Genomic DNA, 69,935 nt, shown 5'->3' on the forward strand with positions numbered 1-69,935 from the left:
CTTATCTGCATAGTAGTGTGCAGGAAGTGGATCTCTTGTGTGAACTGGTCCAGACTAAGGCTGATGGTGGGGTGGAAACTGTTGAAATCCTGGAGGAACTCTTCAAGAGCCTCCTTCCCAACCAATGAAGCAGTTGTAGATGTCCTTGTGCTTTCAGCGAGTGTTCTCTGCTATTAATCTTAGTGTCTGTATATGCTGTATGGTACTTTTATCTTTCCCAAATCCCACTTACTTGTCTGTTAGATGTTCCTTTATCTTTGATCTCAATCTGTCCATCAGTACCAGCAGCAGCAGCTTGCGTCGATGACTTGTGAGGGCAATCCTTCTGTGCACTTCCCTTCTTGTGTATTGTCACCAGCATGGATGTTGCCCATTCCTTACTGGACTTTCCTTCCTTCCATGCGATCTTACATAGTCGGCCTGTTTAACTGTTGATGAACAGAGCAGCGAGGGAGGTCTAGGTTGGACATTCGGAAAAAGTTCCTAACTGTCAGGGTGGTCAGACACTGGAATAAATTGCCAAGGGAGGCTCTGTAATCCCCATCTCTGGAGATATTTAAGAACAGGTTAGGTCGATGTGTATCAGGGATGGTCTAGACAGTACTTGGTCCTGCCATGAGGGTAGGGGGCTCGACTCAATGACCTCTCAAGGTCCCTTCCTGTCCTAGCACTCTATGATTCTGTGATCAGTAGATGCCAGTAAATATCCATTTCACTCCAGAAACTGAAATTCCGGTTTGGAATTACTGGAGGGCACAGACAGGGCCCAGAGGGATGAGGCGACGGGAGCCCTTGGCAGAGTTGGATTTCAGGCTGTGGAGTTCTGAGGGTTCCAGATGTGCTCTTGACAGTTTTGGTTTTAACGGTTACAAGGTTTGGAGTTTGGAATGGGTGTCTGCTGCCGTTCAGTAAATACTGTCTGAGCACCGTATTGTCTCACCTCCTACCATGCAGAGCTTCCCACGGCTCTGCCCATTGAAATGGATAAAACCTTTGCAGCTGGGAGCGTGTCAGGAGATAAATGTAAAATATTATAAATATTAATTCTGTCAGAACTATATATTAAATTCACTGAATTCTGCCTAGGGCTAAATATCACCCCTTAGACACACCCAGGTATGGCAGCTTATCAAGAGTGGTGGATTCTGGTTTCCACGTGCAGCCCCAGTGACCTGCCACAGCAGCACAAGTGGCAGATTGCAGGCTGGGCGCCCAAGTGTGGTCGGCTTTTCCCCAAAGCCCCTAGGGCTGCAATGACACCAGCTGGCTCTGCCCACTCCAGCCAAGAGCCAAGTCAGTTCCGGGAAGGGGAATGCCCAGTATTTGCTGCAGGCCGGGCCTAGTCTGAACTGAGGAAGCTGAAACTAGCCCTGTTCCCCAGCCCAGAGGGAGCCAGGGCTGCAGTGAGCCCTGCGAAAAGTCTCCAGGAGGAAGCGACGTGTCCCGTCTGTCTGGAGCATTTCAAGGACCCCGTGATTACAGAGTGTGGGTACAACTTCTGCCCAGCCTGCCTCAGCCAGTGCTGGGGGGTCCCGCTCCAGCCCCCTCCTGCCCTCAGTGCAGAGAGACTGTGTGGCAGAGACACCTCCGGCCCAACAGGCAGCTGCAAACGTAGTGGAACTGCTCAGAGGGCTGAGTTTGCTGGCAGTGAAGGGAGCCGGAGAGGACGGGGTGTGTGGGGAGCACCAGGAGGCTCTGAAACTGTTCTGTGAAGAGGATCAAAGCCCCATCTGTGTGGTCTGTGACGGACCCTGGGCTCACCGCGCTCACACGGTGCTGCCCACAGAGGAGGCTGCCCAGGAGCACAAGGGCGGGAAATTCAGTCTTACATTTAAATCGAATCACTGGCTGGTTTGATTGGCACTTTCCTGACACACTCGTCATTCAGCTCGTGAAGCCTTCCTGGCGCAGGAGAGGCTGTAAGGAAATAACGGATCTCTCAGTGTGGCAACAGAGGCAAATTCTCCAGTGTCAAAGGAGAGCTGGTGTGGGGCACTTCCTGTGAGGTACTAAACCCTTCTGCAGGGCAGCCCCCGCTGGGGAACTGGGGCCGCTTGGGACCGAGGGGAAGGGGTTAAGGGACAGTGAGGCTAAATCCTAAGGGCTGTGGGGGTGGTTTACGCCAGAGTGCTGCCTTTGGGCTGGAGGAGAGGAAATTGGGAACTGGAGTTGCTATCAGTGATTTATATCATAGAATTTCCTGATATTACCTGTGTTTCCATCTCAGTAGTTGTGAGAGACCCTGAGGAGACCTGGACTTTCTGCAACGCACTTATACACACCTACATTTATACACCCTTGACTCCATCTGCTGGGTAGCAGACTGTGAGGTGAATTGGTGAAGTGATTGTGACCTGTGGTAGATGGTGGAAAGGCTTCTACCCCCCCAGTGTCAGGGGTTCCCATCACATCCCATCCTAGGCAGTTTCTTTCTTGCCTTGATATTGATTTTCTCAGCCAATACAGCAGGTCTCTCCCAGCTTGCACTGATGTCTTGGCCTTTGGTAGCACACGGCTGTTCTTGTTCTCCGATTTGGTCAAAGCAAAGACAGTGCAAATTGATATTTTCATCCTCTTTGGAGTGTGGCAGAGGATTTTCTTCTCTTCATTTCTATCCTCACCTGCCCAAGGAGGAGAGAAGAAAACTTTTCCCCAGCTGACTGTCCCCCTTCAGTGCTCTGCAGCTTCAGGGCTTTCTGCATTCGCTCCAGCTGTGCACTGGGCATGTACATGAGCTATGATTATCCAGGGGACGGTGAGAAATGTGGAGCTCGGTGCTCATCCGACTCACTTACACAAGGACAAGAGATGGAGAGTTCAAAAGTGTGATGGGAAAAGTGTCATTGAGAAGGGGAAGGTGATGGTTTGTGTTAAATAAACCTGGGGCTGCCGGAGGGGAGGTGGCAGCCTGGCTGGGGTGTCTGTGGCTGTCTGCAGGGCAGGCATGACGGTGACCCCCTGAACAGTATGGAACATACGTGCTATTGGGAGAAAGCTTTTGCACATGCTGGGGACAGGAGCGGAGCAGTCACTGAAGCAGGCAGCTTGTGCGCCATTACCTGTGCAGGGGCTCAGAGCTGGGTAGAGCAGTAAAGGTGGAACAAGCCTGCACTGCTGTGAGGAAGGGACACTGAGGCAGTCCTACTGAGGAGTTTAACTCAGATTGCAAGAGGCAGAGTCCTGAGCTCTGTGCTTTACACCAGAGGACCGGCTGCTTGTGTATCACTGACTCTTCTCTCCCCCAGCTTACACGCTGCACTCTGCCTTTAGGGCTTGTTTGCATCTGCTCCCTCTCCTGGGCCTGGCAGGGCTGTGACTGTGCTGCTGGACCTCCTGTGCACTGGGGCTGGAGCCTGGGAACACCACGTCTGCCTCTCCTAAGTGCTGTGGGTGCAACCAATGGCAAGAAGAGAATCCATTGAGGGTCTTGCATTTTGCTTTCCTGGTTTGTTGAAGGGGTCCCTGGGCGGTGGCAGGAAATATTGAGCAGATATGAACACTGTTGGTTGGAGGGTTTGTCTCTGTTTCTCCTCCTTGTGAGAAAGGCGAATTGGAGAAGCTGTTGCACCACTGCTAGTGATGAAGTTTTTAGAAGTTCTTCGTGCCCTTTGCTTGCCCGTTCTTCGAAGGGAAACTTGCTGATGCACTGGCTCCCGAGAACACTTCAGAAAAGCACCAAAATGTCAGTGTGTATTTTCTGCAGTGTCGTGGTTAGCACATGGGTCAAACTTGTAACTAGTCGCTTGTTCTTAGCCAGGTAGAAACAGTCCTGCTTCCTCTTCTGTGGGGCCAACTGATTTCTGGAAGAATCCTTAAGAGCTCTGCCTTCTTCCTCATTGTTTTTTTTTTTCCTTTCATGAAACTTTCATATCTAAGGATGGGGGAGAATAGGAGCCAAAAAGAGCTCCCATCACTTGGGTGCTTGGTTGCCACCTATTTTGCAGAGATGATGATAGAAGAATTCCAGGCCTCAGGGTGGGAAACTGGCAGTTTCTCCTTCATCCATTTGTTTTCAGCTAATGTCAAAGCACGTCCCAGCATTAGGTCAGGGTGACTATGTATAGAAACCTGCTGTGCTGGAGAACGGCTGTTTGGTGTTGAAAGAGTTGTGCTACAGTTGGGTACGGAAACTGTCTGCCTTACTCAGAAAATGTAAAAGAAAATTAGTGGCTCAAGAGCATTCTTTCCAGCAGTGTCGAGATGGCTGCGTGGTCTAAGGTGCCTGCTGTAAGATACTGTCTTTCCTTTCCCTGGATGTTCTGGCCTCCAGAAGGAAAGGTGGGCTCAAATCCCCTTCCTGAGTCGAGTGGCTTTCTCCACATGCTGAACTGGCCTTGATTCAATGCCTCCCCAAACAACTCACCAGCAGTTGCTTTGGACTTCTGTTAGAGCAGGGGCAAGACTGAGACAGAATTCAGATATGAACCTCTCAGGAGAGTGAAGGTGAACCTCCCACTCTGGCAGTGTGACTACACAGTCAAGGGGCCAACACCCACCATCTGCACCAGGCTTCTCTTCTCTGCTCTGAGAACTGCATGAATGCCAGCTCTGTAATGCAGCACAGGAGCTGTGTCACCAGCTCCACTGGTAGCTGAGCCTTGGGTTAGTTGGCTGGTCTCAGCCTGTGGCCAGAATGATGCCACGGGAAGGGGAGGGAGACACACACCTGTCTGTGGTGCCTGCAACGCCCTGGGGGTGTGGAAGGGAAGGGAGAAAAGAAAACAGGCTGAGTCCCTCTCTGCTCACACAGGGGATGGGAACTGCTGTGGAGATTTCAATAGCATCAAGGGGCTCAGAAAGAGCCAAAGGCATTAACTTGATCCCATCAAACTCCCTTTTACACTTTCCTGTTTCCTTCCCTCCCCTATTGCTCTGCCTCTGGCTTTTAAAGCTACTCACCCAGCTCAGGCCTTCCCCCTCCTTAGCCACACAGGGGCAGGCTGAGCCTCAGGCTGATCAAAGGCAACCAAGGGAACAAGGGATCAAACCCTCCCAGACACACAATCCCACCTGACACCATCACAGAAATCAGCTACAATCAGCATCAAACAGCAAACACCCAGCAAACTCACTTTACTCCCACCAAACCACAGTGCACTCACTGGCACCTCTCCAGCAGTGCCTTCTGCTGCTCCCCCTCTTACGCTCCCCTGTCTCAGGCCCCTGGCCAAGACTTCATGTTAAGTCACCTAAATTGTTCTGTCCCAAATCAGACCTAGTTGGCAGACAAACGACTGGGGGGTCCCAGCCACCGTTCCCTTTTTGCTGCCTTACAAAAAGAGACTTGGGGAGAAAAATCACCCACTTGAGCAAGTTCCATCTTTGTGCTGCAGCTGCCGTCGGTGTTCCCTGTAAGCTGTGGGCTCGTGCGAGTGCTCAGCATTGTTTCCAATGCTCCCCAGCCCATTAGCAGAGCATCCCCAGCTCGGTTTCTTGTTTCTACTGATGGTGCACTTTTACTCACACCCGAGTGTGCATAAAATGCATTCCACACCTGGATAGAAAAGGTCAGAGGGAACATTGACCCCCCAAATCCTGGGACCCGACACCATTTTCATCCCAACCTTGAAAAATGGCCTCATCAGATTGGGTTGGGCCAGAAAGAGCCGGATCATCGCTTAGTAAATAATATTTGCAGCCCAAGGCAAAGGGCACAGACCAGGCTTTCACCATGTGGGGCCGGAAGACCATGAGCATCAGGATGCCTGAGCTGGGTCCACAAGAGCCTAAAAGATGAGGTGCCTTGATTTTAGCCAAATACGACCACCACCACCAGCTTCGGCTGAATTGAAAACACCACCTGGGAAGTGAGACTAAGACCTTGTCTATATTACACCATTACGTTAACGTCAGCTGCCCTGCACTGACCTAGCTGTGGAAGTGACAACGATTCCTCAGCTCTCATCCCCTATTAGCCCTCCTCTATTTGTGATACCTTGATGACATCTTTATGATTTGGACTCATGGTATAGAGACTCTAGAAGAATTCCACAGAGACTTTGACAATCTGCACCCCACCTTCAACTTATGCCTTGATTACGCCACGCAAGAGATACATTTCCTGGACACTACAGTACTAATCAAGGCTGGTCTGATCAGTACCTCACTGTACCGGAAACCCACTGATCGCTATACTTACCTACACGCTTCTAGCTTCCATCCTGCACACATAACGAGATCCATTGTTTACAGTCAAGTCCTCAGATACAATCGCATTTGCTCTGATGCAACTGACAGAAACCAAAAACTACAAGATCTCTACAAAATATTCATAAACTTAAATTACCCACCAGGAGAAATAAAAAAAACAAATTGACAGGACCAGACGAATACCCAGAGACCAGCAACTCCAAGACAGGACCAAAAAAGCCAAGAACAGAACACCACTGGTCATCACCTACAGCCCCCAACTCAAACGACTGCAATGCATTATCAAAGACTTACAACCTCTCCTTAATCGGGATGCCACACTCCAGAAGGCCCTTGGTGACAGGCCTGTTCTCTTCTCCAGACAACTTCCCAACCTTACGAGGATTCTGACCAATATCTACAGTCTATCCCGCAGGAACACCAGTTCTGGGACTTTTCCTTGCAACAAAGCCCACTGCCAGCTTTATCCACATATCTATTCTGGAGATACCATCACTGGACCTAACCAGATTATTCACAGAATCACAGGCACATTCTCATGTTCCTCTGCTAACATCATTTATGCCATCATGTACCAACAATGCCCGGGTGCTTTGTATATTGGACAGACTTCAAACTCTCTGCGACAAAGAGTTAATGGGCACAAAACAGACATCAAAACACTCCTGATCCACAAAACAGTTAGTCTACATTTTAATGGAGTGGGCCATTCTGTTAATGAGTGAAGAGTTTGCGTCTTATTGAAGAAGAATTTTCAGTCTGCTTTGGAAAGAGAAACTGCTGAACTCTCTTTCATATTCTAATTCCACACAGTAACACTTTGTTTCCACCAGGATGCGAATTTTCTGGGACATTATAGGGGCTTTTTTGCATACTTGGTTTAATCTAATTCTTGACCCTCACCCCGCCCTGCCACTCTGCTCTCTTATTTGCTCACATTGATAGTTTTTTTCTGATTTGTCAACCTTGATTACTGTTTTTGGTTCTCTGTGTCTAAAATATTGAGTCTGTTCTGGGCTGGCTCTGGTCTGAAGAAGTGGGTCTGTCCCACCAAAGCTCACCTCATAAATTCTTTTGTTAGTCTTTAAAGTGCTACTTGACTGCTTTTTTGTTTTCATTTCAATAGGTGCCTGTTGATTTCAGTGCCTCTCTACTTTCCTTTTACATCACCTGCACAGCTGGCAGAAGGAACTAACCTGTCAGAGTCCTCTGTGCCTGATACCTGTCACATGAGAGCCTGTAAGAAAAGTGGCAGATTGGGGAAGGAAAAGGGAGAGGGTTTGATTGACTCCAAAGGGCGCTGTATGCTAATCAGGAGAGGTGTGTCTGCAAACAGCCACATGCGACCACCTCTGATACACTGCGTCCCAAAGCAGGTGAATTGGGCTTCAGAGAAAGGGTGGTTGGTTTTAGACTTTTGTCCCTTAGTTGGAGCAGGGTGGAAGCAGCTGTTTGAAAACGTTCCCCATGGGCAGGAAGCTTGTGCCTGTTCTGCTGGGTGTGCAGCTGAGAAGCATGTGGTTCAGACTGTACTTTTAGGGATCATTTCTGTGGTGTGTAGCTAGAGAAGTGCATGTTGGTGTTCTTGGTTTTGCCATCCATGATGATGAATTGAAGTGTTCTCTTTTGAGCATAAGATAAGCAGGCACTGCTGCTGTTTGCTCTTGATGGCTGTTCTTGTTTTTTTTTGGAAACAAGAACAAGAGAACCTCGTCTGAGTGGTTGGTTCTTATTGTTAAGTTTAAAAGAAGTTTTGAGAGTGGGGAGAATTGCGTTAGCTGCTTTTACATAAAATGTTCAGGAGCAGACAGAGTGAAAATGGTGTTTAAAAGTTTCTGTTTCTTAATTGTTAAAATAATTTTATCCTTTTTTAAAATACACACACATTTCCTTTGTTACACTATGCTGCACTTTTCACGTGGGGACCTGGTTCTGCTTTTCTCCGTGGTTGGCTGAGCCTACACCACAGTGTGATGTCAAAAGGCAAACTTTCCAAAGCCCTCTTCTGACAGATCAGCGTTCGAAAGCGAGCGTCCACACGCCCCAAGCGAAAGGAGATTGTGAGCTGCTCTTTGAAAAGACCAGGCCCTTGGTTTGCAAGGAAGCAGCCACATGTCACAGGGTGCTCTTTTGTGAGAAAAGGGCCAGAAAATGCCGTGGCTGCGCTAGCAAGGCAGATAAGCCCTTCTGGGGGCTGCAGCCTGGTGCTCCTTTAAAGGGCTCCTCCAAAACACACTCATTCTGCACATGCCAAGGGCTGGCTTGTACCCAGAGCACCGAGAACTCAACCACATGGAGAAGCCACTTGGTGGCACACAATGGCCCCCAGAGACTCCCTGATGCCCGACCCATCCAGGCCATGGTCAGCCTGAAGGCACTGCTCCGAGCTGCCACCCTCCAGCAGCTCCAGGGCTCTAGCCTAATGGCTACCCTGGCACAGGCCACTGCCCTGGGGCGACGCTTGTTCTGCCTCCCCTGGGTTGTCCGGCTCTGTGGGACGAGCCCTCCAGCAGCGAGTGATGGGACAGGCTGGTTCTGGGGGACTGGAACGACACCCGCTGGCCCCACAACTTCAGAACGAGAAAGTGGCTATTTCTGGAGCTCAGTCATTGGCCCTCCCCGGCCCCCCAGCACCATGATACACAGGTGCCGCCCACACTCCCCTTGCACAAGGGGGTAGCCATTGCTGTGTGGAGGCTCACTACCCTGGACAGCCACCAGTCATTTGGCCACCAATTGGGGGTGGGCAGGGCCACCATTGCGGCTGTTCTGCTGGAGGTAGGGCATGCTTGGGGCACCTCCCCACCATGGGGAGGAGGGCTACCAGGCAAGCGGGACCCTCGGAGACAGGGGAGAGGGACAGGGTGGGGTGGCTGGGACCCGGTGGCAGGAGGGGAAGGGGATGCATGGAGCACCCCATCACGCACACATGGACCCGTTCTCCCCACACACCATTCAGGTCTTCTGGGCAATCAAAAACAACCTACTTTACTGGGTTGTCCATGTCTGGGATCTGCAAGTCACCCTAATGGGGCTGAGAAGCTGGACTTCCCCAAGTGCTTCAGGGCTCTGGATGGGACCCACATTGCTATCCAGGCCCCAGAATGCAGCACAGGCGTCTTCATCAATTGCAAGGGGTACCATTTTGTGGGTGCTCCAGACCCGCATGGACACCAAGGGACGATTTATGGCATTCTGGGTGGGTTTGTCTGGGTGAGCCCACAATGCCCGTATCTTTTGCAACTCATGGCTCTGCTGCAGCATGCAGGAGAAGACATCCATCCCAACCTGGGAACTACCAAATGGGGACACCACCAGCCCCCCGATATAATGCCCAATGCCATTTACCCCTTGCATGAGTGGCTGATGCGTCCCTACATGGGACACACTGAGCCCAGCCAGGATGTTTTTATTTAGTTCCTAAACTGGGCTTGCAATATTAGGTGGCTGAAGGGCACTTTCAGGGCCCCCTCAGGATACTGGAGGTCATCCCGCGCAATGTACCAGATGTGGTGGGTACATGCTGCTCCCTCCACAACACTGTGGAGGTAAAGCAAGAGCCGTTCATGCAGGGGTGGGTTTTGGGTCTGGCCATGGCTCCAAGCAGCTGGCTGCTTTCCCGTGCTGTCAGGAACAGAGGGTCAGGGTGCAGGTCAGTAAGTTCCTCTGGGAGGCCTTTGTGCGGGGGCCCATGTGACACCCCCAACATACAGCCACCACCACAACTCCCTTCCCATGCACCCACCTCTCAATATCAACCCGCCCCCCGACACTCCCATACCCTCCCGGCCTCCGAATAGACACCAGGGACAGGGAGTGTTGATAAAGGAAAGTATTTCATGAAACTCTGGCAATGGATTCCAAACTGCATAAACAGAACAGTAAACGATTGACAAGAGGGATGGGGGACTATAGACAATTAGGGTCCTGGGGTGGGCAGTGGGGGCAATGGAGCTTAGAGGAGGTCTTGGAGAGGGGGTGGGGTAACAGAACTCAGAAAGGGCTCTGGGGAGCGGGTGGGAGGCCACAGTCCATATTCTCACACGGGCTGGGATGGGTCTGGGACCATCAGGAGGTAGGGACAAGGAAGGGGTCCAGTGGGCTCAGGCTTGGGCTCACTGGGGGCTACAGGAAGGGAGGGAGGGGATGGGGAAAGGCTGGGTGGGAGCAGGGCAGCAATGTCAGGGACTGTGGGTGGAGGGGTGGGGGGAACTGTGGGACACTGTGAGGGACATGTGGAGGGAGGAGCTGCAGGGGCTGTGGGAGGGACTGGTGATGGGGTGGGAGGCTGAGCCAGACACGTGGTCACAGCCTGTGTGAGGGTGTCCAGGCTGCCTGCCACCCAATCCCAGGCCTCCTGCTCCATCACCAGCCTCTCCTGCGTGACAGCAGTCACGTCCTGCAGGGTGGTGTGAGCAGTGACAGCAGCAGCTTCCTCCTCCCCACAGTGGCACCAGCACATGCCCCAGCACTGGCCCCAAGTGGGCGCTCTTAGGGGTGCAGTTCCAGCCCCCTCGCCCTCTGGTGTGGGCCTTTCTGGCTTGTGTACAGGCCTTGTCTGGCCCCTGGGTGGTGGAGCTCTGGAGACAGAAGGGGACCCAGGGAAAGGCCATCAGTACCATGACCTGGCCCTGGGGGCTGTGTGCCCCCCTCCACCTTGTCCCCCCATCTGGCCCGGGGTCCCTGAGGGATCTGTGTGGCTGGGGGGTCCCTGCGAGGGTGGGACATATGCAGTGTAGCTCAGCCTCCCTCCCTGGGCATGCAGCCTGTGGTGCTGTCCTCAGGGGCAGGTGCTGAGTGTTGCATGAGGCCCCCATTGAGGCTCAGGGAGCACAGCCATGTGGGGTGCATCCAGACTGGAGCTGGTGGCTGTGTGAGTGGGCCACTGCTGGCCTCCGTCCCCTTGTGCCAGGCGTCCAACATGCACGAAACCTACTTTGGTGTCCCTAGAGGAACTGAAGAGAGGCCCAGCTGGAGGGGGGCCAGATGGAGACCTCTCAGGACACAGAGATGATGAGGACCCCATTGCTGGAACCCCTGTCTTGGCTCTGGGCTTCTGTTCCTGTGCCTGTTGGGTGGGAGCTGCTGCCTGATACTGGTCCTGATACCTCCTGCAGCCCTCTGCAAAGCGCCATCTGACCTGGTCGTGTGTACGACGTATGTGGTCAGTGCTGCCTCCTTGGGTCCCAGGCGGCCGTTGAGCTCCTGGAAGTGGGGCAGGTAGCGGCCACTGCCCCTCGAGTGGCTGGCCTCATCCTGGGCCTGGCAGTTGGCCTGCCACAGTTCCTTCACTTTTCTCCCCAGTAGTTCAGCTGTTCAGGTGGGGTGACCCTCAGAGCTCAGGCCAGAGAACAGGTGGCTGAAGGCTGCAGCATCCTGGCACCAGCCAGTCATGTGGAGCAGCAGCTCCTCATTCCCCAGAGTGTCAGAAGTCCTTAAAGTCCGTCTCACTCCAGGAGGGGCCCTCGTCTGCGTCCCCTGGCTGGGCTCCTGACACACCTCAGATGGGTTGAAGGGGGGTCTGGGGGATACAGGGCTGTGGTCAATGGCCATGGATTGCCCCATGGAACTTTCACTGGGGCAGAATGATCCCCCTCCCCCACCATCTTCTGCCCCAGGGCCACAGTTCCCTCTAATGTTCCCTGGGGATGTAGAATACAGTTTTCTCTGTACACCAAGGCCTGGGCAGATGTGCACCTCCAAGAGAAACACCGGCTGCTGCCTGTGGGGCTCTGCTAATTAGCCAGGCAGCACCTGCATCTCTCCCAAGCAGCTGCTCAAGCACACAGCTTCCAGGGACACTGCCGGGGCCGGGGCTGAAGAAATCCAATCTGACCAGCCTCACCCAACTGAGTATTCACCAGTGTGTGTGGCCTAGGAGGAGAGATGCTCTTGCAGCTGTGATGGCTGAGTGTTTAAGGTGTTGCACTAGAAATCCAGTAGGGTTTCCCTGCGCAGGTTCAAATCCTGCTCACAGCGAGGGCTGTGTTTTAGCCACATCCTGTAACGAGGACACTACAGCAGCACACACTCTGAGACACTGCCCAGGGGCTGTCTGTGACCAGTGTGTCTAAGAGGTCAGGGGAGTCTGTGCCTGGGGGAAATGCTGACCCTGGGGTGTGGTCACTGCTCTGGCTGCTGCTGGGCCCAGCCTGTCTCCTATGTCAGCCCAACAGTGCTACACTCACCTGTGTAATGCCCTGGGAAGGAGTGGGCAGCCCTGGTTCAGCTGCAGCCAGTGAGAGGGCAGCTACCTTGAAGGGAAGGGCCTGTTTTCAAGGATGGCTCAGGGGCTCTGGTCTCTCCCAGCTCCTGAGCTGTGCAGTACACAGCTGGGAAAGGGGCAGACACTTGCCCAAGGGGGAATGAAAGTCACAATCTCCTGTCTGCCCCAACAGCAATAGACTGATCTGCAGAACCAGACACAGGCCAGCATCCCTTCCTATGGTTCTCCCACAGGTTGTGGGGACCAGCTCAGTGCAGGGCCAAAAAGGGGGCACAGCATAAAAACTGTCATCACCCCTGTTCTGGGGCAGCTGCCACAGCTGGGAGCCCCCAGCTCCTCTGCTCTGTGGGGCAGTCAGTGATGCTCCTGTGCATACCCACAATGCATTGCGTGGTGCATCCAGAGTCCCTCATCCACGAGCTGCTTTTGCTCCTGGAGCCTCTGGTTCTGGGGCTGAAATTCGGCTGGAAGCACCTCTGGGCAATGGGCTGCACAAAGGGGAGGCTTTGTGGGTTGTCTGTGTCATCACTGTGATGTGAGAAGAACTTGCTTTCCCCCCACTCCAGCTCCTTCAGAGGGTTTGGTGTATAATTTCTTCCTTACTTATATAATTTCTTTTTGTGTTTTTGTAAAGCTGTTTGTGCAGAAAGATATGTGAGAGTTTTTATCCATTTTGTGGTTGATGTGTATTAACAGCTTGAATTTTATGTATATATTCTTGAATGTTTCTTGCTGTTTAATACTTTTTTTTCCAAATGTACTTGCTGTGCTGTGTGGATGATTCTGTGATTTTATTAAACTTTTTGTGTGTTGTATAATTTTTGCCCTTTTAAGCTGAGGGTCACTGTGTTCTGCAGGAGCAGGGTGGATAGGTAATAGGCTGAGGGCTCTATCCGTGTGAAAGGAGACACATTGTAAAAGAAGCCAGAGGGTTCAGTTTTCCTAGGAGAATGAGGCATTTTCAATCACAGAGAACGTGTCTTATGTAGAAGTGCAGCAAAACACAGAACCATCTGCTTTCTACCTGAGGCAACTCCCCCAGCCTTTTCCAATGTGGGCTTCTTTAACATTGTACATTCCTCTAATGCTGCCCTGACTGCACTTGTGTCAAGGGCCAAAAGGAAAAGCCCCTTTTACCAGCACAAGTTGGATGGGCAGCAAGCTCTTTATCTGGCAGTGCCGGGCTCAAGCCCTTCTCTGGGCAGCTGGTTGTTAATTTGCCTTGTGCCCCTGGAGCTCAAAGGCCGTGTCTACACGTGCCACGAGAAACTTGTTCAACATAATTTTGTCATACAGACATAGCCAGCAGCATTTGAACCAGACTGAATGGGATTTCTCGGATGCCACGCAAGTCTCTGCTAAAGTGTGGCTGTGTTTGTTTGGCTTTGGTAGTGGATTCCTGTTTCTATAACTTTCTTGCTTCCTAGAGAGGGAGTTCTTGAGGCCAGAAGAGGTGGCAAGGAAATGAGAAGCAGAGAAAGCCAATGGAGCTGCTGTGGAGTGCTGGTGGCCTTGGGAGAGTGATCCTGCTGCTCCTACCTGAGTAAGGAGCGCTGTGCAGTGAGGGCTGGTAGCTCTGGGAGGCTGGGTCCAGGGATGTCCAACCCTCACCTGCTCTGCTTTCTTCCTCATTGGTTTTTTTTCCCTTTCATGAAAGTTTAACACTTGAGGGACAGTGGGGAATAACAGCCGAAAAGGATCTGGGAGTTGAAGTGGACGAGATGCTGGACAAGAGTCAACAGGGTGCCCTTGTAGCCAAGAAAGCTAATGGCATATTAGGTTGCATCAAGAGGAGCGTTGCCAGTAGATCCAGAGACGTGATTATTCCTCTTTATTCGGCTTTGGTGAGGCTGCATCTGGAGGACTGTGTCCAGTTCTGGGCCCCCTTTTACAGGAAGGATGTGGATACACTGGAGAGGGTCCAGTGGAGGGTGACCAAAATAATTAGGGGGTGGAGCAAATGACTTTTGAAGAAAGGTTGAGGGAATTGGGACTGTTTAGTCTGCAGAAGAGAAGACTGAGGGGGGACTTGATAAGAGCCTTCAGCTTACTGAAGGGAGGCTGCAAAGAGGCTGGAGAGAGGCCGTTCACAGTGGTCACGGATGGCAGAACACAGAACAATGGACTGAAGTTGCAGTTGGAAAGGTCCAGGTGGGACATTAGGAAAAACTTTTCCACTCGGAGGGTGGTGAAGCATTGGAATGGTCTCACCAGGGAAGTCGTGGAGTCTCCATCCCTGCAGGTGTTTAAATCTCGCCTTGACAAAGCCCTGGCAGGGCTGATCTGATGGGTTTGGTCCTGCCTCGGGCAGGGGGCTGGACTCGATGATTTTTTTAGGTCTCTTCCAGCTCTTTTGTTCTCCGATTCTGTGATTCTACGACCACACACACTCAGAGCCTCCTACACTCACACGTTTACCCAGATGAACCCCCACTGCTTTTAGTGACAGCTCTGTGGGAAGCTTTACGATATATTTCAACAGCAGAGAACAATTTTTCTCTTCTGAGCTGTGAAAACTTCGTCTTTCTAAGGCTACGTCTGCACAAGCCAAACACTTCGAAATGGCCATGCAAATGGTCATTAACAAAATGGCCCACTCCATTAAAGTGCCGGCTGACAGCTCAGCAGCTCCAGCTCGAGCAAGAGTTTATCAGATTCACACTGGTATGCCAGTTCGAGGGGACTGTAACTACTACCTGCTGAGTCGCATGGGAGGGAAACAGGCATCCATTGCGTCTGTGAGCTCCAGCTCAGACAGAGAACTTCTGCCTGGTTCTTCTTTCTCCTGCAAGTTGTTCAGGGACAGAGCTCATCAGCGCCCTTGGTAAGAAGCTGTAACATTTGCAAGTTCACCCTGGTTGTTGACACAACTTTTTCTTTGTGCCGCTGCCTAAAGCAGGGTCAGCCAGTCAATCAACTGCTCTGGGATGCTGCCAATAGGGCTGCAGAAAGGAGTCTCAGCTCGGGGCTGGACTTCATGGCGAAGCGGACAGGGAGCTGCAGACGGGGACTTGAAGAGGGAGTGTGACAGAGGGAGGCCAATGGTGGTTAGGAAGACCCCCAACACCTGTGTCTGCACAACTCCTGTCTCCTCCACCTGTGCCTGTAGCCAGACAGACGGCCTGGCCGTGGATGCCTCTGCCCAGATGCTGGTGCGGCTTTGCAGGGACTGTGGCTTGCAATTCCCACTCACTGATATCCAGGCTGGGGGCACCATCCAGTGTGAAAGGTGCCTGCTGGTGGAATCTCTCAGGCGGCAGGTGGGAGAGCTACAGGAGGAGGTAGCCAGGTTGAGGAGTACCCGACTCCACGAGCAGGTCCTGGACAGTATTCATGTGGAGACAGCTGAGGTCACTGTCCCAGGACACAGGACGGCTGATAAACCACTGGTGGCGGAGGAGACAGATCGGGGGGACACTGGCAGCTGGTTACTGCTGGCAGCAGGCAGTGTTCCACCCCTGCTCCGAACCCTCCCGCCGTGGTACTAGGAAACCGTTACGCTGTACTTGATACAGGAGACAAAGAATCGCCCCACACAGCAGACGAGAAACCTCGTGCCCCCACGGCTGGGAAGTCTGCTGCCACCACTGCGAGGAGGAAGTGCAGATTAGTGGTGCTCAGGACTCTCTTCTAAGGGGGATGGAGATGCCCATCTATCGCCCTGACATTTCATCTCGGGAGGTGTGCTGCCTGCCGGGGGCCCGTATCCAAGACATTACAGAGGTGTTGTCAAGGATTACCCGTCCCTCTGACTACTATCCTGTGCTTCTTCTCCATGTGGGCCCTAATGAAACGGCAAGGTGTGATGCCGAGCAGGTCAAGAGTGACTTCAGGGCTCTGGGGGCACGGGTGAGCGAGTTTGGGGCACAGGTGGGTTTCCTTCAGAAGATCCCCGCAGGCCACACGTCTGCACGTGTACTTCGGAGTCAGGAAGAGCTTCTTCTGGACTCCGAACCATGCGCTGATATGCTAATGAGGTGTGGAAATTTGCATCCATGCCTCATTAGCATTTTCCAGATAACTCATGAGCCTGGGGCTTCCAGAAGATGCGGCACGTGTCGACACAGCCAAAGGCTATGTCTGCACAGCAGCATTATTCCTGAGAGAGGTATTCCAGAAGAGGTATTCCAGAATAGCCGATTCCAACATAGCACAGCTGCACATAATATGGATTTCAAAATATGGCTCAGCTATTTGGACATACAGCAGCTGCAGACACTGAAGCCTATTCTGAATACAGACATTGGAAGGACTATGGCTTATTTTGAGCCAGGCACTATTCCCTCTCTACACAGTCCCTATGTCAAAAGAGCTTTTTGAAATATTCAAAATAGCTGTAGTCATGACCCCAAGACACACTCAGCCAGGGCTCTGCTCTCAGTCTCTGGTTCTGTTTCCTTTGACATCCTGGCCTTAGGCAGGAAAAGTCTCTTCTTGTCCTCAGCTCTAGTGGAAGTGAAGAGAGGAGAAATTGGTATTTCCATCATCCTCAGAGAGTGGAAGTGGATTTTCTTCTCTTCAGTTCTATCCCCACCTGCCCAGAGAGGAGAGAAAATAACCCTTCCCCAGCTGACTGTCCCCCTCAGCACCTCTGGGGCACCTGGCATTGGCTACTGTCAGCAGACAGGATACTGGGTTAGATGGCCATTTGGTCTGACCCAGTATGGCCGTTCTTATGTCTTATGTCTTTCCACATCATCTCCATCTGTGCACTGGGCCTAGACATGAATTACGTATATCCAGGGGACGGTAAGGAAATGGGGAGCTCAGCGTTCGTGTTCCTCACTTACACAAGGACAATAGATGGAGGGTCAAAAATGTGATGGGAAAAGTGTTACTGAGAAGGGGGAGGGGATGGTGCGTGTTGAAGGGCTGGATGGAGATTTCTGCTTGGAGAGTTCTGATTCTTCACACCTGACACTTGTCTAGCCAGGGCAGTCGGGGCAGGTGAGCATCAGTCACGAGATTGTTCTCACATGAAAGGGCACCAGAGGCTTTCTGTAGGTATTTGGAAAGAACAAAAAGAGGGGAACTCCTGGCTGGGTATTAAATATTCAGGAGTTTTCTGCTGCCAGTTTTCTTGAGAAGCCGGCAAACTCCCACAGCCTGGTGGTGACGGCATTTCTACCACTACTCCACTGGAGCAGAGCAGCCCCAGGAGGCCTTGAGTTGCCTCAGCCCCCAGGAGGCAGCTTGACTTCACTCTTCTCCTCCCACTTCTCATTTCTGTGTGGGTAGGTCTGTTTGGAGACGCCTGAAGCTCCTGGTGACCAGCTGCTTTGCTCTCCCCTTGTTCTGGGCCCCTTTGACCACAGTAAAGGGGTTGCACGTAAGCTGCCTGAAAGCTTTGACCAACAGATCTTAGCTCACACCAAGCACCACAGGTTAAAACTCCAACACCCCCCATCTCACCAAGGAGCAAATCATCCCTGCTCTCCAATTCCAACAGAGCACTTGCTGGGGGAAGAGGAAGTAAGAAGCAAAGCTGGGAATTGAACCTAGGCCAACTGCACAGGAAGCAGCCATGCTAACCACTACACCACCAGCACCTCTTTGTGGGGTGGGAGTGGTTGGGGGGGGGGGGGGCGGGGGGCTAAAAGGGCAACATGCAGAAATATGAATTACTGAGCATGTGGTTTCCACCCCACCCCGGTTCTTTTTTCATTAGTTGTAGGCATCCTTCGATCCCAAGGGATCCTGGGTTTGCGCCCCAGCTGGACTGATCCGCGCAGTGTCTCCTGTGGCTGTGCAATCCAAGGCGGGAGTGGCAGTCCTTTCCGCACAGTGAGCAGCAGGAGGCGGACGTCGCTCTGGGGTCACGGGCACGGACCTCTGTGAGGGCTCTCCTGCCTTCCGCTTCCTTCACCAACGTAGTTTCATACATAACAAGAGCTTCCTTCACTCCCTGTTTCCAGACATGCATGTCTGAGGCGAGCGAATGCCAGGTGTTCACACTGATAGAGAGAGCACTGAGGTCACACTTGCACGTGTCCTTGTAGCGCAATTTAGGTCGCTCTTTCGGCCTCTTTCCAGACGCCAGTTGGCCGAAGAGGAGGTGCTTCGGTATTCGGCCATCCGTCATGCGTGAGACGTGGCCCAGCCAGCGCATACGCCTCTGTTTGAGAAGGGTGAGCATGGAGGCGGTGCCCTCTCAAGCACTGCGCTACTGGGGACCTTGTCCTGCCATGAGATACCGAGTATGCGCCTAAGGCAGCGCATGTGGAACGTGTTGAGCCGCTGCTCTTGTTTTGAGTGCAAAGTCCATGTTTCACCGGCGTACAGCAGTGTGCTCAAAACACAGGCTGCGTAGACCTGCACCTTGGTGTGTACAGTGAGCTTATTGTTAGCCCATACTCTCTTCGTCAGCCTGGAGAACGTTGTGGCGGCTTTTCCAATGCGCTTGTTGATCTCGCTGTCAAGTGACAAGTTGCCCGAGACCGTCGAGCCGAGGTACACGAACTCATGGACGACTTCCAGTTCGTAGTCTAGCACGTTGATAGATGGCTCATTACCCATGTTCTGGCCCATCACCTGGGTCTTCTTTAAGCTGATTGTGAGGCCAAATTCCACACATGCATCCGCAAAGCGAGTTATGAGTGACTGCAGTTCCTGCTGAGCGTGAGCAGCAATAGCTGCATCGTCAGCAAAAAGGAACTCACTTAGACGCTTCGTAAGCACCCTGGTCTTCTCTCTAAGCCTCGACAGTTTCAAGAGTTTGCCGTCCGTTCTCGTGTAGAGAGAGATGCCCTCTGTAGCAGTTCCGAAGGCATATTTGAGCAAAACTGCAAAGAAGATGCCGAACAGTGTTGGAGCCAGCACACACCCCTGCTTCACTCCGCTGAGAATCTCAAAGGGTTCGGATGTGGATCCGTCGTATACGATGGTCCCCTTCATGCCTTCATGAAAGGCCCTAATAATGCTGAGCAGAGCTGGGGCACAGCCAATCTTAGCCAGAATCGCGAACAGACCTTTTCTGCTGATGAGGTCAAATGCCTTGGTCAAGTCGATGAAGGCAACATACAGAGGTTTGTTCTGCTCCTTGCACTTTTCTTGTAGTTGCCTATCCGAGAAAACCATGTCTATGGTGGACCGTTCAGCTCTGAACCCACACTGAGACTCAGGGAAGACTCTCTCCGCAAGAACATTGAGTCTCTTCAGAACACCACGTGCAAATAGCTTCCCCATGGTACTGAGAACGGAGATGCCACAGTAGTTGTTACAATCGCTTTTGTCACCCTTGTTCTTGTAGACAGTCACGATGTTAGCATCCCTCATATCTTGCGGTGCGCTGCCTTCTCTCCAGCATTGGCAGAGTATTCTGTGCAGCTCTGAAACTAGAGTACCGTTGGCGCATTTGAGGATTTCTGAGGGAATACCATCCTTCCCTGGGGCTTTTCCAGAAGACAGTGCTTTTAGTGCGTCACTGAGTTCCTCCAAGGTGGGCTCAGCGTCGAGTTCAGTCATGGTGGGCAGAGGCTTGATGGCATTCAGGGCTCTCTCTGTAACTACGGTCTCTCTGGCGTACAACTGTGAGTTGTGTTCCACCCAGCGTTCCATCTGCTTGGTTCTGTCAAGAGGGACACTAAATTCCTACCAACATAGTTGTAAAAGTCTCTGATTGGTTCTGAGTGCTCAGAGTGGCAGCAGATGACACTGATTTTGAAAGGTAAGTGAGCCTGGGGTTGTGGGGAATTGAAGGCTAGCAGCAGTTTGGGGACATGAGTGGGAGGGAGGGTTCAAACCTGATGGCGGAAAGGGCCCATGGGGGCAGGGGGGTCAGGCTGCTGCAGGTTCAGTCTGTGGGGGGTTAAGGCTGCAGCAGTTCGGTTGCACTGGGCCGGGGTGGGGAGTTTAAGTTTCAGCGGTTTGTATGGGGGGGATTTAGGTGCAGGGCTGGTGGGGGGTTGAGTTTTGGCAGTTCAGGGTGCAGGGGGCAGAGTGGGGGTTGTGTTTCAGTGGTTCAGGTGTGTGGGAGGTTTAGGTTTCACTGGTTAATGCACCTCAAGCACAACTCAAAATCCCGCCCCCTTGGCCCTGGCTCACCACACCCGGCCTTGTGCAGTCCCACTTGAGGCCCTTGCATGGCTCTGGATCACCACCCACCGTGCAGCTCTGACTCACCCCCACCATGTTCAGCTCCAGCTCAATCCCCTGCATGGTCCTGGCTCAATTTCACCATTTGATGCTTTAACGCCCCCCAGGCTTCATCCTGCTACTCCCCTGCCACGGCCCCAACCAGCAGCCAGGCTTAATCCACCTCAGCTGCCCCCCAACCCCAGGACTTACCTTTCAAAAGGAGATCCAGGAGCTCAGATGCTCCTGCTGCTTCCCAGGCTGCAGAAGGGGCCTTCTGCCAGGAAAAAAGCTGGTTCCCAACTGACGTAAACTTCACGTCATGTGGGGGTGCTGGGAACACAATCCTGCCACAGCTGCAGAGACTGCTGGACTTGCTTAGCCGTGTGATTAAGCCACAAACCAGCTCCCTGCTGTGGGGTCTGTGGTTGTGACCCCCGCCCCCTTCCAAAGCGCCCATCCATTAAGGACCTTGTTGTCTTGATTCTGTCCGTAAGGCCAGGCTGCCCTGCAGACAGCACTTGGACTATGGACTGTGGCCGCAAGTTTACGCTGCCCTGTGAAACATAAAGGGGGTTCTGAATACACCACCCCTGACAAGACCATAAATATGAAAATACCATTTACTCCTTATAACACGAGAACTGGTGTCACTGAATGAAATTAATGGGCACCAGATCTACCAGAACCAAAGAGGAAGCATTTTTCACACAGCTCACAGCCAGCCAATGGAACCCCTCACCAGAGGAGGCTGTGAAGGTCGAGATTAGTCCAGAATTCAGAAGTCAGAGGAAAGCAGAAGGGAGGAGTCATCCCAGGCTGCAGCCCACCACAACTCCCCTCCTCTGGGAAACTGCAGCAGGGGGTTGCTAATGCTGACAGCTCCATGGGGGGGCTTGAAAAACACAGTATCAAAGGCAGGGAGAGCCCTGGCCTGCAGACCCCCAGAAAGAGCCTCCCACCCACCAGGACCCTCCCACCACTAGTTGAGGAGCCAGGAGCACTGAGCTGTCAGCAGCTCTGCTATGAGTCCCTGTCAGCATCATGGAAATGCTAAAAAGGTACATTGTGGGTCACTTCTAACACACATGTGGACCAGTCCTGTCTGCTAACAGTAGCCAACCCCGAATATGGATGATAACAAGGCACCACTGGGAGTTGAACGCAGGATCCCCTGCTAAAAGGGCAGGTGCTTTGGCCAGCTAAGCCACAGTGCCCGTCTCCAATCAAGCTCTCCTGTCGGCCCCAACTCACTCCTTGCTGCCCCATCTGGGCCTGCTCAGCTCTGCTTGAGTGCAGATCCTGTCAGGCAGAGGAGCCTGTGGAGTTTAACTCCCAAGGGGGGTGACTCTTTGGACAGATCTGGGCTAGAAAATTCGGTTGTGTCACTCCATGACTCAGGGGTGTAAAAACTGTCCCCCCCCCAGTACAATGTAGACCTCTCCCAGTGCACATATCATCCTGGCAATCAGAGAGCTTTTGTGGTCCACGTTGCTTGGGGAAGGGCAGATTTAGAACTCCTAAGGACGAGGTGATTTCCAGCACAGAAACAAGAGCAGCTTCTGTGACAAATGATATGTTTTTCACAGGTCCCTCCCATGGCATCCCTGGTCAGAGTCCTGCCAGCTGGTAGTATTGGGGTTAACAATAAGATAATGTCTTCCCATTTTTTCACACACTCTCAGGCATTGCTTTTCTCACAGCTTCACCTCACGCCCGCAAGTTTGGCCCTTGCACTTCAACTCAGCTTTGTCCCTCGTCCCTCTGATGCTAAAGGCAAGAGGCCCAGGGCCAGGCTGACAAGTCAGGAGGGAGCAGGAGTTGTAGGCTGCAGCCCACCACAACTCCCCTCCTCTGGGAAGCTGGAGCAGGAGGCAACTAATGCTCACAACTCCATGGGGAGGCTTAAAAACACAGAGAACCAAAGGTGGGGAGAGCCCTGGCCAGGACACAGCCACAAAGAGCCTCCCCGCCCCCCAGGCGCCAGTAGCATGTGGGGTGGCTGCTGACACGCAGGGACCAGCATGAAGGAACACAAACAATAATTACTGACCAATAGACTTGAATCTATGATCCCTGGACCTCAGCAGAGGAGCACTGAAGTGTCAGCAGCTCTCTTACGAGTCCCTGTCAGCATCTTGGAAACCAGCAGAATGGGCATTGGGGGTTATATCTCACATCCGTGTGGTGCAATGTCCTGGCAGGTTTCCTGAAAGGGCAGTAGTTGGGCACCCCTGGGACAGGAAACCAGGGGTTCCTGTTTAGAAGGGAGGTGTTTTAGCCAGCTAAGCCATGAGGCCTGCCTCAGCCTGAGCTCTGCTGTCTGCCCACACCTGACTCCTGCCAGCCACACCTGGGCCTGCTTCGCTCTGCTGGAGTTTAGATCCTGTCCGGCAGAGGAGCTGGGGAGGTTTAGCTCCCAAGGGGGGTGACTCTTTGCACAGATCCGCGCTAGACAAGTGGGTGGTGTCTCTCAAGGGTGTAAAAAACTGTCCCCCACCTCCGGAAGACCTACTCCAGTGCCCAGATTGTCATGGCAACCACAGGGCTTTCATGGTCCACATTGCTTGGGGAAGGCTCTTGGCCAGTGAAGACCCAGAGGACAGGTGTCCTGGGACTGATGTACTGGGGAAACTGTGGTCAGCGCTGGAAGCTCCCTAGAAATGGGGAACTGGCGACATCTGAAAGATTTGGTAATCATAGCACATGACTCAGGTTAACCTTTGTTTTAAAGAGAAATCGTTAAGGCCAAGGAGGCCGGGGTCCAGCAGCTCTCGAACCCAAATGGGCTGTTTCTTTGCAGGGAGCAAAATGGAGGGAAATGGAAGAGGGCACTGGAGAAGCTTCGCTCCCGGCCTGACGCTGCCTTGGAAAAGAAGGAAAAAAGACACCACTTCTGTTGGAGAACGTGGGCATTTATCCCAAAGCCTCTCGCACGCTAAATGAGCCCTCTACCAACTGAGCTAATTCCCGTGTCTGAACATAATTTCTGACTCACCGATCTTATTCCAGAGGCCACAGCACCCCTGTGGCTGCCCATGGCTACGGCTGAGGGACACAAAGGCTGTGTGTGCACAGCAGTGTTCTGCCTCAATAAGCGATTCCAGAAGAGGGATTCCAGAGCTGTTGATTCTGATATCGCAGAGCTACACTCAACATGGGTTTGAAAATACTGCTCTGCTATTTGGACATTCAGCATCTACAAACAATGGAACCTGTTTTGAAGCCCCTTTTTCAAAAGAACTATTTGAACTAGCTGGAATCATGATCCCAGGAGATGCACAGCCAGGGCTCTGCTCTCTCTCTCTCCCTCTCTGTCTCCTTTGAGCTCCTGGCCTTAGGCAGGAAAAGTCTCTTCTTGTCCTCAGGTCTGGAGAGGAGCAATCGATGTTTCTGTCACCCTCAGAGAGCAAAAGAGGATTTTCTTCTCTTCAGTTCCATCCCCATATGCCCCAAGAGGGCAGGAAAAAACCCTTTGCCAGCTCACTGTCCTCCTCAGCACTCTGTCGTGTCATGTCTTTCCACATCAGCTCCGTTTGTGCCCTGCACCTATAAATGATCTACACAGAGCCAGGCAAGGAGGAGCTCTGAATTCGTGTTATTCACTTATACCAGGACAAGTGTTTGAGCGCTCGACCACTTGAGCTAACTCCTCTGCCTGGGAACAACTCTCTTAACCCACTCACCTTGTTCCTGAGCCCATAATGGGACTCTCTCTGCCCCTGAATCTTCTCTTTGTTAAGTCATCCCATCTCCTCCTTGCAACGTGTATGCCCAGAAGAGAATCCCATGGTTGAAGAAACCATAGCTCTCTCTCCAACATGATCTGCACAACCACACATTTATCTCCATGTTTCAATGATCCTGGATCTTTTCCTTCAACAGGGAGAATGGCCAAGAGCACTTGAGGACCCCTGGATGCTTCATCCCGATGGGTCACTTCTTGAAAGACTCTTCCTTGGGTTGCTTTGCTTTGTAACTCTTGGGCTTTACACACGAGTGGCCCTGTTTACTTCTTGTCCCTCTTCAAAAGCTTGGGCACCATCCGGTCACACAATGATCCTGAGGCTAAGTGGCCAGGATGTGGTAAGATACTCTTGTGGTGAAAGGGTCAGATCCCATCTTCTTCCTTGCCATCAGTATCCTGCAGTCCCCTGCGGCCACTGGGTGAACCAGGAAGTAAGGCAGAAATGGGGCAAAAGAGGAACTCAAGCTGAAGGAAGCTGCCAATATTCCTCCTGCCTCTCAAGGACACTCGCAAAGGCAACAATAGCTGAGAAAAACATTTCCAATAGTGAGGTGGTAGCTTTCAAGCAGCTGCTGAAGTAGCTCAGTTGGGAGAGCATTAGACTGAAGATCTAAAGGTCCTTGGTTCAACCCCAGACTTCAGCAGAGGTTTTCCTACCATAGGCCCCAGAGCAATTAGTGACTACTTCGGTCCTTGCTGCTGGCAAATGCTCCTGAAAAGGACATTGTCAGACCTTTCCAGACACCTTGGTGCTTGAAGGCTTTTCATTTCTTCTCTTGCTCTTCCTCAGCAAGGGGAGGGTAAAAAGACCCCATTGTGCCCACTCTCATCCAGTCAACTACACAGAACTTGCTGAGAGTTCCCGAAAGTCCACTGCTCCACCCGCTGAGCTAGTGAAAGGCAGCTCTTAGGGCCTCTCACCACCACTTTCTCCAGGTTGGCCTATCCATGTGTCTCGGCACATGCCGCACAGGTGGATGGCATTGCAGGGGAGGCTCAGAGGAAGCGAGCCGAGATTCTGTGGAGCACTGGTTATCCCAAAAGTTTCCAAGCTGAAATCAGCAACAAACACAGGATGTCATTTGTGTCCTGGCATGTGTTCCTGCTTGTATGGCTGGCCTGGAGCCTGGCATTCCCTGCCCCTATGAGTGCCAGCAATCAGACAGCCTGCGGTACCTTTCAATGAGCCAAGGGAACACTTTTGTTCTAAGTGAAACAAAAACCATCCACCAACAGCCTTGGCCAGGGAGCCTGTCCTTCCTCTCTGGCTGCTATGAGCAGAGGCCCAAAAAAAAGGACACAGGCTGAGTGGCTGGCAGGGAGCAATCAAGAGACCTGATGGGAGGCGACTTCAGCATTCACAGGTGGTGTGGATGGCAAGTTAAAGGAATGTGGATTGGATAAACGGACGGTAAGATGGATAGAAAGCTGGCTAGAAGGTTGGGCCCAGTGGGAAGTGATCAATGGCTCAATGTCGGGATGGCGGTCGGTTTCTAGTGGAGTTCCACTTCGGTTCAGTTTTGGAGCCTGGTCTGTTCAACATATTTATCAATGACCTGAATGAGGGGTTGGATTCCACCCTCAGCAAGTTTGTGGATGACAATGAGCTAGGGGCAGAGGTAGATATGCTGGAGGGTCGGGCTACGGTCCAGAGTGACTTCAACAAATTGGAAGACTGGGCTGCAAAAAATCTGATGAGGTTCAATAAGGACAAGTGCAGAGTCCTGCACCTGGGCCGGAAGAATCCCAAGCGTTTTTAAAGGCTGGGGTCTGACTGGTTCAGTAGTAGTTCTGCAGGAAAAGACCTGGGAGCTGAAGTGGATGAGAAACTGGACATGAGTTAACAGTGTGCCACTGTAGCCAAGAAAGCTAACGGAATATTAGGTCGCATCAAGAGGAGGGTTGCCAGTAGATGCAGAGAAGTGATTATTCCTTTTTATTCAGGTTTGGTGAGGCCGCATCTGGAGTACTGTCTCCAGTTCTGGGCCCCCAGTTATAGGAAGGATGTGGATACACTGGAGAGGGTCCAGAGGCGGGCGACCAAAATAATTAGGGGGCTGGAGCATGTGACCTATGAAGAAAGGTTGAGGGAACTGGGACGGTTTAGTCTGCAGAAGAGAAGACTGAAGCAGGACTTGATAACAGCCTTCAACTTACTGAAGGGAGGCTGCAAAGAGGCTGGAGAGAGGCTGTTCACAGTGGTCACGGATGGCAGAACACGGAACAATGGACTCAAGTTGCATTTGGGAAGGTGCAGGTTAAACATGAGGAAAAACTTTTTCACTCGGAGGGTGGTGAAGCATTGGAATGGTCTCCCCAGGGAAGTAGTGGAGTCTCCACCTCTGGAGGTGTTTAAGTCTCGTTTTGACAAAACCTGGCGGGGCTGATCTGATGGGTCTGGTCCTGCCTTGGGCAGGGGGCTGGGCTTAATGGCTTTTTTAGGTCTCTTCCATCCCTGTTCTATGGTTCTAGTGCAGCCACCCCCCTTTGTCCTATGGATTGAACAGCTCTGATAATAGACAAACCCCCCAAAGGACCATCACTCCGATGCTTTCACTTAACCCAGCTCTGCCCTCTCCACCTCAGCTGCTGCTCTTCGCATGGAGTCTTTTCCAGGAGCACACACCCAGCTGGCTGCAGTTCTCTCCCAGAGGCCAAGGGAGGAGGGTTGATCTCACATCACAGGAGCTGAAGAGGGAGAGGGCGGGAAAGGGCCTCTGAGAGAAATCCTGAGCACGGACTTTTCTCATGTGACTGGAGAGGTTGAACTGAGGCTGTTTCTTGTGGCCAAAAAGTGCGTGTGTCAGGAGAGGAGTTTGTCGCTGTGTCTCCCGACAGACACCTAAGCACCCAATTGAGGGCAGGGGAGACACTTTGGTCAGGCACTTGTGAACACTTTGCCACATGCATTTGACTTTTACAAACTTAACTCCTTCAACTGTGTGACAGAAGGTTGGAAAGGTTTTTCTTGGGGCCTGGCTAGCTCTATTGGTTGAGAATGAGCTGTTTCCATGCAGTGTCATGGATTCAAAGCCCATAGTGGGCAGTTTTCTTCTTGCATTGATTGTCTCATCCCACACAGCAATCTGCTCACACCTTTCACTGACATGTTGGCCTTTGGTAGCAAATGACTGTTCTTGTCCTCAGCTCTAGCAGAAGCGAGTACATTACCAATTGCTATTGCCATCATCTTTGGAAAGTAGAAGAGGATTTTCTTCTCTTCACTTCTGTTTCCACCTGCCCGAGGAGAGAAGAAAACCTCTCACCAGCTGACTCTCCCCCTTGGGTGCTCTGTAGCTTCATGCCCTTGTGCATTCGCTCCAGCTGTGCACAGAGGGTATAAATAAGACACACCTATCCAGGTGAGGGTAAGGAAATGTGGAGCTCATAGCTCATGTTACTCACTTCCAGAAGGGCAAGAGAGTCAGGGTTCAAACGTGTTCTGGGAAAAGCCTTATTGAGAAGGGGAAGATGATAGTTGTGTTAAATAAACATTGGTCCTGCTTGAGGGCCTGTGGCTGTCTGTGGGGCAGGCATGATGGGAAACCTCTTCACAGTGTGTACCATGGATGATTTTGGGAGGAACTTTTGCACATTCTGGGAACAGGAGCAGAGAAGTCACAGGACCTGCAGCTCATAAGCCATTACCTGTGCACAGGCGTAGAGCTGGGTAGAGCAGTAAAGGCGTAACAAGCCTGCACTGCTGTGTGGAAGGGGAAACTGAGGCAGTCCTACTGAGGAGTTTACCTCAGACTGCAAGAGTCAGAGTCCTGAGTGCTGTCCATTACACAAGAGGAGCAGCTGCTTGTGCTTAATTGACACTTTTCTCCCCCAGCTTAATGTGCTCTGCATTTATGCCTTGTTTCCATCTGCTCCCTCTCCTGAGCCTGGCAGGGCTGTGACTGTGCTGCTGGGCCTCCTGTGCACTGGGGATGGAGCCTGGGAACACCGTGTCTGCCTCTCCGAAGTGCTGTGGATGCAAGCAGTGGCTAGAAGAGAATCCATTGATGGTCTTGCATTTTGGTTTCCTGTTTTGTTGAAGGAGTCCCTGGGCAGTGGCAGGAAACAATGAGTGGATATGAAAATTGATGGTTGGAAGGTCTGGCTGTGTTTCGTCTCCTTGTGAAAAAGGAAATTGGAGATGCGATTGCACCATTGTTATTGGCAAAGTTTTGAAAAGTTCTTGGTGCCCTTTGCTTGCCCATTCTTCAAAGAGAATCTGGCTGATGCACTGGCTCCTGAGAACACTTCAGAAAAGCACCAAACTCTCAGTGTGCGCTGCAGTGTTGTGGTTACCACTATGGGCTAACCTGTAAGTAGTCACTAGTTGAGGAACAGTGCTCTTTTCTCTTGTTTTTTCTTCTCTGGGGCCAACTCATTTCTGGAAGAATCCTTAAGAGCGCTGCCTTCCTCCTCAATGTGGTTTCTTTCCTTTCATGAAACTTTCTTTGGTGGCATTCTCTGAAATGCTTCCAGTTCCACGTGCAGGGCCAGATAGACAGGCAGAACTTCAGAGTCTCAATGCGTGGATGAGACGATGGTGTAGGGAAGAGGGGTTTAGATTTATTAGGAACTGGGGACACTTTTGGGGTAGGGGGAGCCTATACAGGAAGGATGGGCTCCACCTAAATCAAGGTGGATCCAGACTGCAGGCATTAAACATTAAAAAGGTCATAGAGCAGTTTTTAAACTAAGAGGTGGGGGAAAGCCGATTGGTGCGGGGGAGCACCTGGATCGGACGGAGACTTCTCTTACACGAGGCTCCATAGACAGGGATTCCCTAGAAGTTAGTCAGATAGGGAACGTGGGAAATAATATATGGGCAAGATCAGATGTGAAACAATCGTGCATAAAAAAATCCACCACGTCTGTGAAAGGCGGACATATAAATAGTGGTAGTTTTCTAACATGCTTTTACACTAATGCTAGGAGTCTGTCTAATAAGATGGGTGAACTGGAGTACCTCATATCAAAGGAGGAAGTTGACATAATAGGCATCTCAGAAACATGGTGGAATGAGGACAATCAGTGGGACACTATCATACCGGGATATAAATTATATCGGAAAGACAGAACAGGTCGTGCGGGTGGCGGAGTGGTACTATATGTGAAGGATAATATAGAATCAAATGAAGTAAAAATCCTAAAGGAATCAAAATGTTCCATAGAATCATTATGGATAACAATTCATTCCTCTAATATGAATATGGCATTAGGAATATATTACCGACCACCTAACCAGGACAGTGATAGTGATGCTGAAATGTTAAGGGAGATTAGAGAGGCTATCAAAATAAAAAACACAGTAATAATAGGAGATTTCAATTATCCCCATATTGATTGGGTGCATGTCACCTCAGGACGGGATTCAGAGATTAAATTTCTTGATGCCTTAAATGACTGCTTCTTGGAGCAGCTAGTACAGGAACCCACAAGGGGAGAGTCGATTCTCGATCTAGTCTTGACTGGAACGCAGGATCTGGTCCAAGAGGTAACTGTTACTGGACCGCTTGGAAATAGTGACCACAATATAATAACTTTTAATATTCCTGTGTTGGGAAGAACACCGCAGCGGTCAAACACTCTGGCATTTAATTTCAAAAAGGGGAATTACACTAAAATGAGGAAGCTAGTTAAACAGAAACTAAAAGGTAGAGTAATTAAACTAAAATCCCTGGAAGCTGCATGGAAACTGTTTAAAGACACCATACTAGAGGCCCAACTTAAATGTATACCCCAAATAAAAAAACACAGTACGAGACCTAACAAAGAACCACCATGGCTAAACAGCCATGTTAAAAAGGCAGTGAGAGAGAAAAGGGCAGCTTTTAAAAAGTGGAAGTCAAATCCTAGTGAGGAAAATAGAAAGGAACATAAACACTCCCAAATTAACTGTCATAATGTAGTAAGAAAAGCCAAAAAAGAGTTTGAGGAACAGCTAGCCAAAAATTCAAAAAACAATAGTAAAATGTTTTTTAAATACATTAGAAGCAGGAAGCCTGCTAAAAAAGCAGTGGGGCCCTTGGATGATAAAGATATAAAAGGAGCGATCAAGGAAGACAGTGCCATTGCGGAGCGATTAAATGATTTCTTTGCTTCAGTCTTCACGGCTGAAGATGTTACAGAGGTTCCTAAATCTGAGCCAGCCTTTTTAGGCGACAAATCTGAGGAACTCACTCAGATTGAAGTGACATTAGAGGAGGTTTTGGAATTAATTGATAAGCTGAATAGTAACAAGTCTCCAGGACCAGATGGCATTCACCCAAGGGTTCTGAAAGAACTCAAATGTGAAATTGCGGAGTTATTAACAGTGGTTTGTAACCTATCCTTTAAATCCACTTTGGTACCAAATGACTGGAAGACGGCCAATATAACACCAATATTTAAAAAAGGCTCTAGAGGAGATCCTGGCAATTATAGACCGATAAGTTTAACATCAGTACCAGGTAAATTAGTAGAAACACTAGTAAAGAGTAAAATTGCAAGGCACATAGAAGAGCACGAATTGTTGGGCAAAAGTCAGCATGGTTTCTGCAGAGGGAAGTCGTGTCTGTCTAATCTATTAGAATTCTTTGAAGGGGTTAATAAACATGCGGACAAGGGGCACCCAGTGGACATAATATACCTAGATTTCCAGAAAGCCTTTGACACGGTTCCACACCAAAGGCTTTTATGTAAATTAGGTGGTCATGGGATAGGAGGAAAGGTCCTTTCATGGATCGGGAATTGGTTAAAAGACAGAAAACAAAGGGTTGGAATAAATGGTAAATTTTCACAATGGAGGGGGGTAACTAGTGGTGTTCCCCAGGGCTCAGTCCTGGGACCGATCCTGTTCAACTTGTTCATCAATGATCTAGAAAATGAGGTAAGCAGTGAGGTGGCAAAGTTTGCAGATGACACCAAGTTGTTCAGGACAGTCAAAAGCAAAAGGGATTGTGAAGAACTACAAAAAGATCTCAGCAAACTGAGTGATTGGGCAGCAAAATGGCAAATGAAATTTAATGTGGGTAAGTGTAAGGTAATGCATGTTGGAAAAAATAACCCAAATTACACGTACTACATGATGGGGTCAAATTTAGCTACGACAGATCAGGAAAGGGATCTTGGAGTTATAGTGGATAGTTCTCTGAAGACATCCACGCAGTGTGCAGCGGCAGTTAGTAAGGCAAATAGGATGTTAGGAATTATTAAAAAAGGGATCGATAATAAGACAAAAGATATCATACTTCCCCTATATAAAACTATGGTACGCCCACATCTCGAGTACTGCGTGCAGATGTGGTCTCCTCACCTCAAAAAAGATATATTGGCATTAGAAAAGGTTCAGAAAAGGGCGACTAAGATGATTAGGGGCTTGGAAAGGGTCCCATATGGGGAGAGGCTAGAGAGACTGGGACTTTTCAGTTTGGAAAAGAGGCGATTGAGGGGCGATATGATAGAGGTATATAAAATCATGAATGGTGTGGAGAAAGTGAATATAGAAAAATTATTTACCTTTTCCCATAATACAAGAACTAGGGGACACCAAATGAAATTGATGGGTAGTAGGTTCAAAACTAATAAAAGGAAATTTTTCTTCACACAGCGCACAGTCAACCTGTGGAACTCCTTGCCCGAGGAGGCTGTGAAGGCCAGGACTCTATTAGGGTTTAAAAAAGAGCTTGATAAATTTTTGCAGGTCAGGTCCATAAATGGCTATTAGCCAGGCATAAAGTATGGTGCCCTAGCCTTCATAACAAGGGCAGGAGATGGATGGCAGGAGATAAATCACTTGTCTTCTGTTCTCCTTCTCTGGGGCACCTGGCATTGGCCACCGTCGGCAGATGGGATGCTGGGCTTGATGGACCTTTGGTCTGACCCAGTATGGCCATTCTTATGTTCTTATGTTCTTATGTTCTTTATCATCTAAAGATGGGGCAGAATAAGAGCCAATAAGAGCTCCCGTCTCTTGGGTGCTTGGTTGCCACCTACTTTGCAAATATGAGCACAGAAAAATTCCACCCCTCAGTGCGGCAAACTGGCGGTTTCTTCTCAGCTAATGCCAAAGCACGTCCCAGTATTAGGTCAGGGTGATTGTGTGTAAAAACCAGCTGTGCTGGAGAAGGGCTGCTGGGTGTTGACAGGGACGTGCTGCAGTTGGGTACAGAAAGTTGTCAACCTGACTCATAAAATATTAAAGAAAACTAGGGTAGAGTGAGTGCTGCTTTCAGCTCTGTGAGGATGGCTGAGTGGGTGAAAGCACCTGATTCAATATATTGTCTTCACCTTCCATGGGTGTTCTGCTTTCTAAAAAGAGGTGTAGGTTCAAATCCCACTAATGACATCAATTTGATTTCTTTGACATTCCCCAACTGGCCTCTTTTCAATGTCTCTCCTGACATTGCCCCAGCCCCTGCTCCAGGTTTCTGTGAGAGCAGTGGCAAGACTGAGGCATAATTCGGACATGAACTTCTTGGGAAAGTGACGGCGAACCTCCTACTCTGGCAGTGCAGCCACACAGTCAAGTGGCTAAGACCCCCCATCTGTACCAAGCTCCTGCTCTCTGCTCTGAGAACTGCACAAATGCCAGGCTTGTAATGCACCAAAGGGGTTGTATCCCCTTGTGTCACCAGCCCCACCTTGCAGCTGAGCCTTGGGTTCGTTATTTGGGCTCATTCTGTGTGCAGAACAAGGCTATGGAAAGGGGATGGAGCCACACGCCTGTCTGTGGTGCCTGCAGCCCCCTGAGGGGAGAAAGGAAAACAGGCTCAGTCCCCCTCTGCTCACACAGGGGATGGAACTGCTGTGCGGAGTTTCATAACATCAAGGGGCTGAGAAAGAGCCAAAGGCATTAACTTGATTCCATCAAACTCCCTTTTACACTTCCCTGTTTCCGTCCCTCCCCTATTGCTCTGCCGCTGGCTTTTAAAGCTGCTCACTGAGCTCAGGTCTTCCCCCTCCTCAGCCACACGGGGGCAGGCTGAGCCTCAGGCTGATCAAAGGCAATCAAGGGAACAAGGGATCAAACCCTCCCAGACACACAATCCCACCTGACACCATCACTGACATGACCCCCAATCAGAGTCAAACTTCACACAGTCCAGAAAACTCACTTCACTCCCACCAGCCCATAGTACACTCACGGGCACCTCTTCAGCAGCACCATCTCCTGCTCTCCCTCTTACGCTCCCCTGGCTGCAGCCCCCGGTCCAAGACCTCATACAGAGTGGAACCCTGCTGACGGAGGGCATTGGGAGCAACCAGGGCTGGGTTCAACAGCTAGGGCTTCCTTTTCATCCATCTCACGCAGAACCAGCTTGAGCCCAACCCAGTAGGCTGGGAAATTCTCACACCCCCTGAGCACCTCGCACAGGCAATGCTTCCCCACGCACAAGCACAGAGTCTGAGTGTAGAAAAGGACTTTTAAGAAAAGAGGCAGAAAAGTCAACTAGCAACAGCTTGGGAAAATTATCACACCCAGAGTTCATAACCAATCCTCAAGTAACTGGCCCACGTCAACTGCCTTGAGCAATGTCCTTGGCCTCTCAGGCTCACCAGTCCAATACAGTCAATCCACACACCGGACTTTCTCTGCACCTCCGAATTCAAATGCCCCGCTTATGACTTGGTCCAGTCCATGTGGGCACTGACACCTCACACTGATGCATTCCCTCATGTCACCTTTGCTCCCGTCCAGTGTTCTGCTTGCTCCTACCAGCCATGTGCCAGTTGTCTACTTTCTATTTCTCCTTCCAGCTGCCCACTGGTGATGCCACCTGTTTGTCCATGTGGGTCAAGCTTGAAGTAAAAGCCTCTGATTTAAGCTCTTGATATCTATAAAAGCACAGCCTCATAGAAAATCACTAATACCCAACTCTATTTTATAACAGGCAAAAAAAGTTGATCAAACACAACTTTTATTTACATATATGCATATACAGAGCACCAACTTATACACAACACAAAGAACTGCATTATACTTTAACTGAAACCCCACCCGCACACAAAGCTTTAAAGCAGGGAGCCCTGTGCAATCCATGTCTTAGGCAGTTACATCGACTGCCCTGTCCCCCACAATCACTTGGGGCATTGGTGAGATTTCACAATTCTTCTGCTGAGTGTTAGTATAAATTGTGATTTTACAACAATGTGTTTACAATTGGAAAAAACCTCATTGCTTCCTTGCTACCCATCAGGCTTTGTTTGCAAGGTATCACACATGCACACCTTTGCATTCTCATGCAAATGATCTCTGGGCGACACATTCCTCCCGGTCTTCGGCGGCGTTGCGTTCTCCTGCTCCCCGTTCCCCGCGCTGCCGGGGACGAGGGAGCTGCTGCTGCCCCCCACTTGGGCAGCCCACCTTCTCATCCAGCAGCTGCTGCATCCTCCCCACCCAGGAAAGGTAAGGGGCTTCTGAAAGCGGCGGTTGGGCCCCCTCCACAGGCATCTTCCTGTGGAGTGGCCTGGGAGGGGTGAGTTTGGGCAGAGCCCTTCTTTTCCACCGGGGCTCCAGAGGGGTGGCTGCATAGCCAGGGGTGGGGTGTTAGGGTGTGCCCCTGCCCCCCCCCTGCAGCCACCCCCCCTTACTGCCCCCCCACCCACACCCAGCCGCCGCTGGGGGCCCCTCCTCCACCTGGGCCCCCTTCTAACCAGCTGCCCCTTCCTTCTCCCCCTGGTTTCTTAAAGGCTCTGCAGCAGCTGCTGTGGGGCCCCCCCCCCTCAGGCGCACGTGGGCACCCCCACCCCCCCATTTCCACCAGGTTGGCTGTGCCCACGCCCCCTCCCACCCCCCTTTATTTTTCACTTCACCCATGCGCCTGAGCCCCCCCCCCACCACACACACATAAACTTTAATCCCTCACATCCCAGTGCAGAAAAGGAGCCATTTTACCATCTTGTGCTGAGAGCAGCGGCCATCTTAGGTCTCACCTTCCCCTGACCTCACTGCCCTTGCTCTGCCCTTCCCCCACCTGACTGGGTCCTCAGCCCGGCCGGTGGGGGAGGGGCAGCCACACCTCCACCCTTCCTTCCCCTCCACTCTCCTCCCCTCCCCCGCTCTCTCTTAAAGGCCCCACACCCAACAAACTTCCCCCATCTTGCAAACCCACCACCATGACCCCCACACCCGCCGGAGGGTCATCCGGTGACCCCCTCCTCCCCTCGTCTTCCACTGTCACCCCTCCCACCCCCGAAACGGCGGCCCACTCATCCAGGGCCACCCAAGACTCTGCTGCCATGTTGGCTGAGGGCGCGGGCGCAGGCTCCGGGGCTCCCACCACCTCCGCTGCGGCGTCCTCCAGCAACCTGGCCCCGAACCCACCCCCAAAAAGGGCAGGAAGGGCCAGGGGAAAAGGAAGGGCAAGAGCCCCGCCCGGAAGGCTAAACCCCCCGCGGCGGGGAATCTCCCCCCGGCTGCCCAAGCACTCACCGCAGCCTCCCCTTCTCCCCCTCCCCCTGCTCCCTCCACCACCCCTGGGGGCCCCGACATCTCGGCCCCCAGGTCGTACGCCCAGGCGGCGGCCGCCGCCCCGCACCCTGCTCCTTCCGCCTCCGCCAGGACTACCATCCCCGACGGTCGCGGCCCCTTCCCCGCGCTCACCAGGAGGCACGGGGTCCGCTGCCTCCTGGTGGCTGCCTCGCCCCACGTGGAGACCTACGTGCGGGCGTTGACACGGGTGGTGGGGTCCGCGGACGTGGTGGCGGCCTCCCGGATGTTCGGGAAGATCGTCTTCTTCCTGGCTTCGGAGGCCGCCGCCCAGGAGGCGGTGGAGAGGGGCCTGGCGGTTGGGGGCGTGCACGTGCCCCTGGAGCCGCTGGAAGACCTGGGCGTGCGGGTGGTGTTCTTGTCCGTCCCGCCCTTCCTTCCCAACGCCGCCCTTCTGCCTTTCCTCACCGCCCTGGGCCGGCCTTTGACGGTCCTGAGTCCCCTCCCCCTAGGCTGCAAAGACCCCGCCCTCCGGCACGTGCTCTCATTCCGCCGGCAGGCCCGAGTCCAACTGCCGCCGGCGGCAGCACAGGGCGGGGTGGCCCAGGAGGGGACTATACTGGTGCCCTATCAAGGGGCCCAGTACCGGGTCTTCTACACCCTGGGGGAGGCCCGGTGCTTCGGGTGCTGGGCGGCGGAGCATGTCCGGAGGGATTGCCCCCTGGCCCGGCACGAAGGAGAGGAGCCCGGGACCTCCTCCGACCCGGGGGGCGTCAGCCACGAGACCGGCGGCGCCCCGACCGCGACAGGCCCTGGGACCGCCCCTCCTCTTTTAGGCCCAGACGGATCCATCGCCGCTCGGGCGTCGGAGGGTGCCCGGCAGCATGGTGCCGGGAGAGAAGAAGCGGGCGCCGGCGCCCGAGCAGGCACGAAAGCCGGGCCCGTGGAGGAGAGGGAGGCAGGGCCGGCGGCAGGACCACAAGAGGGCCCACCCCAGGGCGGGCCACCCCTCTCCCTCGCCGCCCCACCCCCCTCCTCCCTCCCTCCCTCCTTGTCGGCCCCATCCCCTGGCCCCTCCTCCTCTACTGCCCAGCCCGCCTCCTCGGAGGACTGGGTATTGGTGGGGGGAAAAAGGAAAAAAGGGGGGGCGCGTGTCCGGCACCCCACCCCGCCGGAGGACGGGGTGGAGGTGCCACGCAAGGCACCCAAGAGGTCCGCCAGCCCCGCTCCACCCGCCGAACCCCCGGCTACCAACCATCTGCCGGGGGCGACGGAGGTTGCCGCCGCGGCGGCCGAGGAAATTAACACCCCCTCGGCCCTGGAGCCAGAGCCAAAAGAGGCCGAGACGGCCCTCCCTGTGCCCGCGCCCTCCTCCGACACCCCTCCGGCCGCTACCCAGGCGGCTGTAATGGAGCGCCCGGAGGAGGTGGCTCCCAGCCTCGCCCTCCTCTCACAGGAGGTCGAGGCCCTGGGCCTCACCCCGGTGGCCCTGGACATGGAAGGCCTGCTATTAGAGGCCTGTGGCCCGCCTTTGGACTCTCCCCCACCCCTCCCACTTTCCCCCACCCCTCCCACCAGCGATCCCTCACTTGCCACCTCCTTCTGCCCTGAACTGTCCCAAGGGGCAACCCCTCCCCCAACTAGGGACGACCCCCCGGCGGAGGTCGGCCAGCCTCCAGATGCCCTAGGGGAATTAGGGCTCCCCTTGCACCCCCCCTTCGTCCCTGCAACTGAAAACCCCGATACCCTCTCCCCCGACCTGCCAGCGCCTCCCGCTGAGAGTGCCGGCACCTCAACCTCTACCCTGCCATTGCCTCAGGAAGCCCCCCTCCTGGAGACCTCCTTGGCCCATATTTCCGCCCTTGCTTCCACCCTGGCCTCACTGCTTGCCACCCCCGCTATACCCCTTCCCAGCCAATGCCCCGCTCCAGAACCCGCAATCCCCCCCACTCTTAACCCTCCCCTTCCTCCTCCCCCCCATGACCCCCCTCTTCCCCCACTGATCTCTACCTCCCCAGCCCCCATACCTCCCCCTCCCTTTTACCCCTGCCCACTCATACCTGCCCCCGAGGACGTAACCCCTCAGGAGGCCCCTCTTGCACTGCCCTCTCCCAGCACCTCCGGGGCTGCTCTCCCTCCGCCACCCTCATCCCTCCCAAACTCAGGCCCCAGTCCCTCCCCCAACCTCTTCTCTGGCTGGGGGGCACAAAAGAACGCGAGGCCGACGGGTTCTCAAGACCCCGAGACCTCGGCACCCCACGCGCTGGCGGGTGAGATGCGCCAACTCTTGGAGGATGTTCGCGGCTCCAAGAACAAGGTTACTCTCGCCCTCCAGCGCTGGGGAGATTTTCATTCTGCCCTGGAGTCCGCGAGGGCCCTTCTGAGGGAGGGTAAGGGGACCAGGAAGAGGGACGCCGTGGTCTACCAACGGGCCCGTGGCTTCCGTGATGCCCTCGTCACCTTTGGCGTGGCTCACGGCTTGCTGCGTGGCCCCACGGGAACCGCTGGTGCTCCCTCTGGCGAGGATCCTCCCCAGCCCTCCAAATGGCGCCGTTCATCTTTGCCACACTAAACGTCAGGGGCTGCGGGTCGGGTCTCCGCAGGTGCCGAGTGCTCTCCTTCCTCCGAGAGGGGGGGTACTCGGTCACCTTTCTACAGGAGACCCACACTACTCCGGCCGCCGAAGCCAAGTGGCGGCTGGAGTGGGGAGACGGGGTCCACTTTAGTCATCTCTCGGCCCGGCGGGCCGGGGTAGCGACCCTGTTCTCCCCAGACCTGCAGCCCGAGGTGCTGGGGAGCATCGAGGTCGTGCCGGGCCGCCTGCTGTATCTCCGGGTGCGGGTGGAGGGGCTGCCTCTTCACCTTGTCAACATCTATGCCCTGACACTCGGCCCGGAGAGAACCCCTTTCTTCCGGCAGGCGGCGGCCTTCCTCGACACCATCGATCCTCGCGAGTGACTGGTCCTCGGCGGGGATTTCAACTGCACCCTCGAGGAGCGGGACCGCACGGGGACCGAGAAGTGCCAGGCCGCTGCGGACGTCCTCAGGGAGCTCATTAACCGTTGCTCCCTGGTGGACGTCTGGCGCAGCCACCACCCGGACGAGGACGCCGGCTTCACCTACGTCCGGGTGGTGGGCCATAAAACTGTACACTCCCGGTTGGACCGCATTTACATCTCGCGGCACCATCTCTCCCAGGCCCACGCCTCCAGCGTACGGCCGGCCCCCTTCTCGGACCACCATCTGGTGGCCGTGAAGGCTTCCCTCTCGCCGGGGAAGCGGGGGTCGGCCTACTGGCATTTTAACAACAGCCTGCTGGAGGACGTGGGCTTCGTGGCATCCTTCCGGGAGTTCTGGCTGGCCTGGCGCGAGCAGCGGCACGCCTTTCCCTCAGCACGGCGGTGGTGGGACCTGGGAAAGGTGCACGCACGGCTCTTCTGCCGCGACTATACTCGGGGGGCCAGCCGGCGGCGGGATGCGTTGATAGGGCAGCTGGAACGGGAGGTCCTTGAGCTGGAGAGGCGTCTAGCCGCCAGCCCCGGAGATCCATCCCTCTGTGGCACGTACCAGGAGAAGCGAGACGAGCTCAGGACCCTCGACGCCCACCGGGCACAGGGGGCCTTGGTGAGGTCGCGAATCCAACTCCTGTGGGAGATGGACCGCGGCTCCCGCTTCTTCTACGCCCTGGAGAAAAAGAGGGGCGCCCAAAAACATATCCCCTGCCTCCTGGCGGAGGATGGCACCCCTCTTACGGATCCGGTGGAGATGCGCGAGAGGGCTCGCGCCTTCTACGCCGCCCTTTTCTCCCCGGATCCGACCGACACCGACGCCCGCAGGGTGCTCTGCGACCAACTCCCGTCGGTCAGCACGGGCGACCGGGACCGGCTGGAGCTTCCTCTCACTCTGGCCGAGCTCTCGGAAGCCCTCCGTCTCATGCCCACCAATAAATCCCCGGGCATGGACGGGCTGACCGTGGAGTTTTACCGCGTGTTTTGGGACGTCCTCGGCCCAGACCTGCTCGGCGTCTGGGCCGAGGCCCTGCAAAGCAGGGTGCTCCCCCTCTCCTGCAGGCGTGCAGTCCTCAGCCTGCTACCGAAGAAGGGGGACCCCCGCGACCTCAAGAACTGGCGTCCCATCTCGCTCCTCAGCACGGACTACAAGATCATTGCCAAAGCCATCTCCCGTCGCTTGGGGTCCGTGCTGCAGGACGTGGTCCACCCCGACCAGACCTACACCGTCCCGGGCCGCACCATCTTGCAGAATTTGTCCCTGGTCCGGGATCTCTTAGAGCTTGGGTGTAGGGACGGCCTGTCGTTCACCCTCCTGTCCCTGCACCAGGAGAAGGCGTTCGACAGGGTGGACCACGGGTATCTCCTAGGCACCCTGCAGGCCTTTGGCTTCGGACCCCGCTTCGTCGGGTTTCTCGGGGTGCTGTATGCTGCCTCGGAGTGCATGGTCAAGCTCAATTGGATCCTGACCGCTCCGGTCAGCTTCGGACGGGGAGTACGACAAGGCTGCCCGCTCTCAGGACAGCTGTACGCTCTGGCCATCGAGCCCTTCCTCTGCCTCCTTCGGCGAAGGTTGACGGGGTTGGCGCTTCCAGAGGCAGGGCTGCGGCTAGTCCTGTCGGCGTACGCCGACGACGTGCTCCTCGTGGTCCAGGACCCGGGAGACCTGGCGCGTCTGGAGGCCTGCCAAGCTATCTACTCGGCAGCCTCCTCCGCCCGGGTCAACTGGGTCAAGAGCTCTGGCCTGGTGGTCGGGACCAGCTGGCAGATGAGCCGCCTCCCACCCGCGCTTCAGGCCATCCGGTGGAGCGCGGGTCCGCTGCTCTATCTAGGCGTCTTTCTCTCCGCCACGCATCCCTCTTCGCCGTAAAACTGGCAAGACCTAGAGAGCAGGGTCGCTGAGCGGTTGCGGAGGTGGACAGGGCTACTCCAGTGTCTCTCCCTCCGAGGGAGAGCGCTGGTGCTGAACCAACTCGTCCTGTCCATGCTCTGGCACCGCCTCAGCACCCTGGTCCCACCCCCCGGGTTCCTGGACCAGCTCCAGAGTTTAATCCTGGAGTTCTTCTGGCCAGGACTGCACTGGGTCCCTGCAGGGGTACTCCATCTTCCCCCGGAGGAGGGGGGACAGGGCCTGACCTGCACGCGCACTCAGGTCCATGTCTTCCGCCTCCGGGCCCTGCAGAGGCTTCTCAACACCAACAGTGCAGATAGTCCGGCATGGAGCACGCTGGCGCACGCTTTCCTCCGCCGTTACCGAGGGCTCTGATACGACCGGCAGCTCCTCTATTTATCCTGCAGAGACCGTCCGCGAGGCCTCTCGGAGCTGCCGGCCTTCTACCAGGACCTCCTCCGCACTTGGCGGCTGCTCGCAGCCTCCAGGTCCTTAGGGGCCACCGTGGGAGAAGACCTCCTCGCGGAGCCCCTGCTACACAAACCCCACCTTCGTGTGCAGGCGGCGGAGTCTCGCACAGTGCGCTGGAGGCTGGTCCTAGGTGGAATCACCAGGGTCGGAGACCTCCTGGACTACGAGCGGGGGGACTGGATGGAGGCCCCGGCGCTCGCCCGGCGCATGGGGCTCTCCGACCTACGCTCCTCCCGTCTCATACTCCAGGAGGTGAAGGCTGCCCTGCCCTCCACCGCTCACAGTTACCTCGGCCGGGTCCTGCGAGAGGGTGCACCCCGCCCCCCTCCCACTCCTAGCCCTCCGGACCTCTTCGTGGGCCCCCGGCTTCACGATCCTGCCCGCCCCCCTCCCCCGCATCACCTCAGCTGGCTGCACACTTTCCAGCCAGTCCCCTTCCGAACCGCGCCTCGACACCTTCTGTACGCGCTCGTGCTTCACATGCTCCACTTCCCCACCCTCGTGTCCCGCCCCGATCACCAATGGCGGGACCTCTTGCCGTCATCGGAGGGTGGGGAGCCCCGGAGGGCCGGCCTCTACTCCACCTTGGTCCCGCGGCCCGCCGGGGAGATCAGCTGGAGAATCCTCCACGGAGCGGTGAGCACGGGCATGTACCTGGCGCGGTTCACCCCCATCCCGGACATCTGTACCTTTTGCGGCACGAGGGAGAACCTGGCGCACATCTACACCGAGTGCGCCAGGCTGCAGCCCCTCTTCCGGCTCCTCCAGAACCTCCTCTTGAGGTTCTGGCTGCACTTCTCCCCACACCTTCTCATACTCTCACACCCTATCCGTGGCCCCACAAAGTCGCGGGACCTCCTCGTCAGCCTCCTCCTGGCCACGGCCAAAATGGCCATTTACAAAACCAGGGAGAGGAGGCTGGCAGGGGGGGTGACCTGCGACTGTGGGGCCTACTTCCGTTCCTCCCTCCGCTCACGAATCCGAGCAGAGTTCCTCTGGGCGGCGTCCACCAACTCCCTGGACGCCTTTGAGGAACGGTGGGCGCTGTCCGGGGTCCTCTGCTCGGTGTCCCCCTCCGGCTCCCTTATTTTAAACCTTTGACCCCCACTCCCGCTCCTGGTTCTTCTTTCGTTTTCCCCCGTATTTACTTGGGACCGGTCTGTTTTTAATGGGTCCCCTCTCATCGTGAGAGGGGCCTTGTAGCCGTGGGCAGGCTATGCCTGCCCACTCCCCCGGCATCCAATATGTACGTTAGGGACTGTGGGCGGATGTGTGGGGAGAGCTGTGGGACACTGTGGAGGACATGTTGGGCAGGGGCTGTAGAAGTGGCTGGTGAGAGAGTGGGTGGCTGGGCCAGGTGGGTGGTCACAGCCTGTGTGAGGGTGTCCAGACAGCCTCTTATCCATTTGGGCTCCATCTGACCTGGTGGTATCCCAGGTGGCTCCCAGGAGGCTGTTCAGCTCCTGGAGGTGGGGCAGATGGTGGCAGCATCATGGGCTTGGTAGTCGACTTGCCACAGTTCCTTTATTTTGCTCCATCGTCGGTCTGCTTTGCAGGTGGGGTGTCCCTTGGAGCTCAGGCTAGTCAAGAGGTGGCTGAAAACTGCAGCATCCTGGCACCAGCTTGTCATGTGGAGCAATAGCTCCTCATCCCCTCAGAGCACCAGAATTCCTTGGCCTTGGCCTCACTCCTGGCTGGGTTTCTGAAACCCCTCAGATGGGTTGAAGGGGAGGGTCTGGGGGATTCAAGGCTCCAGGTCATTGGCCATGGATTGCCACAGGATTGCTCTGGGGAGCCATAGGCTGTGTCTACACGTGCCCCAAACTTCGAAATGGACATGCAAATGGCCATTTCGAAGTTTACTAATGAAGCGCTGAAATGCATATTCAGCGCTTCATTAGCATGCGGGCGGCAGCGGCGCTTTGAAATTGACGAGCCTTGCCGCCGTGCGGCGCGTCCAGACAGGGCTCCTTTTCGAAAAGGCCCCACCTACTTCGAAGTCCCCTTAGTCCCATGAGCTCATGGGAATAAGGGGACTTCGAAGAAGGTGGCGTCCTTTCGAAAAGGAGCCCCTTCTGGACGCGCCGCGTGGCGGCAAGACACGTCAATTTCGAAGCGCAGCTGCCGCCCGCATGCTAATGAAGCACTGAATATGCATTTCAGCGCTTCATTAGTAAACTTCGAAATGGCCATTTGCATGGTCATTTCGAAGTTTGGGGCACGTGTAGACACGGCCCTAGTGGGGCGAGGTACAAGGGTTTTAGTTGGAGGAAGGTACCATGGCCCCAGTGGTGGGGAGGTACAGGGGCCCCAGTGGAAGGGAAGTACAATGGCCCCAGTGGGGGAGAAGGAGGTACAGTGGCCCCAGTGGGGGAGAAGGAGGTACCATGACCCCAGTGGTGGGGAGGTGCAATGGCCCCAGTGGAAGGGAGGTACAATGGCCCCAGTGGGAAAGAAGGAGGTACAATGGCCCTGGGGGGTGGGTAGAATTGCCATGGCTCCAGCATGGGAAGGAGGTAAGTTGTCCCCAGAGTGGTGAGCTACAATGGTCCCAGTGGGGGGAGGCACAAAGGCCCCAGCAGGGACGGAGGTACAATGGCCCCAGAGGCAGGGGGAGGGAGAGGTACTATGGTCCCTGTGGGGGAGGGAAGTACAATGGCCCCCGCAGGGGAGGGGTGGAACAGTGTCCCCAGCATGGTGAGCTACAATGGTCCCAGTGCGGGGGAGGTACACTGGCCCCTGTGGGTGAAGGGGAAGGTGCAATAGCTCCAGGGAGGGAAAGGGGAGGTCCAATGGTCCCAGCTGGGGGAGGGGGAGGTACAATGGTCCCAGGGGAGGACAATACCCACCCCCCGTGCCCCTAGTGTGTTGTTCTCAGACACCCCCGTGGGGCCGCTCTGTCCCTGAGTGGGGGGCTGCCCAGGGCCCTGCTCCAATGGCCAGACAGGATTGGGCTCCCCCCCAGCCAGGTCAGAGCAGGTCTGAGAGAGGAGAGAGAAAGTGAACAAGGAAAATGATTGACTTGTTCCCATCATATCAGAACTGGGGGCCACCAAGTGACATGAATGAGGAGGAGGCATAAAACAACTAACAGGAAGCTCTTCACCCGGCACACAGCCGCCCCGCGGCTCTCCCTGCTGGGGGAGACTGGGACGGCCAGAGCTATAGCAGGGGTAAAAAAGCTCGATCAGTTCATGGAGGTTCGGTCCAGGCTGGGAGAGAATGTTGTCCCTGGGCTCTGTCTGTCAGGGGCTGGGCATGGATGGCAGGAGAGAGATCGTGACCTGTCCACTTCACTCCCTCTGGGGCACCAGGTATAGACCACTGTTGGCAGACAGGATACTGGGCTGGCTGGACCTTTGGTCTGACCCAGTACGGCCGTTCTTAGGTTCTTATACATGTGGGGCTCCCCTCACCCCACGCACTGCCAGCCAGAGTCTGCAGGCACTGCTGGGGAGCCAGTGAGAGTCAGACCCATGCCAGGAACCAACCACCGCCTGCCTCTGTCCACGGCACTGCCCAGGGTGTGGTCACTGACAGCCACAGCTGTGCCTGGTCGGGGAGAGAAATGAAATGAAATGAAAATGTTCTTCTATTTGCACCTTGTTGCAAAAATATTTTCTGAATTAGAAAGCTGTGATTATTCCGATTTTACATTGAATTTTCACTGGGCAGAATGATCCCCCTCCCCCACCATCTGCTGCCCCCGGGCCACAGTTCCTCGAATGTTCCCTGGGGATGTAGAATACATTTTGCTCTGAGCACCAAGGCCTGGGCAGATGTGCACCTCCAAGAGAAACACCGGCTGCTGCCTGTGGGGCTCTGCTAATTAGCCAGGCAGCTCCTATGTCTCTCCTGAGCAGCCGCTCAAGCACACAGCTTCCAGGGACACTGCCGGGGCCGGGGCTGAGGAAAGGGGAGGGCAGCAGAACCCCACCAGCTGTCTGGGCGTGTTCCTGACCAGCCTCGGCCCACCGAGCATTCACCAGGGTCTCTGGCCTTGGGAAGAAAGGAGCCTTGTAGCTGTGATGGCCGAGTGGTTAAGGTGTTGGACTTGAAATCCAATAGGGTTTCCCTGTGCAGGTTCAAATCCTGCTCACAGTGAGGGCTGTGTTTTAGCCACATCCTGGAACCAGGACAAGACAGCAGCACACACCCTGAGTCACTGCCCAGGGGCTGTCTGTGACCAGTGTGTGGAAGAGGCCAGGGCAGTCTGTGCCTGGGGGAAATGCTGACCCTGGGCTGTGGTCACTGCTCTGGCTGTTGCTGGGCCCAGCCTGTCTCCTATGTCAGCCCAACAGTGCTGCACTCACCTGTGTAATGCCCTGGCAAGGAGTGGGCAGCCCTGGTTCAGCTGCAGCCAGTGATAGGGCAGCTGCCTCTAAGGGAAGGGCCTGTTCCCAAGGCTGGCTCAGGGCCTCTGGTCTCTCCCAGCTCCTGAGCTGTGCAGTACACAGCTGGGAAAGGGACAGACACTTGCCCAAGGGGGAACGAATGTCACAATCTCCTCTCTGCCCCAACACAATAGACTGATCTGCAGAACCAGACACCGGGCCTGGGGCAGGTCTCCATGTGACTGTGCCTAACCCGGTGCAAGCTCTGGCTTGTTTTGTGCTTGTCTCCAGCTGGGGAAAAGCCTCTTCAGGACACATCTCCTGCCCCACAGCTGAAATGAGCCCCACAGTTATGAGACCCCACTGAGACTGGCTGATTTTCTCCCACCTTGTGACGCTGGCTGCAGACCACGCGCTGCTTTGGAGTGTCCTTAGTGAGGGGTTGGTGGTGGGGAGCAGCCTGGCTCAGAGACGTTATGAAGATTCTCAGGCCACATGCAGTCATGGTCCTCCCCTCCTCTTGCACTGCCCTCAGGTTCTCTGTGGCTTTTGAGCCTTCCCCTTAAGGTGTCAGTACCAGCTGCCCCACCTCCAGGTGCCCAGAGGAGGACAGGTGAGCTGGGCTCCAGCCTGGGACTCCTCCTCTCCCCTTCTGTCCCCTGAATTTTTAGCCTGGTCTTGATGCTCCTTCATTTAAGTGCCATGTGTTCTATAGGAGTATCCTGGCAGCTCCAGGACCAGTTGTGAGGGCATCTGGAGAAGCCATGAGAAACACAACCTCAGACCTCATTTATCTCTACACACACTGCTGAGTTCTGGAGCCCCAACCTTTTGCACTCAGGTTGACGAGCCAGCCCAACCCAAGACCTGGCTCCAGTGGGCCTCATTCATGCAGCAGGAGGAAAAAGACCTCACTCAGGTACCCCTGGGGACAGAATAGCCCAGCCCTTGGAGAAGACGAGATTTACAGTGGAGCACCACCAGGTCCCACTGAGATTTGAACTATGGCAAATACCAGACACCAATCTCTAGGACGGGGGAGCTGCTGTCCTGTCTCAGGGCTCCTCGTCGATGGCGTGTTGGTGACTCACAGTGAGGCACCAGAGATGGAGATGACACAGCAGAGACAAAGGGGAGTGGAGGGTGGGTGTACTCTCTTGGTGCAGAATGTGCTGAAAATAGGGGTTGTAAAGCCTCCCAGCAGCCACCTCACAGCAGGGGTCCTGGCCTACAGGCAGCTGCCCATGGAGAAGACTCCCCATAGCAGGAGCTGTCTCCCTGAGTAGCAGCATGCCGGGGCTGAGGCAGCTGCCCCACAGGAGATCTCCCTGGCGGTAGAGTGATTGACAGAAATGACAGCCCAAACCCAAGAGAAGAAACAACTGCAGTAGCAACACTGACAGAGTTGGCAGAACTGAGGTCCCTCAAGTGTGCATGCCGACTGCTTCAAGAACCTGCCCTACTGCCTTTTCCAAGATCCCCTTTCTCTCCATGGTTCTTACCTCACAATGCTGCCATGGAGAGAGCCCTGCGCAATCCATCTTACACAGCAGTGATGACTGCCCTGTACCCTCACAACAACTTCAAGCATTGATGAGACCCCTCAGTTCTTACACTGGGTGATAGCCTAAATTGTGACTTTACAACAACATGGTGTTCACAATAGACAAAGGCTCATTGCTTTGCCTGTTCCCATCAGGCTTTGTTTCCAAGGCATTACATAAGCACAACTTTGCATTTTCATGCAGATGCTCTCTCAAGGACACATTCCACAAACCCTTCAGCAATACTGAGCTCCTTCTGGCACACCCCTTTCATCTAAAAATGGTACTCAAATTGCTCATATCAGTAGGAAAACTAAAACCTGTTTTGTTCAATATATTCATCAAGGATTTAGATATTGGCAAAGAAACTATGCTTATTAACTTTGCAGATGATACCATGCTGGGGGGGGGGGGGGTTGCAACTGCTTTGGAGGATAGGGTCAAAGTTCAAAATGATCTGGACAAATTGGAGAAATGGTCTGAGGCAAACAGGATGAAGTTTAATAAGGACAAATGCAAAGTGCTCCACTTGGGAAGGAACAATCTGCTTCACACATACAGAATGGGGAGAGACTGTCTTGGAATGGCTACAGCACAAAGGGATGTAGCGGTTCTAGTGGACCACAAGCTAAATACGAGTCAACAGTGTGACACTGTTGCAAAAAAGCCAACCATGATTCTGGGGTGCATTAGCAGGTGTGTTGTGAGCAAGACACGAGAAGTCATTCTTCTGCTTTATTCTGTGGTGGTTAGGCCTCAGCTCGAGTATTGTGTCCAGTTCTGGGAGCCCCATTTCAATAAAGATGTGGAGAAATTGGAGACGGATCGGAAAAGAGCAACCAGAATGATCAAGGATCTAGAGTACATGAGCTAGGAAGGACGGCTGAAAGAATTTGGCTTGTTTAGTTTAGAAAAGAGAAGATTGAGCAGGGGACATGAGAGCGGTTTTAAGTTAAGTAAAAGGGTGTCATAAAGAGGAGGGAGAAAACTTGTTCTTCTTGGCCTCTAATGATAGAACAAGAGGCAATGGGATTGAACTGCAGCAAGGGAGGTTTGGGTTGGACATTAGGAAAAAGTTCCTAAGTGTCAGGGTGGTCAGACACTGGAATAAATTGCCTAGGGAGGTTGTGGAATCTCCATCTCTGGAGATATTTAAGATCAGGTTACTAATGTCTGTCAGGGATGGTCTAGACAGTACTTGGCCCTGCCATGAGGGCAGGGGGCTGGACTCGATGGCCTCTCGAGGTCCCTTCCAATCCTAGTATTGTATCATTCTATGATTTTGAGAAAAAAGCAGTTCAGTCGCACTTTAAAGGTGCACAAGATAATTTACGAGGTGAAGAGCTTTTGTTTCCCGTGAAAGCTCAGCACCTAATCAATTATTGTGTCAGTCTTTGACGTGCTCCTGGACTGCTTTTTGGCTTTGATAGCACACAGACTAGCCCGGCTTTCTCTCTGTTCCTATTCAATATGAGTAGCAACTGTCACTTCCCCTCTGTACCCAGATCTCAGCCGAGGGACAGGTTTGCTGGGCTGATGTGCATTGGCATAACTGTGACCCGACCAGCCCAGGGCTCAGCACGATCCCCTGTCCCCTCCCCCTGCAGCTACTGGTGTGTCGCCAAATCTCAGCCTCTGCACCAGAGCGCAGGGGACAGAGCGGAAGCTGGGGGATGGGAGCTGTTTGTGATGGGCCAAGCAGGGGGAGGAGGCAGGTGCACCTGTGACAACTTCCCTGCTGCTGGGCTGAGGCGGCTGGTTCCTGGCTGGCAGGTGCCCCAGTGTGGTGCACAGGGTCCCCCAGGGGCACTGCAGGCGGCCTGGCTTCATAGCACTTCCCCCTCCCCCAGAGAGGAGCCACTGCTGGCCCAGCACCTGAGCCCCCGCCAGCACGCGCCCCCTCAGCATCCCTTCCTATGGTTCTCCCACAGGTTGTGGGGAGCAGCTCAGTGCAGGGCCAAAAAGGGGGCACAGCATAAAAACTGTCATCACCCCTGTTCTGGGGCAGCCACCACAGCTAGGAGACCCCGGCTCCTCTGCTCTCTGGGACAGAGTCAGTGATGCTCCTTTGCATTGCGTGGTGTGTCCAGAGTCCCTCATCCATGAGCTGCCTTTGCTCCTGGAGCCTCTGGTTCTGGTTGTGGTGCTGAAATTCGGCTGGAAGCACCTCTGGGCAATGGGCTGCACAAAGGGGAGGCTTTGCGGGTTGACACTGTTTTGTGAGAAGAACTTGCTTTTTCCCCGTCAGCTCCTTCACAGGGGGTGCTGTATAATCTGCTTTTTTTTTCAGTTCATGTGTCTCTTTTGCTTTTTTGTAAAGGTTTTTGTGCTGGGAAACTTGTAAAATTTTTACCCAATTCTTCAGTGCCCATTTTTGGGGGGTTCCTTGCTACTTCCTTTTCCTTGTCAGCTCTTTTACAGGGGGTGCTGTGTGATTTGGTTTCTTTTCAATTTGTGTACATCTTTTCTCTTTTGTTAAAAATTTTGGTGTAGTGAAACACACAAGATTGTTTCCTGGTTTTTGGTGTCTTTTTTTGGGAGCTTTTCCAGCTGCTTGTGAGTAACAGAAAAAATTCTCTGTATAGTTCATGCACGTTAGCAGTTTGTATTTCATGTACACATTTTTTCTGGTTTTTGCATTGATCCTAGTTTTTGCAAAATATGCTTGTTATGCTGTTGTGATGCGGTTTTGGGGTCCCCCAAGCTCTGCACCCTGTTCGCAGGCAGGAGAGTCTCTCACTCAGCAGGAAAACAGCAGGTTTATTAGCCGACAGGACACAGCATCGTACAGAGGAGTCAGTACAGCAGGCAGAGACAACCAGTCCCATCCATGTTGGGGAGAGGAGGCCCCGAGGGGCCCCCAGAGCTGGGGCCTGGCCCCCTCCTTTGTCTCTCTCTCTCCCAGGCCAGACTAACTGCTTCCAACTCCCAGTTCCAATTCAAACCCCTCAGGCTCCACCTCCTCCTCTTCTGCAGTACAAAGGTGTCACCTGGTCGTCAGGGTTACCCTCAGCAGGAGCCCCACACCCTCTGTGAGCCACTCACACACACACACACAGGTATCCCCCACTCCATCACAGCTGTGTAGATGGTTCAGTGATTTTTTTAAACATTTTATCTGTTGTACAATTTTTGCCTTGCTAATCTGTGAGCTGTGTGTTCTGGAAGAACAGGGTGGTTAGGCAGTTGGCTGATGGCTCTATCAGCCTTAGAGGAGACAAATTGTAAAAGAAACCCGAAGGTTCTCTCTTTTCAGGAGAATGAGGCACTTTCTTGCACAGAGAACATCTGTTATGTAAAAGCGCAGCAAAGACAGACCCATCTGCTTCCCACCTTAGGCAGCTCCCCCAGCCTTTTCCAATGTGGGCGTCTTTAACATTGTACATTCTTACAAGGCTGCCCTGACTGCACTTGTGTCAAGGGCCAAAAGGAAAAGCCCCCTTTACCAGCACAAGTTGGATGAGCAGCAGGCTCTTAATCTGGCAGTGCCGGGCTCAAGCCCTTCTCTGGGCAGCTGGCTGTTGATTTGCCTTGTGCCCTTGGAGCCCAGAGAGTCCTGCCTGCAGCTGGAGCAGTGGTCCAGGTCGCAGATTGTGGGGTGATGTCCTAGAAAGGAAAACTCCCTAGAAAGCTTCCCCAGCTGGCCATGATCGTACAGTGGTTAGTACTCTGCACTGTGGCTGCAGAAACCTTGGTTCAAATCCAAGTCATGGCAGTGGTAGCCCAGCACAGGTCTGGTCCTGCTTTTATTTTCCCCAAAAGGGCGGTGAAGCGCTGCAATGCGTCACCTGAAGAGGTGGTGAAATCTCCATCCCTGGAGGTTTTTAAGCCCTGGCTTGACAAAGCCCTGGCTGGGATGATTTAGTTGGGGTTGCTCCCGCTTTGGGGAGGAGGGTGGACTCAATGGTCTCCTGAGGTCCCTTCCAGCCCCAGGATTCTGTGGTTCTAAGCCCATATCCACAGGAATGGGCCTGGAAAACACAGGGTCTGTCTGGTGGAAGCTTTGTGGGGCCAGGTGCTGAGAAAGCCCCGGGCAGAGGGAGGGAGTCCTGGGAGACACAGGATCTCCAGAGAAGCAATAAGGACACAGTCCATGCTGCCAGCTGCGGGTGAGAGGTGCCCAGAGGGCAATGCCAGCCAGCCCCAAAGGGTGAGGGGCAGGTGGGGAGGGCTGGAGCCATTGTTCAGGGCTCTGCTTCCTGCAGTCTGAGTTCAATGTCAGAGGCACCTCCTGGGGCTGCCTTACTGAGGCACAGCCCTAAAGCTCTCTGAGCTGCTTCCTTCTCCTGTCCTGCACGAGAGTGAGTGGGGTGACTGGCGCCTGGTGGAGCCAGGTCTTTGGCCCAGCCAGATGGAAGGGTTCAGGCAATCGGTTGGTGCGGTGGAACTTGGCAGTGTGCCCTGAGATCCCTGGAGTCCTGATGCTGGTGTGATCTTGTGAGACTGGGGCAGCCCTCCCTGGAAATGCCGTATCTCTCCTGCTGAAGGCTCTGGTGCAGAGAGAAGTGATTTAAACTCCCCACTCGCATGTACACAGTGCTCTTCTGACCCCAATAGGCCCCCTGCCGCCCATCCCTGCAGTGTGGGAAACAAAAGTTTATGAGGAAGAGAAAACAGGCAGGAAAGTTCCTCTGCAGCACACCCCCAGTTGGGGTGGGTCATTCAGTGCTTTTCTCAGAGCGCTGCTTGTTGAAAGGTTACCCCAGAGGCGAGGAGCAGAAACCTGGGAAAGATGAAGCTCCCTCTGACCTTCCTGGTGCCATGTGGCTTGTGTTTCCTCTGTCCCAGCCACAAGCCTCAGGGTTATGTGCACAGGAATGGCCAAACCCACCTGCTGAGCCTTCAGCTGCACCCAAAGTTTGCATTAACCCTGGTTCAGCCAGGGGATGCATCAAGGGCTACTTCGAACCCGCAACTCTTCCTTTCGGTGGGGGTGTGGAAATGAGCGAGGCTGGAAGATGCTACTGAGGTGCTGCCATGAATACGCAGTGCATCATTAGCATAATGGTGAACATGGAATTTGAAAAGTGCCACTTCCATATTGCGCACCGCTGTGTAGACGGGGGCCTAGCAAAAGGACCCCCCCCTTGTCTTCAAAAGCACCATCTTCCGCTTTGGTTTTAGGAAGGGGCTGGTGCAGGCACAGCTAAAGTGGTGTGTCAGGGCCTGCCCTCACTGCACAGAGTTGTGAGTGGGACATTTGAAGTGGGTCGGGAGAAAGTTTGGGTGTGTGGATTGGCTGTGTACAGTTTAGGACTGGTGAGCCTGAGAGTCAAAGGGCGCTGCTCCATCTGCTTGAGCTGGGACAGTTACTTGAGGGTTGGTTATGAACTCTGGGTGTGGTATTTTCGCCAGATTATGCCATATGACTTTTCTGACTCTTTTATTAAAAGCTTATTTTCTCCACTCAGACTCTGCTTGCGAGTGAGGAAGCATGGCCTTTCCGAGGCGCCCAGGGGGGTGTGAATTTCCCAGGCTACTGGGTGGGGGCTCGAGTTGGTTCTACGTGAGATAGATGAAAAAGGACCCCAAGATAATGAACCCGTCTCTTATTGCTGCCGACTCTTTATAACCCAAGAGTAACATGACAAAACTGTAGACTTGCTTATCAGACCGAGCTCCTTCGTGAGTGCCTCAGAAAATCAAAAGTGTGAAAATGAACCAGTCTTTTTCCTAGAGTACTAGAACAGGAAGGGTAAGACCTGAGCTGCTGCCACCACTGCACCTGGGGCAAACCTGGAGCTACCACATGGGGCCCAGTTTTGTGCTTGTTACCAGCATAGCCTCCCCAGACGTCAAGCAAAACTGTCGCAGCTTAGATGAACCATTATGAAGTATTTCTTCCCCACACAAAGATCAGTTGTGGGTGTTGAGCGGTGGTATTGGTGCAGGCGTCCAAAACTGTTACAAAAGAAAGAAAAGGCAAATTCTCATCTAATTCCTAAATCTTCTTGTGCTGAGCTAGATGGGAAAGTTTCCCTTCCCATAACTTCTAGTAGTTTGTGCTTATTGGGCTGCTTTTCCAGTTAGGCCGAATCTAAAGCTGTCTTTGTCTTTCCAATATTGCTGTTGCCTTCAGTGTAGGTGCAGGAGGAGAGAAGAAATGATGACATTATTGTCCCTTATTTTACACTTTCCTCCAGGTGCCAGAAAGATCCATGGTGTGTCCCAGAGCCAGGCAGCTCCTGGTGTCCAGCCCACTGACCAGCTGCCTTTCATGGGAATTGTGAGCCTGTTTTCTACATCTTCCTGGCTGGGGATGGTGACCTGGTCCAGGGCAGTGACTCTATCTTGCTCCCTGCCAGGCTCTTAGTCTCTTTCCTGCAGCTTTTTTGGCCTCCTGCCCCAATTAAGGGAAACCAAGGAAAGCCTGTAATGGCCTGCATGGAGTTTGAACCCATGACCTTGGGGTTATTAGCACCACACTCTAAACAGCAGAGCTAGCCAGACTGTGCAGAAAAGCTTCCCAAGGGGCCTTTTTGGGAATGAGCAACAGGCAGCTGCAGGGCCCCTGGCCACTGAGTGAGATTTTCTCCCCTCCCCAACCAGCCTGGTCTCCCCTTTCAGCCTCTGTCACCCATCCCCCACTGCTCTGAGCCCAGCTAGGGGTCCCCTCAGCCCCGGCTGCCCCTTGCCAGCTGTCCTGGGCCCCTGCAGTGTGTCCCTCAGACCCTGTCTCTCCCACCCTCCCCACTGCCCTGATCCCCTTGTCCCCTCAGACCCTGCTGACCCACCACTGCCCTTTTCCCCTCCTCCCTCAGCCACAAGCCAAGCCGGGTTCCCCCCACACCTGCCACCCCTCCCCACTGGCAGCCGCCCTCCCCCTTCCTCTCCACGGCACCATCAGCAGCTGAAGCTTTGGCCCTGTCAGGGTCTGTGTGAGAGCAGAGACAGCCTGTGGGTGCAGCCCCTGCCCGGGAGGATCCTGCAGCTGTGTCTACATGTGCCTCTTCTTCTGGAAGCAGCCTGGTTGTGAGCTGTCCAGAAGATGCTAATGAGGAGCAGATGTAAATTGCCTGCACCTCATTAGCATATGGTGCATAATTCAGAGTCCGGAAAAGGCTCTTGCAGACTCCAAAATACGTGTGCCGACGTGTGGCCCACAGGGATCTTCCAGAATGAAATGCTCGTCTGCCACTGCTCCTTCCGGCCACCTGCCGCTGCTCCTATGGGCTGCCCACCGGTCGCCGTCATCCACCACCCCTTTTCCAATCATGCTGCTTGGGATCGCCCTGAGGCAGAACCCTGTGATTTCAGCTCTGTGTGGCCTCAGCTGCCACTCTGTGACTTCAGCTCTCTGTAGTCCCAACTGCCACTCTGGCTATGTCAATACTTGCCAAAAACTTTGAAATGGCCATGCAGAAGGCCAATTAGAAGATTACAAATAAAATGCTGAAATACATATTCAGCACCTCATTAGCATGCAGGCAGTCCCAGCACTTTGAAATGGATGCAGGTCCCTGCTGTGCAGCTCGTCCAGACAGGGCGTCTTTTTGAAAGGACCCTGCTTACTTCAAAGTCCCCTTTTTCCCACTTACTCAGAGGAATAAGGGGACTTTGAAGTAAGCAGGGTCCTTTCAAAAAGGAGCCCCATCTGGGCAAGCCAAGTCAATTTCAAAGTGCTACAGCCACCCACATGTTCATGAGACCCTCAATATAGATTTCAGCACTTAATTAGTAAACTTCACAAGAAGCATTTTGAAGCTTTTGGTTTGTAAAGACACAGCCTCTGTGATTTCAGCTTTTAATATCTTTCGTGGACGGTTTCACAACCACTCAAGTATCCAACCCCATCTTCCAACAGATGAGGAAAACTAATCAAACAACAGTTATTGCTATATTACCAAAACACTCAGGAACCAGACTCAACCATGAGCTCGCTGACTTCAGTAGTAGGCATCCTTCAGTCTGCACAGACTATGGATCGTGCCCTTTAAAGTTTCAATTTAAGACTTCATTTACAGCGTCTATTGTGACTATAAAGACCCACACGAGAGTGACAGTCCTTGCTGCATCTCTTGCAGATGTAGTGGGTGTCTGGCAAGTCCTTATTGTGCATTCTGTGCGCTCGCTTCTCCTCTGCTAGCTGTCTGATCTTCATCTCGCCCCTCTGAAGGCCCTTGTGTAACCCCTGCCTCCATCTGCCGCGGTCGTCTGCTAGTTCTTCCCAGTTGTCCAGCTCGATGTCTACCTCCCTGAGGTCTCTCTTGCAGACATCTTTGTAGTGCAACTGGGGGCATCCGGGAGGTCTTTTGCCAGAGGCTAGCTCACCATACAGGATGTCTTGCAGAATCCTTCCATCATTCATCCTGTGGACGTGGCCAAGCCAGCGAAGCCGACGCTGCCTGAGGAGGGTGTGCATGGCTGGGATTCCAGCTTGCTCGAGGACGGCTGTGTTGGTCACTCTGTCCTTCCATGATATTCCAAGGATGCACCTGAGGCAGCGCAAGTGGAAGACGTTCAGCCTCTTTTCCTGATGGGCATACAGGGTCCAAGTCTCGCTGCCATAAAGGAGGGTGATGAGGATGCAGGCTCTGTAGACTTGCATTTTGGTGTGAGTGTGCAGCTTGTTGTAATTCCACACTCTCTTGCTGAGTCTGGACAGAGTTGTGGCCACTTTTCCGATCCTCCTATTTAGCTCAGTCTCCAACGACAGGGTGTCAGTGATGGTGGACCCGAGGTAAACGAACTCGTGGACGACCTCTAACGTATAGTTGTCAGTGCTGATTGATGGGAATTCAGCAACATCCTGACCGAGTACGTTCGTCTTCTTTAGGCTGATGGTGAGCCCAAAGTCCTTGCATGCTTTGGAGAACCGATCCAGCAGCTGTAGGTGTGTAGTAGGTGTATATGAATTATATTCAAGCTTTAGCGTTTCTGTCAGGATGGCCGAGTGGTCTAAGGCGCCAGACTTAAGACAACCCTTTCTCAGTAATCTGGTCTCTAATTAGAGACGTGGGTTCAAATCCCACTCCTGACACAACCTTACTTTAGCCTTGTTGTGACCTGGGGGCTGATGGGCCCAGCAACAGTGGGTGTAGGTGAGTCAACATTGCACCCTCAGAGGCAGGGAGGCCAGAAGCATATTGGGGTACCTGGGCAGGAGAGTTCCTTTCAGATCAATACTTCATTATCCCCTGCTTGATTCAGAGCTGGTGAGGCCACAGCTGGGGCTCATCTACAGGAGCCACCTCCTGGGAAGGGGACATGTAAATGAGGCAGATCTGTGAGTTGCAATGAGGTGCTGTATTGCATATGCAGCACCTCATCTGCATAATCCTCACAGGGCAAACCTCAAAGTTCTCTCACTCCCAAAACATGGACTGAGCAGCAGGTTGTGCGGATGTGAGAGGTGGGTGGTAATGAGAGACTCAAAGAGGAGGCCACTGGCCTTTGAGAGGAGTTGTGCTAGAAAGCTCCAGAGAACAGGATTGCTGCAGAAACTCCTGAAGGAGGAATTACACAGGAAGGTTCTGTTAGCCAATGGCCGGGTAATGAGTGGTCTGTGAGCCTTTCCACACCCAAGTCTTTAACCGCTAGGACAGACTGTCCCTTCCCAGTGGGCAGCCAGGGAGGCTGACGGGTGCCCCAAGATTCTGCTCTGTGGAGGCAGCACGACTCAGCGCTCAGCTTTTACTGCACCTCACCACTGACCAGGCTGATGTAGCCAAACAGCTGAGGTTCTTTGTTCTTTGTTTGTGTTCGGCCGAGTTACAGTAACTGGAAGAAGTCAGGCTGAAAGCTTAAATGGCTGAGTGGTGAAGACAATAGGACTGCTAATGTGCTGTGCTCTGCATGCATGGGTTCAAATCCCACCCTCATGGTATCTTTCTTTGTTGATTTCGAGCCCTATTGTGGGATGCTACTTCCACCACACCTCAGCTTGCTGCCTCCCAGCTCCTGTGTTGGGCAGACTCCAAGCACAGGACACCTCTGTGAGGCTGAGCTGAGCTCTGGCTGCCAGAGGTAGGGATGGGATGATTTAATTTGCCCTCAAAGTGCCAAGACTGACTCCAGAGTCAGCTGCACTCACCTCTGCTGCCTGGGGCTGAGCAGGGCCCCAAACACAGCCAGGGGTGTAGTTCCCTGGCAAGGAAGTGGCAGCCCTGGCTCAGCTGAGGTCAGGCACAGGTGCAGCTGCCTCTGAGTGAAGGGCTGGTTCCCCAAGGCTTGATGCAGTGCTCTGGTCTCTCCCAGCTCCTTGGCTGGGCAGTGCACAGCTGGGGAAAAAAGCAGATGCTTGCCAAGGGGCAATGAATGTTTCTCTGCCCCTGAGAGCAATAGATGCAGCCACCGGGCCTGGGGCAGGTCTCCATTCAACTGTGCCACCCTTAGCAAGTCCTGAGTTCTTCTGTGCTTCTCAGCAGCTGGACAAAAGCCTCTTTGGGACTCATCTCCTGCCCCACAGCTGAAAGGAGGACACAGGAGCTGCTGGGTTCAGCTCCCAGGGGTGCCAGGCTGCTGCCTTCTGCGGCACCTGGTGTTGGCCCTGACAGGACATGGGGCTGGAGGGACCTTTGTTCTGAGCCACTATGGATGTTCTGAAGGTTCACATGCTGGTGACAGGCCAGTGCTCCAGCCCTCCTGGACACTCCTGTCCTTGTGGGAAAGGGGCAGCTCTGGGCTCTCAGCGCAAACCGCACGTGGCGGCTGCCACACTCTGGGGTGGCTCTTGCAGTGCTGCTGAGCCCGGCTTTGTGTGCTGTGTCTGAGACTGGAACCCCCCAGCCCCTCTGGGACAACGACTGCAGCAGGACAGGTCAGTGTCCCGGCCCCAAAGCAGCCAGACCCACTGAAACGCCGGAGAGTCCAGGGAAACCCTGCACTGCCCTGGGCTGTTCTCACCGGCTAAACCCCCTTCCAGCATTGACCTGAGTGAGACACTGACACGGCCACTTCCCAGCCCCAGCCCTGGGCACTCAGCCACGAGCACTAGCAAATGTTCTACCCCTGGAGCCAATGACCCTCGGAATAAGCCAACGTCCTGACCCACGAGTCTCATTTCAGAGACCACAAACTCCCTGCAGCTGCCCATGGCTCCTTTCCAGGGGGGCTGGTGAGCTGAACCGGTTATTGTGAGTCTCCTCATGCTCTGATGGTGGGTTCAAGTCCTGGGATGCCTTTTAGCTCATCTTTGCTACGTGTCCTGGCTGCAATGGACAAATAGGCTCTACTATCCCCAGGGGGCTGTGCAGGGTCAGCCTGGGAGGTGGGGTTTATGGGTGTCACTGGTGGCATCACCGTAAGAATTCCAAATGCCTCTGTCCAGGGGTGCTGGTGACTGGCAGGAACCTGCTGTTACCGTTCTTGGCGTCCTCTGTGTTTCTACGTCTGTCACCTGCCTGGTCACACAGATTTGCTGAGCGACTTGGGCTGGTGAGATACATGCAACAGGGCTGGTGGTGCCAACGGCACAAGTCTGCCACTTGGGAGCATTTTGATGGATGCTCCATTTTCGGAGAGCAGCCGCAGTGGAGACGTCGTTGTCTCTGGCAGTGGGAGTTTAAACTGTGGCTCTGGGGTAGATTTTTACACTTACTAAACTGTGCTCTGCAGGGGCTGTGCCCCAAGGGGTCTGATCTCTCTGGGTGCCCAGAGCTCACCTCATAAATGAGCCTTTGGGAGAAGGAGTCACTCCTGGGACCTCTCACCCCTTCAGTCCCTGGGCGAATTACTGACCCGTGGCTGTGGGGCTGGCATCAGCCCGGCTCACTCGTGTCTTGCTTAGGTAGCTCTGAGCCAATGTGTAAGACTCAGCAGTTATGTCTCTTTGGGTGCTTTTCTCTGCTGCATTGGTCCCTTCTGCAGCTCTCTCTCTGGTAGGGCTCTGCCTGGCCCTCTGCCCAGCTCTGCCCCCTGCCTGGTGACTATTTACTGCTCAGAGCACAGGCTTGTTCCTGGGCCTGGGTGAGGCCCTGCTGCTGCTGCTGCTGGCTGAGTGTGGCACGGCCTAGGTGTGTCAGCCTGCACCAAGGGCATTTCTGTATCAGACTCCTGAGCCCCCCGGCCGTGGGTCTGGTTCTCCTGCCCAGTGCAGCCCATGGCAGGCAGAGCCCTGCGCATGTGCATCACACTGCACCTTTGTGTGATCGATGGGAACAGACACCTGAGCCTTGGAGGCTGGGAACTGAGGCAGCTGAGGGACGGGTTTGCTCAGTGTTCGGACATTTGCAGAGGAAAGTGTGAAGTGTTTAAATCCACTTCAAGCAGCCAGTGCAACCCCCCAACATACTGGAGCCAGAGATGAAAATGGATTTCCGTTCAGAAAACCATCCAAACAGGAGCACCTGGGATAGCTTCACCTGCAGTCACGTGTTCCACCACTGAGCCAGGCTCTCTATGGCTGGACAACAGGGAGAGTTTTGTTACTATGTAGAGGCCACTCCACCTTTCCAAGCAGGAACATGCCTATAAGAATATGACTGGAAAAGGGATTGTTGGAAATTGTGCAGCCAGACCAGTTTAAAAGGTGTGTGACATTGTGACAGTCTTTAACCCCAAACTCTACATGGGTTAAAATTCACTGGTACGGGCACGTTCAATGCAGCCCAGCACCTTCCTGCTGAAAACAACACATCATATTGTCACGAGGGCTGACATTTTAGCAGTGTAGAAGCTCTGCTGTCCAGCACCTCAGGGAGCCAGGCCGCTGGATCACCACGTGTGCCAGAGAGAGGAGTTACTGCCACTGACGGCAAACCCAACAATATCTGATCGATTGGTGGGTGTTCTTCCGTAGGTTGTTTCCTGCTTCTTTGTAACCACGGATGTTGCTCCAAGTGGCTGGGAGAGAACTGCCCCACATATGCCGGAAATCTGCCTCCCTGAGGGGCTGTAGCTCTGTGAGTGGGAGAAGCCAGGTCAGCGGGGCACAAGCTGTTGTATGCACAGGGAGAAATAAAGTTTAATCAAACCCTGTTTGTAAAGCCGCTGTGGGTTCAGGAAGGGAAAGGAGCTGGGGAAACGGCTTGTCCTGTCGGCAGCTCAAGTTCAGTGAATCAAAACTAAACTTGTGCAAGAGATGGTAGCTCAAAGGTTTAGCATTTGATGGTGGCTCCAAAGGCCCTTAGTTCACATCCAAACCCTTCTCTCCAAAGGTAGTTACTGATCTCCCTTCCTCAAACACGCTCTAGATTTCTATTCTTTAAATGGAGCTGAGCCGTCAACATTTGCCTAGTGCCAATGCACAAAAACCTCATAAACCCATCCCTAAACAGGCAGTAGATAGTGACATGAGCAATGTTGGGTCTCATCTCTATTAAGAGGGGCTCTTCCCAAATCTATCAAATGTGTCACATTCAGCCCCATGTATCTGTTTGCTTGTAAAGGTGTGTGTAGACAGGATGTCAATTACTCTGTGAATTCCCAGCCAGGTCTATTGTGTCCTCCCTCAGCCACATACTCCTCTACAATCACCTCCAGTCTCTGCTTCTCCCTTAGTTCTCTCCTGGCTGGTTATTTTCAAAGAAAAATGACCCTGTCTAGTCACTGGGGAGCTGCAGCAGGAAGGGTGGAGGTGGACGTCTGGTGAGGAGAGCAGGAGAAGTGGAGCAGGAAGCAGTGTCCTGAGAGGTGACAGAGCTGGAGGGTGGGAGGAGTGCAGGGTCGCAGCCTGCCAAGTTACATGTGCTCAGAAAGGCCTGAAAGTGCAGGTCCCCTAGTGTAATGGTCAGCACTCAGGGCTCTGAATCCTGCTATCTGAGTTCAAATCTCAGTGGGACCTTTGTGTGGTTCACTGTGAATCTTTACCAGTCCTGGGCTTTGTTCTCAACAGCTGTCCCCAGGGGTGAGCTTCTCCCCCAGCCTGCTGAATTAGTTCCCCTGCAACTTGATCTCTGCTTGGGTGCCCCACCAACATGGGTGTAATGTATGGGGGGGGGCCTCAGAATTGTCCTGTCTGGTTTGAAATGCAGGAGGACCTGTGGCTGGTGCTGCAGACTTGACCTTCTGCTGTCAGGGGTGGGGGGAGTGGGATGTTTAGTCCCTCAGGGCAATTATCTGCCCCTTCCCCTGCTCTGCCCAGCCCTCCTCAGCAGCTGGGAGAGACCAGAGCCCATGCGTCAGCCTGGTGGACAGGCCCTTCCCTCACAGGCTGCTGCCCATGGCCCTGTCTGCAGCTGAGTCACCCTGAGTCACCACATCCCCCAGCTGTGTTTGAGTCCCTACTCTGCTGAGGTGAGTGTGGCCCTGGGGGGCTGACGCAGGGGACAGGCTAGGCCCTGTCAGGGATAATAAAACCAGCCCACCCACTGTCACAGTTAGGACTGGCTCTGGGCTCTGGCCTGTACAGCTCTGCTGTCATTGTACAACCATTTACCGTCATATCATTAACTCCACTCGCACTTAAATCCTACTTCTGGGCGCACGCGCACACCATGCGGCAGGCACGGTGCCGGGGAAGCTTGCTACGCCTTGCCCTCATGCATTGGCCCAGAACCTCCTAAAGCAAGACATGAGTGAGCCAGGCTAACACCAGCGCCACCACTATGGGTGAGAAGGGGGCCCTGAGAATGAAGGGACCAGACACCCATGGAGTGACGCCTGCCCCAAAGGGCTTGGGGCTCCCAGGGCTGGGACAGATGCCTGCCAGGCCCCCTGCTGCTCTGCTTGGCCACAAAAAAGAACCTAGATCAAGAACCAAACCCTGAGAGCAAGAAAACACACGCAGAGACTGGAACAAATCAGAGGCCTCAGAATGACCCAAACAAAACGATAAACGTGTGAGGGCATCTGCCCAGCCCAGGCTTGCCTGAGGGCCAGGCCAAGTCACTGCCCAGGCTGCACCTGGAGGAAGAGGCAGGGAGCAGCTTTTGATTGCCAGCAGGAGCAGAAGGGGCTGTAAGGCAGGGATGGAAGTTGGTAACACAGAGGCTCTGGGAAAGGGAGGCACTTGTGTGGCTGAGGGTTCAAAGCCAGTAGAGCCAAATGAAGGGGCAGTTGTAGGTGGCAGTCCAGGGGAGGAGCAGTGGGAGCTGGGAGGGAAAAGCCCAGAAGTGCTGAGTGTCGGGTCCCTGCTGGGCTGGAACCTGAGAGAGATGAGCCTGGGTGCCCCCAGCAGCCACTGCTGGAGTAGCACAGATGGGGCCTGTGGCAGGGAACAAGACTGCCAGAGTCGCTGTGGGAGTGACAGAGAATTGAAGGGCCATTAGCCCAAAAGAGGGGAAATATGAAGTTATCCAAAACACAGCTGAGTTGCAAGCTGGGCGCTGTTGGCTTCTGGCAGGAAGAGGTGCAACCACAGTTAACAGGAGGGGTGTAGACACTGACAGGGACTGCTCATCCTGGCAGAGCTAATGCCTAGGGTGAGCCATCCAGTGGAAAGCAGTTGCTCTGTCACACTGAGCAAATGAACAGAAGAAAAACACACTCCACAAGGCTCTCTGAGAAAGACAGAAAAAGGGGTTGCCTGGGACTTAAACCCAGGACACCTTCCAACCTAAGCAAGTGTTATATCCCTCAACCAAGAAGCCCCTTTGAGAAGAAATGTCGTGGATATGCTCCAGGACAAGCTGTGAACAAAGAGCCAGTGCTCTGATCAGTATCACACCTAACTTCACCTTTCCAAGGTCATTTCCAAGATCTCTTCACAGATCTGAAGCAAGAAACCAACTTCACACTCTGAACAGGTCACAAACCACACTGTGTGGGAGAAAAACATCGAGAAACACGAAGTCAAGGAGAGCAGCAAACACACTCTTTGGGAGTAGTATAAGGAAGTTCAACTCAAGGCTTCTTGTGCCCCAAGTAACACTCGGCCTTGCAAAACAAACCCAGCTGTAGAGGAAAAACAAACATCTCTTCTCACACTACCTGCACCTGACCTCACCTCCCAAACCCTTCCCCACACTCCCTCCTTCCTAGAGTGAGATTCACACACCCTGAGCTGGGTGGACTCGTGGTGCTGGGCTTAGTCCTTCCCAGCCCCTTTACCTGCCTGGTCTGCATGACTCTACCCAGCACAAACTGAGCTCGCCCTGGTACCCTACAGGATGCAAACACCAGCAAAGCTGGGCAGGCCCAGGTGTTGGGGCTGGCAGGGAGTCAGGTGTGGGTTCTGGGTGCCCTCCGTGCTGCTGGGCCTGTCACCTACCTGCTCTCACAGATTTACTGAGCTACATGGGCAGGTCCTGTACATGCAGCAGGGACGGTTCTGTGAACTGCAAAAGTCTGCAGCTTGCTCTTGTTTTGGTGGATGATCATTCAGAGTCTATCAAATGTCTCACATTCAGCCGCATGGTATCTCCTCACATTGTACGTGTGTGTGCAGAGAGGATGTCAGTTACTCTGTGAATTCACAGCCAGGGCCATTATCTCCTCCCTCGGCCGGATATTCCTCGACAATCACCACCGACCTTTCCAGTCTCTGCATCTCCGTTACTTGTCTCCAGTTGGTTATTGTAGAAGAAGAATGGCCCTTTCTCGTCACTCTGGGGCGCCAGAGAAATGTGGCCCTGCAGCCAGGTGGAATCAGCAGCGAGAAGGGCTGGGGTTGATGTCTGGAGGAGGAGAGTGGCAGAGAAGGAGCAGGAAGTGAAGCAGCTGGAGGGAGGCAAGGAGCACAGGGCACCAGCCTGCCAAGAGTCACAGATTTCCAAGAAAAGTCCAGCTGCAGGTCCCCTGGTGTAATGAGCAGGGCTCTGAATTCTGCAACCTGAGGTCAAATCTCAGTGGGATCTCTGAGGGCTGTGATGGTTCACTGCAAATCTCTGGCTCTCCCAGGCCTGTGCTACTCCATCCAGATGCACATTTAGGAGCGGGGCTTAGGCCTTATGTTGGATGAACGAGACAGACGGCAGTTCAGCCTCTGAGAGGTTTGGGTCACTGACATAAATGCAGTGTGTGGGAATGCAGGGGGGACCTTGACTGCCGGAGGGCCTCCATAAAGAGCCTGTGTGGGGCAGACCCCGCTCACCTAGGCCATCTCCAAACCAGCATGTGGCCACCACACCCATCTAACACTGTTCCCCTTCAAACTCTGGAGCCTTCACTTTCCCTGGCTGGTGCCTCAAACTGCTTGCATATGTGGGGGGTTAGCTGGTGAGCTGGAGTCGGTTCCATGTCCATACTCTCCCACTGTCGGTTTTCCTCTCTCCCGACAGCCCACTATTGTCAGCCTGCAAATGTCTCTCTTTTCTCCAACGTTGGTCTCCCTCTTACTTCAACCTAATTTTGTAGCACAGACATACCCAGAGGCACTTCACCTGGGCTGAATGGGATCTCGAGGTGCCACAAGAGTCTCTGCTAAAGTGCGGCCGTGCACGTTTGGCTGAGGTCCCGGATTCCTGTTTCTATGACTTCCCCGCTTCCTACAGAGGGAGCCCTTGAGGCCAGAAGGCCGGGCAAGGAAATGAGGAGCAGAGAAAGCCAACGGAGCTGCTGTTGAGGGCCCTTGGGAGGGTTCTCCTGCTGCTCCTTCCTGTGTGAGTAGTGCCGTGCAGTGTGGGCTGAGGGTGACTGTCTCTCAGCTTTGGGAGGCTGGCTCCAGGGATCTCCGAGCCTCACCTGACCCGGGTCCACTAAGAAGCCTCTACCTCAGGCTGAGGTCGTGACTATGAAGCCTTCATCTGCCACGCGTGCTGGAGAGCCTGCCTGTCATGGGGTGCACTTGGGCATCAAGAATTTGGGTCATGGGGTCAATGCAATGGGGCGCAGAGGAGAACCCTCTGATCAACACCCTCTCTGGCCATTGGGGAAGGACTGGCTAGGCTGCGTGGAGGGCCTGGTCCTTCTCAGTCCCAGGGTGAAGGAAGTAGCTGAGTGACGGGAAGGAAGGAGGTGGCAAAGGCCATTCCCAACGGCTGCCATCCACGCCCCTGTGCATGCTGGAGTCTCCTCCCATCAGGGCTCTAGTTTGCTCCCTGCCAGGCACTTGGCCTGTTTCCTTTCCCTCCTTGCCCCTCTGCCCATAGCAGCCAGGGAGGAGAGGACAGGCTACCTGCCCAAGGCTGCTGCCTGCTGTTTTTGTTTCCTTAACTCCAAACGTGTTCCCTTCCTCCTGGAAAGGCTCTCCAGGCTGTCTGCTGGTCAGCACTCAGAGGGGCAGGGAATGCTGGGGCACCGGCCAGCCAGAGAAGCAGCAACACCTGCCAGGATAGAAGGAGATATTGTGTTTCTTCCTGTTTTTAGCTGGGGAACATTTGCAGGCGAGACAGCTGGATAACCAGTGCACCCCAGAATGTCAGCTGGGTCCTTCTGTCCCTCCCCTGAAATGCAAAGCACCCGGGTGGCACTCACCCTGGCACACATGGATGGGCCACCCAGTCCCCAGCACCCCCAGCTCACAGCCTGGTTCTGACCCCCAGCCCAGCCCCTGCCCCACTGCTAGTCCCAGCACCTCCTTGCCAGGTCTCACCACTCTGCACCACGGGCTGGCAGGCTGCAGGCGCCCCCCACAGCAGGCTGCTCGCCATGGCCCGGGGGCTCACGGGGCAGGAAGAGGCTGCTCTATGTGGAGTGTGCAGTGACATGCAGAGATCTGGTCCGGGCCAGGCATGGGCAGTACCAGAGCTGGATCTGGGCCGCACATACCTGCCTGGATTAGGGTAGGGATTGGGCCTGGGGCTCCCCCACCAGCTTCTGCCCCTCATGTCCCCCCCCACCTGGTCCCAGCCCAGGGGTGCTGACATCCCTTGTCTTTGGGGGCCATGGTGGAGAGATGGGCCTGGCCACCCCCACCGCCCCATAGACCCCCCCACCTGTCCCCTGTCACCCAGCCCCCCAGAACCCTTCACCTGCCCCCCACCGCCCCACAGATCTCACACCTGTCCCTTGCTCCCCAGCACCCCATAAACTCCCCTACCTCTCCCCTGCCCCTCAACAGTCCCATATACAACCACCTGCTCCCTGACCCCATTCTTAGCCGCTTCGGGCTAGATGTGCTTCCCTTGTCTCTCAGTTACAGGGGCAGTGCTCACCACGCACTCCAGGGCTGGAAGCGTTTCCCTCCGTGGCATTCCCAGGGACCAGCTCTGGTGCCCTCTGACATGACATGCCATGTGCCATGGGAGAAGGGGGCTGTACACTCCCCAGCTGCAGCACCAGGGAGGCAGAGCAGGGCAAGACCCTCACCCAGCCTGGCTTCCTGGATGCAGCATTGGGCTGAGTAGAGGACCCCAACCCTGGTCCCCAGCTGCAGCTCCAGGTGGGCCGAGAATACCCACCCTGCTCTGGGCAGCAGCGCCCAGCAGATGTGCTGCTGCCAGTGCCCAGAAACTGTGTCCCTGCCCTTACGTGCAGGTTTTTCCCTCACTGATACCGCTGGGCAGGAATTGCAGCAGAGCAGAGCATGGCCATGGATGGGCTGTGCAGCTCCCAGGGCCGGGCACCACAGCCGGGGAACAGGGAGCTTTGGTGCAGACCTTGCCCAGGTCCTTGTCTCAGGGTTTTCCATTCCACCGCACAGAGGCAACTGGTGAGGGGGGATCGGGGCAGCACTGGCCACATGCACCACAGCCCTGGGAAGGGCTGGAACAGCTGCTCCTCTGCCTCCAGCCCCGTCCCCTCCTGCCTTGCTCTGCCCCTTCCCTGCCCTGTCTCTGCCCCTCCTCCTCCTCCCGCGTTTGACGGTGGGTGCAGTGGGAGTGGGTGCTGGGGGGTACAAGTGACCAGTGACAGATCTCCCTGAGCTACAGGGGGGTGAAGCCCTGGGACCGGCCATGGGCAGGAGGTCAGAGCAGGGCACCAGCAAGGGCTGCCTGGCCTGACAGTGTGTGGGTCTGACAGGCTGAGGGGAGTCCAGGGGACAATCACTAACCCCTGGGCTGCAGGCAGTGAGGGAGCTGGGAGGGACACCCCACACTGCAGACGAGTTGTTCCCCCCCGGGGAGGAAGGGCTCCGGTGTGCACAGACCCACCGCCAGGGGAAGGGGGATTGCTGGGCGTTCAGGCCATTACACCCCCAAAAGCTGCAGCTGCCGCTCAGGCTGAGTCCCTGGGAGCAGGAGGAGCGAGTGGGGCCGAGCTTTGGGCTCCAGGCCCTGTGTGTGTCTCTGCGCCCCAGGCACTTTCTCCCACCCCCGGGGTTCGTCTCCTCTCTCTGTGCCCAGCCCCAGGTGCTCCCCACGGGCGCTTTCTCAGGAGCTCCCCACACGGCATTTAAGGCGCCCAGGGGCCATGTTCTGCCTGTGCTCTTGTGCCAGGGGGAAGCGCCCAGCTCCCAACCAGGCAGCAGGAGAAAAAGGAACGTTCAATGGCCATTCTCTGGGCACCACTGAGCAGGGGGCCCACAGGCTCCAGGGCGGGAGGGCCACAGGGAGATCTGCGGTGGGCCCTGTGGCTGGTGCTGCAGACTGATCTATTGCTGTGAGCGGCAGAGAGAGGGGAGTGTGACATTCCTACCCCCTGGGCAAGCGTCTGCTCCCTTCCTAGCTGTGCACAGCCCGGCCCAGCTGCTGGGAGAGACCAGGGCCCCTGAGCCAGCCTTGGGGACAGGCCCTGCTCACCCCAGGAAGCAGCACTGCAGGGGCAGGAGTGAGCACAGCCCTGTTGGGCCAAACCTGCCCATCCTGTGTCCCCAGCCAGCCAGCCAGCGAGTGGCAGAAAAGTTCCTGGCAGGGTTGACTGTGGGACATAGGAAAAGCTGGTAACCAGAGAAGATGAGGTGGTCGAGTGGTGAAGGTGATGGATTGTTAATCCCTTGTGCTCTACATACCTGGGTTCAAATCCCCTCCTCATCGACTCTTTATATTCTGCTTAGCTTTGTTGAGTTTCACCCCATTGTGAAATGTCACTTCCTGCACACCCCTCCCTGAGCCTGTTGCCTCCCAGCTCCTGTCCTGGGCAGGATTCAAGCACAGGCCAACCCTGTGAGGCTGAGCTGAGCTCTGGCTGCCAGAGGTGGCAGTGGGATGATTTCATTTACCCTCACAGGGCCCAAGCAATCGTCCATGTCAGCCCAACAGTGCGACACTCACCTGTCTCCCCTGCAGTGCTGCTCCCTGGTGCTGAGCAGGGCCCCAAACACAGCCAGGGGTGTCGTACAATGGCAAGGAGGGGGCAGCCCTGGCTCAGCTGCCTCTGAGGGAAGGGCCTGGAACCAAGGCTGGCTCAGGGACGCGGGTCTCTCCCAGATCCTTGGCTGGGCACTGCACATCTGGGAGAGGAGCAGATCCCCTGTGATGCTGGTGGCAGAACACATGCTGGTTTCGGGGTGGCCTAAGTGATGGCTTTGTTGGTGAGAGCAGCCAGGCTGGGGGGTCTTCATAGAAGTCTACATGTGGTCATGGTCCTCCCCTCCTCATTCATTGTTCTCCGGTGCTCTGTGGCATTTGCACCATCCCACAGAGGTGTCAGTACCAGGAGCCCCACCTCCAGGTGCCCAGAGGAGGACGGGTGAGCTGGGCTCCAGCCTGGGACTCTTCCTCTCACCTGCTGGCCGCAGACTTTTTTAGCCTGTTCTTGATGCTCCTTCCTTTAAGTGCCATGTGTGCAGTAGGAACAGCCTGGAGCTCCAGGAACAGGCACTAATCGTGTGGGCATCAGGAGAAGCTGTGAGACACACAACCTCAGAACTCATGTGTCTCTACACAGATTGGTAACCCTGACCTATTGCAGCTGTGTTGATGAGCCAGCCCAACCAGAGAGCTAGCTAGCTCCAGTGGGCCTCACTCATCCAGCAGGAGCAGAAAACACTTACTCAGGTGCACCTGTGGATAAAGAAGCCCAAGCACTGGAGAGACAGAGATTTACAGCAAACCACCACAACACCAGGGCGTCCCACTAAAATTTTAACTCCAATTACAGAATTCAGAGTCCTGAGTGCAGCCATTTACACCACGGGACCTGCAAGTTTTAGCTCTTCTGGGCACCTGTGACTCTTGGCTGGCTGGCACCCTACACTCCATGCTACCCTCCAGCTGTTTCACCTCTCAGGACACTCCCTCCTGCCCCATCTCTACCACTCTTCTCCCTTAGACATTGAGCCCAGCCCTTCTTGCTGCTGACTCCACCTGGCTGAAAGGTGACATTTCTCTGAACCCTCCAGAGTAAAGATAAGAGCTCAATTTACTTTTACTTTAACCAGCCTGCAGAGAATTAACAGAAAGAAGCTTGGCCGTGATTGTGAATGAATATCCAGCCAAGGGAGGACATAATGGCCCTGTCTGTGAATTCCCAGAGTAATTGACATCCTGTGTGTGCACACATTACGAAGTGTGTGGAGACCTTGCTGCTGAATGTGATATATCTGATAGATTCTGAATGAGCACGTTTTTTATAGAAATGAGACCTAAAATTACTCACATCAGTATGAACTGTCAGTTTTTCTGTGTAGCCAGATTTCCACTGAGGGAAGGGTTTACGAGGTTTATCCACATTGGCAGATGTTGAGGGTTCATCTCCATTTTAAGGATCCCCAGAGAACAGAAATTCAGAGTGTGTTGGGAAAGGTGAGACAACCATTTTCATACAAGTGTCTGTCTTTTAAAGTGGGGGGCATGGATTTGAAAGAAGATCACTAGGTCTGAAGTTTAATAATCTACCACTGACCTCCACCCACATTTCACTCTTGCTCGAATCACCGATCTTTAGGCCCCTGTGTAGGACAAACCCTCCTTCCTCAAGCTCCTGTTTCTGTCCCAACCCAGAGTGGTTTCACAAATGGGTGGAGATTTAACTTTCTCTTTGATTGCACACACAGCTTCCCTCACTGACCTGGCTTGTCCCACTCACAGAGCCACTGTCACTCAGAGAGGCAGATTTCCTCTGTGTGGGGGACATTGCCCTGCCTTCAGCTGGGAGAATCATCAGTAATTGTAAAGAAGTAGGGGAAAATCTACTGAAGGACATCAGCCCATGAATCAGGTGTGGCTGGGTTTGCATTCAGGGTAGCTAAGCCCTCTCTCTGGCACATATGAATATTGACCACCCCAGTGCCCTGTAAGTGAAGGATAACAGAGCTTCTATGATATTAATATGTCATCGATAATGAAAAAAGAACCATGAGTGGCAGAACACATGCTCGGAAATTCATATTTCTGGGTGTTGCCCATTTTGACCAGAAAGGTGCTGGTGGTGTAGTGGTTAGCATGGCTGCTTCCCATGAAGTTGGCCTGGGTTCAATTCCCAGCTAGCACAGCTTTGCTTC

At 54.1% G+C, this 69,935-nt stretch overlaps 6 non-coding genes and 1 pseudogene across 6 annotated transcripts; all 7 read left to right on the plus strand.

Moving 5' to 3' along the window:
• The first annotated feature begins 7,673 nt into the window (after nucleotides 1–7,673).
• On the plus strand, nucleotides 7,674–7,873 carry LOC142016257 (small nucleolar RNA U3; annotated as a pseudogene).
• A 4,174-nt stretch (nucleotides 7,874–12,047) lies between these two features.
• TRNAS-AGA (transfer RNA serine (anticodon AGA)) lies at nucleotides 12,048–12,129 on the plus strand. Its single transcript has one exon. It is a non-coding gene; the product is annotated as a tRNA-Ser (tRNA).
• A 12,639-nt stretch (nucleotides 12,130–24,768) lies between these two features.
• TRNAF-GAA (transfer RNA phenylalanine (anticodon GAA)) lies at nucleotides 24,769–24,841 on the plus strand. Its single transcript has one exon. It is a non-coding gene; the product is annotated as a tRNA-Phe (tRNA).
• Nucleotides 24,842–44,996: 20,155 nt separating this feature from the next.
• TRNAS-UGA (transfer RNA serine (anticodon UGA)) lies at nucleotides 44,997–45,078 on the plus strand. Its single transcript has one exon. It is a non-coding gene; the product is annotated as a tRNA-Ser (tRNA).
• A 5,417-nt stretch (nucleotides 45,079–50,495) lies between these two features.
• TRNAH-GUG (transfer RNA histidin (anticodon GUG)) lies at nucleotides 50,496–50,567 on the plus strand. The gene has a single exon. It is a non-coding gene; the product is annotated as a tRNA-His (tRNA).
• Nucleotides 50,568–55,731: 5,164 nt separating this feature from the next.
• Nucleotides 55,732–55,832, plus strand: TRNAL-UAA (transfer RNA leucine (anticodon UAA)). Its single transcript is given in 2 exon segments — nucleotides 55,732–55,769; nucleotides 55,787–55,832. It is a non-coding gene; the product is annotated as a tRNA-Leu (tRNA).
• A 14,021-nt stretch (nucleotides 55,833–69,853) lies between these two features.
• On the plus strand, nucleotides 69,854–69,925 carry TRNAG-CCC (transfer RNA glycine (anticodon CCC)). Its single transcript has one exon. It is a non-coding gene; the product is annotated as a tRNA-Gly (tRNA).
• The last annotated feature ends 10 nt before the right edge of the window (nucleotides 69,926–69,935 follow it).

Source organism: Carettochelys insculpta, chromosome 7 (genome assembly GCF_033958435.1).
Source record: "Carettochelys insculpta isolate YL-2023 chromosome 7, ASM3395843v1, whole genome shotgun sequence".
NCBI lineage: Eukaryota > Metazoa > Chordata > Testudines > Carettochelyidae > Carettochelys > Carettochelys insculpta.